This window comes from Mauremys reevesii, linkage group 14 (genome assembly GCF_016161935.1).
Source record: "Mauremys reevesii isolate NIE-2019 linkage group 14, ASM1616193v1, whole genome shotgun sequence".
Classification (NCBI taxonomy): Eukaryota; Metazoa; Chordata; order Testudines; family Geoemydidae; genus Mauremys; species Mauremys reevesii.
In genome coordinates, this window is record NC_052636.1 from 35,568,780 (window position 1) to 35,639,952 (window position 71,173).

At 52.5% G+C, this 71,173-nt stretch overlaps 1 protein-coding gene and 1 non-coding gene across 2 annotated transcripts; both read right to left on the reverse strand.

The window, feature by feature from the left end:
• Nucleotides 1-1,294: 1,294 nt before the first annotated feature.
• LOC120381598 (zinc finger protein 551-like) lies at nucleotides 1,295-45,675 on the reverse strand (the record flags this gene model as incomplete). The annotated part of the gene is made up of 4 exons (XM_039499750.1): nucleotides 45,646-45,675; nucleotides 20,976-21,120; nucleotides 4,462-4,467; nucleotides 1,295-2,007 (listed from the first exon to the last, which is right to left on the reverse strand). Coding segments are annotated over exons 1-4 (894 nt in total), but the record flags the coding sequence as incomplete, so codon positions are not given.
• On the reverse strand, nucleotides 34,600-34,672 carry TRNAF-GAA. Its single transcript has one exon. It is a non-coding gene; the product is annotated as a tRNA-Phe (tRNA).
• Nucleotides 45,676-71,173: the final 25,498 nt, after the last annotated feature.

The following is a 71,173-nucleotide window of genomic DNA, read 5'->3' on the forward strand; positions in this document are numbered from 1 at the left end:
TAATTTAAAAGTGAAATTCAGACTAGGTTACATCTGATGTCTCAGAATCAGGATGAGAGATTCTCCCATGATCCACTGAAACCTGCTTCTCCCAGCGCTTTCTCATGCATCCGACGAAGTGGGTATTCACCCACGAAAGCTCATGCTCCAAAAGTCTGATAGTCTATAAGGTGCCACAGGATTCTTTGCTGCTTTTACAGATCCAGACTAACACGGCTCCCCCTCTGATACCTTTCTCATTAGTGTTATTTACAGGAGTTATAGCACCTTCATAACGGGAGAAAAAACAGCCGACCTTCCCAGAAGCAGCTTTGCCATTGAGGGAAAAGGGGATTTGAACGGTGCTTGGGATCCATTTGAAATCCCCTTCCAAGTCTGACACTTTCATCTCCTGCCAGACTGACTCTGATTTAGGATCAAAGACGTGTACAAGCACCATTCCCAAGCATGGACAGCCAAGAACATGACCCCACCAGACACGCTGGGAAGCGAAGGAATACGAAGGGGTGAACTGAGCATGGCTCAGGCACAAGGTAACAGTTCTGGGGTGATGGGGAAGGATGGAATGTCTGAGTCGCCCCATCTCCTTCCAGTGTCACAGAGCCTAAAATGACCCTTATTTCCTTGACACTGCTCCAGCTCTTCTTCATATTTAAATATATTTTAAATGAGAAAAAAAAGTCAATAAAATAACTGCTGTTCGGCACAATCCAGGGTAATGTGAGAACAACTGGGAATGAGACAGTGTCTCCTCAAAGAGGAACTTGACGTCTCTAACACTAACTTTGCACTGGGAGGAGGAGTACAAATGTGAATCTCCAGGTTTGTTTAGAAAAGGAAATGTGGTGATGGTTAGCTCAGACAGGAGGAAATGTGCATGGTAACTCCACCGACTATCCATGGCCCATGTCTTTAGTGCAAGAATAGTTCTCTTTTTACATCAGGAAAGTGAACTCAAGCTAGCTAACTCCATGACAACCACAGTGTTGAGACCCAGGTAGATTTTATCTCAATGTAGCTGGTTGAAGACACCACCCATCTCCCCCACCTGGGGTGATGACATTCCTGGTAGAAAGGACACCCGCTCCCATGACTCGCAGGACAATGGAGTTGATACAAAGGACCACAGGATCCACCCCAAAGACGGGCGAGCTTCAAAAGTGGGCAACTCATGTGTGGGAGCTGAGGGACTACAATGTGCAAAAGATGCAAACAGCCTTAACACTCACTACCTGGGAACTGTCAAAAGAATTAAAGAAAAAATCTCCTGACAGCTCTAGAGAAGGTTTTTATGAAGTTTATCTCCTTTACGGATTCTCTGATGTTTAGAAAGGCCTGAGCTATGAGTGAAGCTTTTTCCGCACTCACTGCATTCATAGGGTTTCTCTCCGGTGTGGACTGTGTAATGTGTGACAAGGGTTGAGCTCCGAGAGAAGCTTTTCCCGCACTCACTGCATTCATAGGGTTTCTCTCCTGTGTGGCTCCTCTGATGCATAGTAAGGTTTGAGCTCCGAGAGAAGCTTTTTCCACACTCGCAACATTCATGGGGTGTCTCTCCTGTGTGGACTCTCTGGTGAGAGATAAGGGAGGAGAAGTGACTGAAACTTTTCCCGCACTCACGGCATTCATAAGGTCTCTCTCCTGTGTGGACCCTCTGATGCCTAGTAAGGTTTGAGCTTCGGGTGAAGTTTTTCCCACACTCACAGCATTCATAGGGTCGCTCTCCCGTGTGCGTTGTCTGATGAGAGATAAGGGCTGATCTCTGAGTGAAGCTTTTCCCGCACTTGCAGCATTCGTAGGGTCGCTCTTCTGTGTGGATTCTCTGATGAGAGTTAAGGGTATATCTCTGAGTGAAGCTTTTCCCGCACTCACGGCATTCATAGGGTTTGTCTCCTCTGTGTATTCGCTGATGCCTACTAAGGGCTGAGGTACGATTGAAGCTTTTCCCACACTCACAGCATTTGTAAGGTGTCTCTTTCGTGTGGATTATCTCATGTCGAATAAGGGCTGAGCGGTAGTGGAAGTTTTCCCACACTCACTACACGTAGTCTCTCGCTTTTCCGTGAGGATTTTCTCCTGGGACGTAGTTTCCTTGAGGTCCCTGTGAGTTCCCTGACAATTAATGGGTTCATCCACTCTCTCCTCTGAGTGGTTTCCCTGCTCTCTCTCTGGTCTGTGGTAATTTTCACCAGCTTTTCCCTGCTCATGGGGCTGGACACACTCTCTTTGGCTCTTCGCAGTAATTCCCCATGCGCTTCGGTGAGCTCAGCATCTTCCTGGTGAGGATTCTGCTCCTCGCTCTCCCTCACCACCCCATCACCTGCTAGAAGAGAGGAGAAATCTCAGAATTGGGGATGGAAAGGCAGAGAACAAACCCAAGTAAGTGCTGGAGAGACAGAAAATAAAAATCAGGGACTCAACTCCCCCTAACTCTTCCCCACAGGGGACAGTGGAGGGGATCAATTCTGCTCCCCACCCAGGACCGGCCTTTAGGGGGGGCCGTACGGGTGCCCCACCCAAGGGGGGGCCAGGCGCAGGGTTTGGATTCCCACCTGACCTGCTGCCGAGAGGCTCGCTGGGCTGATGAAAGCGGCACAGGGGGCAGATAAGCAGCAGTGTGTGGGAGTGGGAGAGATCTGAGCTGCAGGGGGAAATTGGACGACCAGCCGTCAGAGCCAGGTGACTGCTCCGGAGCAGAGGGCCCCTCTCCGCCCTGCTCCACGTGTGCAGCTGCTGCTGTTCCTGTCCCCACAACCCCCCGTTCACCCCCGGAGTCACCCCTGTCCACCCCCGACTGGGAGCATCCTCCTGACTGCTCTGCAGGGGGGAGGTGCTGATTGATGGCGGGGTGATCCCCTCCCCCCAACCCAGGTACCCGATTTCCACTGAGCTGGGGTGACGGGACGGGGGAATCTGCGTGTGCTGCTGCCTCTCTGGGGCCGGAGCTGCCGGCAGCTGCTTGTGTCTGAACAAGCCTAGTTCAGGCTCCTGACCCTGAGAGCTTTCTTAAAGAGACAGCGTGCTCACTCACTCAGGCACACACACAGAGTCCTTTACACACTCCCTTCAACATTCACACACTCTTTAATATCCTCCCCTCAACACACACCAGGGCTCCCCGCATCCAGGTCACTTCCGCACCTGGGCTGTGCTGACACATCAGTGAGGACTGCATTCCTGTACCAAACAGTCACTGGAAGGGGGCAGACAAAGGCCTTTAGGACCAGGCGGCCGTCACTGTCAAAAGATCATCTCCCTCCTGCAGGTCACTGGCAGCCTGAATTTGTTCCTTATCCTCCCAGAGTCTGGGGGCTGGAATCAGCACTACCCAGCCCCTCCGTATGTAGCAGGAACAAACACAAACCTGGTCTTTAAAACAAGCTGTCCCCTTCCTTCTCAGGGAAGATTTTTCTGTGATTGAAGTTGAGCTTCAGTTCCCCTCTCCTAGGGGTGGGGCAGGTGTGGGGCCAGCTCCCAGTGAGATCTGTTTTCACCTTTGCCCCCTTTCAGTCACTCTGGGATGGTAACTCTGCTCCCAGCTGTCAGGCAGCTTCCAGCCCATCCACCCTGCTCATTAACTCTGTGGTCATATGTCACTCCCTCTGCCAGCACTCACAGCTTGCAGGAAAGCTACTCCTGCCAGATGCATTGGTGGTATAGTGGTGTGCGTAGGTGCCTTCTAAGCAATTCATCTGGGTTTGATTCCCAGCCAATGCAATAATGGCTTTTCTCTTCTGTTGTTTCCTCATCTGGAAGTGGTTTAATTTCAGTCACATTGTGTTACAATCACATTATCTATAGAACGAGACAATAAATGTGTCGAAGTCCAGCAGGTCATACAGGCTGGAGGCACACAAGGGGCTGGAATGTGTCATCGGAGAAAGACAGAACACTTGGAAACCTGCATCTCCCATCCCCTGGCCTTGCGTGTTATGATTCCAGCTGCGTGAGCTGTTTGTAGGATGTTCCGGCATGGTGGGGAAATGAAGTTTTGAGTCAGTTTTGCTCCTGCAGGTTCCTTTGCTGTTATAATTATAATGACATGAACAAAGGGAGGCAAAATAAACATGAACCCCAAGTTGCAATACAGGTGGGAAAGAGAAGATCACAGTTAAGCCAAACACTTCAAAATAAAAATTAATACTAAAAAAGGGGCGGGGGGAAGAGATCAGGTATGTGGAGATCCCCTTGATATTTCAATGCACATTGTTAGAATCAAAGTTCAGACTTGACACTGGAAAACCCGCAACTACCTGTCTCTCTGAACACCTGTGATGAGCAAGATGGAGTTAGGACACCTGTTCTGCTTCAATCATTTATTGTCTCTCTGTTCTCTCCTTCACCCCCAATTCCTCATCTCCAATGTCTCTGCCTTTCTCCTCTTGCTCCTCTCTCCCTGCCCTGTCCAGGAACTCACGCTCTACAGCATTTAGGACAAGCCAGAGCTCCCATGTTCTGCACATGAGCCTGTGTCAGAGGACGTGGGACCCCGGTCAGAACCAGTCACCGGATCAATATGTCCCTTTATGGGCGACTTCTCTGCCTGCTCTGCAATTTACATCTTCCCCCCCCCCTGCAAACAGGGTGGGGTACAGCTCTGACTGAGAGGCCTCACAGGAGAAACTTCAGCCCCAAAGACAAATTTGTGTGAAATGCTGAGAAGTGAAGAGCCCCCTTCCCCTCCCCCCAAATCCCCAGAACTCTAGTGTCACCCCCATGGCACCAGCACAGGGAACCCAGTGAAATGGGGTTACAGAATACAAGGGGGGAGGCAGCAGGGAGAGAGGTGACAGGGAATCTCTCTCTTTCCTTCTCTCTTCACTTTCTGTTCTTCTCTTTCCTTCCAGGAACTGCAGTCACAGCAGGGAGGGGTTTGTCTCTTTATCAGGGATCCCTCTGTGTCACGGAGGCTGCACAAGTCATAGATTCTGTGACTTCTGCAGTGGCCCCTGTGGCTGACTCCGTGGCTGCCCAGCAGCTGGCCTGGGGGCAGCTTGAGCAGTGGTTCCAAGGGTGGCAGGAGCAGCCACAGCTCAGTGGCTCCTGGCACCTGTCCCAAGGTGGCCGGAGCAGGGTTGGCCTCTGGGGATCCCCTCACCTGGCAGCATCTGGAGTGGCCAGGGGCGGCTCTAGGAATTTGGCTGCCCCAAGCATGTGCCTGCGGAGGGTCCGCTGATCCCGCGGCTCCGGTGGACCTCCCACAGGCATGACTGTGGAAGGTCCGCCGGAGTTGCCTGCCGCTCTCCCGGTAAAATGCCGCCCCACGCGCGCGCCAGTGCGCTGGGGTATGGAGCCGGCCCTGGGAGTGGCAGTGGGTCCCCAGGGCTTCTCCCCAGCACATGGTGCCACGGGTCCCCAGGACTCCCTGCGCTCACAGCTGGTGCTACGGACCCCTGGGCCTCCTCTCCAAGATTCAATGAGGGTATTTATGGTATAAGTCATGGCGGGTCATGGGCAATGAGCGTTTGGTTTTGCCCGTGATCTGTCCATGACATTTACTAAAAATACCCGTGATTAAATCTTCACCTTCCTCATTATCGATCAAATAAATCGAAACGCCTCCACCTGCAAGTGGATTTAGCCCAGGACCCTCAGAGTCAGCAGCTGTTACGCCCCCACTGAGCTCTCTGGTCAGGTGTCCTAGCACTGGAAGCCTCCTGTTTAGATCCTAAAATAGCGTTTTTGCACCAGGGGGGCTGAAATTTTGGACTGGACATTATAGCTCCACCGTTATTTTACTGAATTGCTTCAAAACAGCAAGTCAAGAAAGTCTCCTAAGTGCCAGGCTCTCTGCCCTGGAAACAGCTGCCCCTGCTCTGCAGGAGTCTGTGTGTTCCACACAGCAACGCACTCACCTGCTCCGCACTGATGGGGGGTCAGACAGCGACAGGGTTGGTAACACAAATACTTCAGCCTAGTAACTCCAGGTCCCTTCCTTTCTTTAAATCAGGATGTGCCTGTCAACTGGTAACCATGGTGTTATCTTCACCTTAAAATACCGCTCAGGACATTTTCAGTGAGCCCTGCACCCCATGCCCTGCCTGCAGCCAGCCCTGTCTCCTGCCAGCCCCGCACGCCCGACTCCAGCCAACCCCTGCTGCACCCCCGCCTTGCCTCCAGCCAGCCCCGCACCCCTGCCCTGCCAGCCAGCCCCGCACCCCTGCCCTGCCTGCAGCCAGCTCTGCAACCCTGCCCTGCCCGCAGCCAGCCCTGCACCCCATGCCCTGCCCGCAGCCAGCCCCTGTCTGCAGCCAGCCCTGCACCCTCTGCCCTGCCCCACCAGCTGCATCCTCCTGCCCTGCCCGCAGCCAGCCCCGCACCCCTGCCCTGCCTGCAGCCAGCCCCACACCCCTGCCCACAGCCAGCCCCTGCCACACCCCTGCCCTGTCTCCAGCTAACTCCTGCCGCACCCCTGTGGCCCCACCAAAAGCCAGCCAGCCCCACACACCCCAGCCGTGGACACCCTGCCCTGTCTCCAGCCAACTCCTGCCACACACCTGCCTGAAGCCAGCCAGCCCACCCCACACACCCCTGTCTCCAGCCAGCCCCGCACTCCTTGCCCTGCCTGCAGCCAGACCCTACCTCCAGTCAGCCCCTGCCCTGCCTCCAGCCAGCCCCATGGCCACTGGTGCCCTGCAGTTCCCAGGGCAGTAACTCTGCACACCTGCTTCAATGAGGGGCAGGAGCAGCTGGGACCCACACATGTGCACACCCGAGGGTGACCAGACAGCAAGTGTGAAAAATCGGGACAGGGAGGGGGGGGGGATAATAGGATCCTAGATAAGAAAAAGACTCCAAAATTGGGACTGTCCCTATAAAATTGGGACATCTGGTCACCCTAGCACACCCCCAGGACTCCTGGGTTCCATTGCTGGGTTTCCTATTGGTTCCACTGCTGGTTGTTTTCCTTTTCCTGGGGGACTCTGGGCAAGTTGCTCCCCCCTCTAGGGCTCCGTCCCCAACAGGCAAATGGGGAGTTCATACCTTCCCGCTATTGGAAAGTGCTGGGAGAATCCCCCAGCCAAAGCAGCATCTGACCATTCAAGGTCGGAGCGCGCTGCCGAGGAGGAGGAGTGTTTGGCTCTGGGGTTTCACTTCAGCCCAGTCTAGAGAGGGGCCCAGCCATGGGGTTTGGCTCAAGAAGACCAAGTCTCCAATTTTTTAAGGGTGTTTTGAATTCCAATCCTGAGCTCCAAAGTGCTTGGTGTCAGTTGCACATTTTAGAACGATACTCTCCACTCCATTTTCCAAATCATAATTCATACTGTTTACCCACCTCCAGTAGGCCTGTGACCCTGCCAAAGAAGGAAAGAGGATTGGTTTGGAATGATTTGTTTTTGATAAATCCATGCTCCCTCGTGCTAAGAACCAAATTATCCTGTAGGTGCTGCTGACAAACTGAGTGTTTAATAATGTATTCCAGTATCTCTCCAGCTGTGGAAGTGAGGCTGGCTAGTCTGTAAATCCCAGGGGTCTCTTTGTTCCCCTTTGAAAGCTAGGTCCTGTCTTGTTCATGGATGGGAAGATGTTCTTTTTCAGGGATCTCAGACGAGAACTGGGGCACAACACCTGGTTTGTTAAGGCCACAAAAATGGAGGCAGGAACCTCTTCTCTCCTGCTGGCAAAGAACCCCAGGTACTGAAAAGACAGGGACTCACACCCCTGAATGGGCTTTAGAAAAGGCAATGGTTAAAAAGCTTGGCCCCGACCATTTCTTGTTTCCACAGACTAGACATTTTAGCAAACTTTAGAATTCCTTGGTGCTAAACACCGTGAAACTCCCCTTTCTCCTTCACAGAGGGCTTTATCGCCCCTTATCTCACTCAGGCTCATGACTGCCCAGAGTTCGAGAACTGTCCCTGTTCCCATTGGGCAGATGGGGAGGAGCCTGAGGTATAGAGAAGGGAAGTGACCTGTCAGCAGATGGATCAGAGTGAACAGGTTTCAGACCTCGAGGAGGCTCTTACCTTCTAAACAGGGACGGCTGTTTTCTAGTAAAATCACTAAAAGGGAAGGAGAAAACTCGAAAGAGGTTCCTCCTGGCGCTCACGTCTGTGAACCCAAATACTCTCTCAGTCCTCAGAGAGAGACCTGGAGAAGGAGACTTGCTGCAGCAAAGCCACAGGGGTCTCTGAGGTTTCCCTGGCCCCTCGCCCCTTGTCCTGCCTGGCTGATGTCAGCATCTCTCTGTGAGGTCACCACCTCCCCACCACCTTGGACCAATAGGCTGAGGTCCTGCAAAAGGCCTTTGTGATGTCACTGCCACACCCCTCCCTTGCTGGGCCAATGTCCTGCCCCTGGCCAGGCACTTTGGAGGTTTGAGCTACTCCCTGTGGATCACCCCACTCAAGGAGCGTTCATTCTAGTCAGCAACCCGGCTAGACAGGAAAACATCAGACGCTGCTCCCAATGCTACACTCAGTTTTTCAGAAATTAGTTGACTTTATGGCCAGAAGAGACCATTAGAGCATCTAATCTGACCCCCTGCATATCACAGGCCTCCTGTATGACACAATAGTGAGTTTATTACGCAGGGTCCACCCCTCCCTCACTGTGAATAGTACATGAACCAGCCTTGTAATGGAGCTGAGATTTCCCAAGAACTTCAAGCAAAATACACCAGTTTCATAAAACAGATTTATTAACTACAGAAAGATGGAGTTTTAAGGATTATAAGTGGTAGGCATAAAAGAGCAAAGTAAGTTACCATGGAAATTAAAGATAAATTCACAATCTAAACTTTACACCTGATTACACTAGGCCGTAGTTCGGTTGTGCCACAGGAAGGCTTAATGCTCGAGCTGCAGTGCATGCTGGGCAGGCTTAAGGCCGGGCTCCCCATGGCAGGAGAGAAGAAGACGACTTTGCTCACAGCCAGCGCCCTGCCCCCACTCTCAAGTCATTAATGGCTCCCCCAGGTCAGCCCGAATGGAGCAGCGGTTTTCACTCCACGAAGACCACTTATGGCTTACAGGCAACTCCCAGACCCACCATGTCGGCCAGAAAGGAGCCCACTCAGCCTCGCCATTGCTGCTTTTCCTTCCCCCCAGAACCTCGCTTCTCCTGGGCTGCAAGGAGCCATCCCTGGGAAGCCAAGAGGCAGGCACAGGATACTGCCTCCCAGTAGCCAACCGCACCTCCCCCGGCTTTGCAGAACGAATGGTGATGCTCTACTAACCCCATTTAGCCGCAATGATGTGCTTACTTTCTGCCCTGCCTTCCTCAGCTTGACTTTCCTCTTTTCCCCCATTCCTGCCTCACTTCCTCCTTTGGCAAGTCACGCAGAGGAGGCCAGCAGGAAGAGCCGGCCTCCACCGGCCAACCTCCAACAGCAGAGGAGGCCAAGCCACAAGCCTCCAAAGGTGACACGCCGCACTCCTCTAGGTTCTCCAGCCTGACGCCAAGGTGCTTTCTCCACTGCTGTCAGCACCCTCTGTCATGCAGGGGTTGGAGTTATCCCAGGGACAGGCCAATAGGAGAAGGAGGAGCATCTTCCTGAACAGCAAGGGGATCTGGCAAAAGGAAGCCAGCATGTTTCTGCCTGGTTTTGAACCAGGGACTTTTTGCGTGTTAGGCAAATACAATAACCACTACACTACAGAAACTCCATCTGCTTGGTTCTTGCTCACCCTGGCACAGACCGATGGACAAACCTGGAGAAAGTGGTGACAGCCCTTCGATGGGTCAGCTGGCAGAGCAGAGGACTGGAGCCGGCGCTCAGGAAGTCGTCCTTACGTCGCCCTTGTGACTCCAGCTTGAGGGAGAGCTTCTTTTTCTTCCCCTTGCTGACAAAGAGCAAGAGAAGAATGAAAGGTCAGGGGCCAACTCGGTGCAGAAGCCCATGCTGCCTTTTCCTGCTGCATAGCCTGAAATGAGGACTTGTGGCAGTTAAAGGCACTGCTGCACTTTCAGAAAACATCCCACCCGTGCACAAAGGGGGATAGAAGAGCCTGTTAGTCTAGCACGCTCCCAACTGAACTACTTCAGCAGCTGCTCGGTTTCTTTTTGGCCTATTACTTTTCTGTCTGGGATGTTGTTGTCAGCTGTGGCACAGAAAAAGGACGTCATTGCGAGCGGCCCATTGCGAGCAGCCCATGAAGACAAGATTCACTTTTGCCTTCCTTGCTCGGCTTTACTTGCTTTCTCGCCCTATTCCTGCCTTAGTTCCTGGGTTTCCTGAAGGCGACGGGGGGCCAGCAGTAACAGGAGGAAGTTGGGCAGCTAGACCCTGGTGACAAAAGTCCTGCCACCACTTGCCACCCCACTCTCTTCTCCCAGCGTCACATATTGGCCACCACGGACTTGGGGCCCAGCAGCGCAACGGAAGGCAGTGGACAGAGCCACCCTTGCCTTGGAGCTCCGGCTCATTAAACCACATCTTCAGTTGCTGATGGCCAATGAGAGACCGACATCGCTTGCTATTTTAGCACTTGGAAATGCCATTGGTCAGTCACTGGATCTCTGTAATGCTGTTACAGAACAAAGGAAAATAGAATCTCAGTGTGACATTCTATACCTTTGGGGGAGCGGCTGTAACTCCCATAATCCTCATTTTCATATCATCGTGATCTTACATATAGAGCATGACTTGTAAGGTATCAGGGAAAGGATATGATCTGCTGAAAGTCACTTCTCTACCCATAGATGTATACCATTCATGCATATGAAGTTATGAGAATTGTGCAGTGTGATTGTCACTGTGCTGTAAGGTGGGGGAGTCAGCCAAATATTAGCTTCCCAGTGGCAACAGCAAGGAAAGTAACCAACACCCGGACAGGGTGTCAAACAACCCATCAACAGCCATTGCCCAGCAAGAGAGCTACAATGCAATGACTCACCTGCATGAGGACACCCCAGGGGAATTGCTCAGACTTGCTTGGAGAGACGCAGTGATGCTCACCTGACTCTGAAGGGGGGCGGGAGGCAAAGCCATGAGGAAGAAAGGACATGATAAAAGGAGAGACATTTGCCAGGCTTTATCTCTCTCTGCCACCTACATCTACAGACACCCCCACACCAAGCAACTGAAGCGCTGATGAAAGGGGAGAGCCTGGCTGAAAAGCCACCAGCCAGCCTGTGGTGAGGAGTATCTAAGTTTGTAAGGGTACTGAAAGGGTTAAGATCAGCTTAGAATTAAAAGCAATGAGGAGTCCGATGGCACCTTAAGGACTAACAGATTTATTTGGGCATAAGCATTCGTGGGTAAAAAGCCCACTTCTTCAGATGCATGGAGTGAAAATTGCAGATAGAGGCATAAATATAGATTGGAACATGAAGTGACGGGAGTTACTGTACAAGGGGAGAACCAGTGTTGAAGGCTAATTCAGTCAGGGTGGATGTGGTTCTCTCCCCATAATTGATGAGGAGGTGTCAATACCAAGAGAGGGAAAATTGCTTTTGTGTGAGCCAGCTACTCCCAGTCCTTATTGAAGCTCAAATTAATGGAGTTAAGTTTGCAAATCAATTGTAACTCTGCAATTTCTCTTTGAAGTCTGTTTTTGAAGTTTTTTTGAATGGCTACTTTGAATTATTGGGTGTGAATGTGTAAAGGTGCTATTGACTATACAAGGTCCATATGGTCTTGTGATTTGGATCCCTGGTTTTCACCCAGGCAGCCTGGGTTCCATTCCCATTGTGGGAACAATGCAGAGCTTTTGCTCAGAGGGGAGGCAGGAAATGAAAGGAATGGGAAGGGATCCTGCCAGCAGGGGAGTTGGACAGTGTTGGGAGGGGACCCCAGAAGTGGGGGTGGGGCAGTGGTCTGGGGGGAGATGAGGGAAGGATCCCAGCTCTGTGGGAAGTTGACATTCTGGAGAGCACTGGCCTGGCATGAGTGGTGGGAAGAGTGAGTGTGTCCCTCTAAACTCACCACCAGCAGACTAGGCAGGCTTGGAAGAATTACGTATTTGTTGGTAAATGTCAATTTCTGTGTAAACACAGAACCCAAATGGCAAAATCTTTCCATCGATGATAATCAAAAACAACAGATGGGCAAAGTAAGAAACATGTTGCTTGAGAACTTATCCTGTTCTAATCCTCTAGGGTTCCCTTTTGCCTTAGGCACCACCACGTGGGCATTTAATATTCCTCCTCATTTTCACACAGACACACAATTTCCTTTGCACAGATCCATGAACAGCAAAACCTCCCTGTGTCTATTGTCTGAGCCAGGGCATTCGATTCCACTGAAACCTTCTCTCCTGCAATGGCAATGGTCAGACAGAGGGGATGCGTCCACCTTCCCCCTGGCAGTGAGATATTCACTCTCCTCTTCATGCTGCTTTTGTTATTCCATGAGCCATCAAGGATGGAATAAAAAGCTGAGTTTCTCCAGGTTGAGGAAAGAATGGAGCCACCAACGCCCTCAAAAATCTCAGTGCCCAGAGAAAACCTGCCTCTGTTATTGGACTCCCAGAGGTGCTGGCAATACAACGGGAAAAGGGACTGTGTCTGAATTGCCAAGGCAGGGAATGAACAATCTACAGCAACATCATTAACCACAGACACACTCTAGCCATGCTCCAGCCACTGGGGAAATGGGCAGGAACTCTGGCTGTTCAGCCATGGCCACACGTACAGAGCTGCACAGCAGTGAGTGTGCTGGGGAAGCTGGTCTGAGCAAACAATTTGTAATGACCCTTCAGTGAGAACAGAACCAGAGTGTAGAACAGCCCCTGTGTTAAGTGGTTGTGGCTGAGGCCTTAGGTAGCTGGGCTAACAAACCATGGGGGCCTTTCTGTGAAGGTTTGATCCTTGCCAGCTAGACAAGGCTGGTGTGTGGTGTCTCCATGGCTGTACTTTCAGGGTCTGATCACAACAGTGCCATAGGGAGCCAAGCCTAGACATATTCAGAGGCTAAGGACAGGTCAATATTTCAAACAGTGAGTCTATGCTGCTGCAGCTCAGTAATGGAGATGCTCTGTGCCAGGGTTTCTCAAACGTCCTTTCACTGCAACCTCCTTCTGCCAAAATAACTTAATACGTAGCCCTGGAAAGAGGGACCAAGCCCCTCCACTTGGGGGGGGGGAGTGCCAAAGACTGAGCCCCAGTGGGGGGAGGGCAAAACCAAAGCCTGAGGGATTCAGCCCTGAGTGGGGGGGCTCAGACTTTTGGCTTCAGCCCCAGGACCCAACAAGTCTAATGCCAGCCCTGGTGACCCCATTAAAACAGAGTCACAACCCACTTTGCTTTCCTGATCCACAGCTTAAGAACCACTGCTCCATGCTGGGGGGGGGGGGGGGTGTTCCTGTTGGTGTAGTCAATCCACTTCCCCAGGAGGTGGCAGCTCTGTCATGGGGAGAAGCTATATCAGTGGGTGTGCAAGCTGTGGTGTTTACCACATTTAAGAAGTTTAATCAAACCCCATTTTTAAAACCACCTGTGGTCTGGGAATGGCAAAGGAGCTCGATGAAGCAGGGTCTGTCCTTCAAAGTCCTGGAGATCACGATTCCATATTCCTGTTGTAATGGGGGTATAGCTCAGTGGTAGAGTGTTTGATTGCAGATCAAGTGGTCTTTTGTTCAAACCCAGGTGCCCTCTTGAAAAAAAATTTCATTTCTATTCTCCATTATGTTCAGGAGCTCCACCGTACAAGGATGCTTGAAATGAATGTGAACACTCAACATTTCACTGTCCAAATGCATAAAAACCTAGCAAACCTGTCCATCAGCTGAAATCAGTTCCAATCCTCTAAGTGTCTAGTTTATGTTTTCATCAATTAAACAAAGGTATCATTCCCTGAAGCAGAGCACAAGTTTGAAATACAGGCAGCATAGAGCCAATATTCATAACGTCAACTACAAAAAACGATACACGTCTAGAGATAGCATCATTATAATCTGCCAGTCAGAACCTCTCCATAGACCCCTTACACGACCACTTCTCTGTAATATTGGCTGCAAATATTGGTGGTCGCAATGGTGATCTATACAGTTACAGATTATATCAATAACTTCACAGGAGGTGACACAGCATCAGCGAGACTGATACTGGAATACTGCCTCCAGTTTTGGTGTCCTCGTTTGAAAAAGATGTTGTGAAATTGGAGCTGGGGCAGCAAAGAGCCACCTAATGTTCTGAGGACTGGAAAAAATACCTTCTAGTGAGCTATTGAAAGAGCTCAACCTGATTAGCTTATCAAAAGAAGATTGAACGGTGACTTCATTGAAGGGCCTTAATGGAGAGAAAAGATTGGGTATTTAAGGGCTCTTTAATCTAGCAGAGAAAGGCATAAGACCCAATGGCTAGAAGGTGAAGACAGATAAATTCATATTACAACTAAGGCACAAAAATTCAACAGCGAGGATGATTCACCACAAGAACAAGCTACCAAGGAAAGTGGTGGATTCTCCATCTCCTGATGTCATTTTATGAAGACAAGATGCCTTTCTGGAATGTGTTTGCCCCCAAAGTAGCTATTGTGTCATACAGGAGACCTGTGATACGCAGGGGGTCAGATTAGATGCTCTAATGGTCTCTTCTGGCCATAAAGTCGACTAATTTCCGAAAAAATGAGTGTAGCACTGGGAGCAGCGTCTGATGTTTTCCTGTCTAGCCAGCTTGCTGCCTAGAACGAACGCTCCTGGAGTGGGGTGATCCACAGGGAGTAGCTCAAACCTCCAAAGTGCCTGGCCAGAGGCAGGACATTAGCCCAGCAAGGGAGGGGTGCGGCAGTGACATCACAAAGGCCTTTTGCAGGATCTTAGCCTATTGGTCCAAGGTGGTGGGGAGGTGGTGACCTCACAGAGAGATGCTGACATCAGCCAGGCAGGACAGGGGCGAGGGGCCAGGGAAATCTCAGAGACCCCTGTGGCTTTGCTCCAGCAAGTCTCCTTCTCCAGGTCTCTCTTTGAGGACTGAGAGAGTATTCGGGTTCACGGACGTGAGCGCCAGGAGGAACCTCTTTCGAGTTTTCTCCTTCCCTTTCAGTGATTTTACTAGAAAACAGCCGTCCCTGTTTAGAAGGTAAGAGCCTCCTGGAGGTTTGAAACCTGTTCAGTCTGATCCATCTGGTGACAGTTGAATTCTAGGCATGGAAGACACGAGCTTAAGGAGGCAGAATTTTATTCTGCACCTGGGATTTTGTCCCTTAGAATCACTGGGGACATTAGGGTTTGTTCTTTTTGCTTCCCCTCTTCCTCCCTCCTCTTTTTCTCTTGCTTCCTTTGTCCTTTTACCTGTTCCCCTCCCAACACCAGGAGGTGTGTGTGTGTGTGTGTGTGTGTGTTGCGGGGGAGGGCTCTGCAGCTCCCACTGTGGGAGGTCCACCCAAAAATGTGGGGCTGAAATAGTGCTCGGGCAGTGATCCCCACCAGTGACCTGGGCCATCCTTTTGGCTCGCTGGTGAGAACCCTCAGCCTCCCGCCCTCAGTCTCTCCCCTGATTGGCTGAGCAGGTGGTTATTGACAGGGAGGAGACTCTGGTCCTTCTTGTTCTCTTTCAGGACCAAGGAAATAAGTCAGAACCAGTTACCAGGGAGGGGCTGGGGCAGCTGGGAGCGGGGTGGGGGGGTGGTTGCGGGGCACTGGGAGGGGCTGGGGCAGCTGGGAGCAGGGGTGTTGCGGGGCACAGGGAGGGGCTGGGGCAGCTGGGAGCGGGGAGGTTGCGGGGCACAGGGAGGGGCTGGGGCAGCTGGGAGCCGGGAGATTGCGGGGCTGGGGCAGCTGGGAGCGGGGTTGCGGGGCACGGGGAGGGCTGGGGCAGCTGGGAGCGGGGGTTGCGGGGCACAGGGAGGGGCTGGGGCAGCTTGGAGGCGGATGGGGTTGCGGGGCACAGGGAGGGGCTGGGGCAGCTGGGAGCGGGGTTGCGGGGCACAGGGAGGGGCTGGGGCAGCTGGGAGCAGGGGGCTGCGGGGCACGGGGGGGCTGGGGCAGCTGGGAGCGGGGGTGTTGCGGGGCACGGGGAGGGGCTGGGGCAGCTGGGAGGCGGGGCACGGGAGGGGCTGGGGCAGCTGGGAGCAGGGGTGGGGCACAGCTGGGGTTGCAGGGCACAGGAGGGGCTGGGGCAGCTGGGAGCGGGGGTGTTGCAGGGGCACAGGGAGGGGCTGGGGCAGCTGGGAGCGGGGGTTGCGGGGCACAGGGAGGGGCTGGGGCAGCTGGGAGCGGGGGCTGCGGGGCACAGGGAGGGGCTGGGGCAGCTTGGAGCGGGGGCTGTGGGGCACGGGGAGGGGCTGGAGCAGCTGGGAGCGGGGGCTGCGGGGCATGGGGAGGGGCTGGGGCAGCTGGGAGCGGGGTTGCGGGGGCACAGGGAGGGGCTGGGGCAGCTGGGAGCGGGGGTTGCGGGGCACAGGAGGGGCTGGGGCAGCTGGGAGCAGGGGTTGCGGGGCACAGGGAGGGGCTGGGGCAGCTGGGAGCAGGGGTTGCGGGGCACAGGGAGGGCTGGGGCAGCTGGGAGCGGGGGTTGCAGGGCAAAGGGAGGGGCTGGGGTAGGTGGGAGCAGGGGTTGCAGGGCACAGGGAGGGGCTGGGGCAGCTGGGAGCGGGGGTTGCGGGGCACGGGAAGGGCTGGGGCAGCTGGGAGCAGGGGATTGCGGGGCATGGGGCTGGGGCAGCTGGGAGCAGGGGTTGCAGGGCACAGGGAGGGCTGGGGCAGCTGGGAGCAGGGGTTGCAGGGCACAGGGAGGGCTGGGGCAGCTGGGAGGGGTTGCAGGGCACGGGACGGGCTGGGGCAGCTGGGAGCGTGGGCGGGTTGCGGGGCACGGGGAGGGGCTGGGGCAGCTGGGAGCGGGGGTTGCGTGGTACGGGGATGGGCTGGGAGCGGGGTTGCAGGGCACAGGGAGGGGCTGGGGCAGCTGGGAGGTTGCGGGGGCTCAGGGAGGGCTGGGGCAGCTGGGAGCGGGGCGGGTTGCGGGGCACAGGGAGGGGCTGGGGCAGCTGGGAGCGGGGTTGCGGGGCATGGGGGCTGGGAAGCTGGGAGCGGGGTGCGGGGGCACAGGGAGGGGCTGGGGCAGCTGGGGGGGGGGGTGCAGGGCACAGGGAGGGGCTGGGGCAGCTGGGAGCGGGGGAGGCGCCGGGAGAAAGGAGGCAGGAGCCGGGAGGGAGAACAAAGAACTGGGACCATCAGCCCCCGGCAGCTCCTGAGAGACCAGACGCTGCTGCCTCCATCGGGAGCTGGGAGCTGAGCAGCTGCTGCTTCCCCAGCGGGGTCTGTGCCGGGGGGAGCCCGGCATTAACCCCTCCCAGGCCCGGCCGGGGGGGCTTCTCCGGCTAGTAACCGCCCCGGGCTCTGCTGAGGCTCCCGGTGACGGAGCCCGGGGGCCGGGGCAGGTCCCGGGCTCTGCGCGGTGCCCCCCCCCATCGCTGCCCCCAGGGGCCCGGAGCTGCTGCAGCGCTGAGGCCGGGAGGATCCTTCCCGCAGCGAGTCTGAGCCGCCCCCCCCGGCTCTGCTGTGCCCGGTACCGGGGGGGGTGAAGCGGGTCCCCCCGCCCGGTGCCCCCTTCCCCGCACGGGCGGAGCGGGGCAGCCGCGGGGAGAGACCCCGGGAACGGGGCGGTGACCCCGGCTCCCAGCCCGGGGCAGGGCGCTAGGGAAGGGGGGGAGGGGACGGGAGAGGGTGTGAGGAGAAATTAGAGGGGGGGGCAGGTTCCCAGATCTCTGCCCCCCCCCGCACACTCACTGCAGCGTCCCTGCCCAGGGTCACTGCCCTGTGACCGAGGTGAGGGGCAGAGAGAGGAAGAACCAGCCCCAGACTCTCCCTGTTCCCCTGCGGCAGGAGTGCGCTGCCCTGGGGGCAGGGGGACCCCCCCCCAAAGGGGCTCCTTTGGGTCTGGTCTGGTCCAGGGTTTGATTCACACCCTGTTGCTGGGAGGGCTTCAAAATGTCTTGGTTTGTTACTGCTGCTGGGGGGAGCACAAGGGGGAAAGGAGGGGTCAGGGGCCAGGTCTGTGCTGCACTGTGGGGACTGAGCATGTTCCCAGCCTGGCAGAATCTACAATCTCTGTCTGCAGGGAAAGGGCCTGGGGGAATCGTGATGTGAAATGAACTGAAGCCTGTTCTGAAACCTCCACAACTGCCCTTCTTGCCCTGCCAGGCTGCACAGTGACGCTCATCCCAGCCTCCCATGGGACAGGAGAAATGGCTGTAGTGGAGCCAGCTCAGGTAGGGGTTATTGGGGGGTTGCTGGTGGGTTCCTGCAGGAGGGGGAGGGCAGGAAATACTGAAGAGGTGGCAACTTCTGGGAGTTAGGTCTGGGTGAGGATATGGAGTGGGGACAGAGTGTGACAAACCTGCTGGGACTTGTCCTAGGACCAATCCTATTCAATTTATTCATAAATGATCTGGAGAAAGGGGTAAACAGTGAGGTGGCAAAGTTTGCAGATGATACTAAACTGCTCAAGATAGTTAAGACCAAAGCATATTGTGAAGAACTTCCAAAAGAGCTCACAAAACTAAGTGATTGGGCAACAAAATGGCAAATGAAATTTAATGTGGATAAATGTCAAGTAATGCACATGGGAAAAAATAACCCCAACTATACATACAACATGATGGGGGCAAATTTAGCTACAACGAGTCAGGAAAAATATCTTGGAGTCATCGTGGATAGTTCTCTGAAGATGTCCACGCAGTGTGCAGAGGCGGTCAAAAAAGCAAACAGGATGTTAGGAATCATTAAAAAGGGGATAGAGAATGAGACTGAGAATATATTATTGTCCTTATATAAATCCATGGTACGCCCACATCTCGAATACTGTGTACAGATGTGGTCTCCTCACCTCAAAAAAGATATTCTAGCACTAGAAAAGGTTCAGAAAAGGGCAACTAAAATGATTAGGGGTTTGGAGAGGGTCCCATACGAGGAAAGATTAAAGAGGCTAGGACTCTTCAGCTTGGAAAAGAGGAGACTAAGGGGGGATATGACAGAGGTCTATAAAATCATGAGTGATGTGGAGAAAATGGATAAGGAAAAGTTATTTACTTATTCCGATAATACGAGAACTAGGGGTCACCAAATGAAATTAATAGGCAGCAGGTTTAAAACAAATAAAAGGAAGTTCTTCTTCACGCAGTGCACAGTCAACTTGTGGAACTCCTTTCCTGAGGAGGTTGTGAAGGCTAGGACTATAACAATGTTTAAAAGGGGACTGGATAAATTCATGGTGGCTAAGTGCATAAATGGCTATTAGCCAGGATGGGTAAGAACGGTGTCCCTAACCTCCGTTCGCAGGGCCGGCTCTAGACCCCAGCGCGCCAAGCACGCGCGTGTGGGGCGGCATTTTACCAGCAGGGCGGCAGGCGGCTCCAGCGGACCTTCCGCAGTCATGCCTGCGAGAGGTCCACCGGAGCCGCGGGACAGTGGACCTGCCGCAGGCATGACTGCGGAGGGTCCGTTGGTCCCACGGCTCGGTTGGACCTGCTGGAGGCATGTCTGCGGAAGATCCACCGGTGAGGCGGGTCCAACGGACCCTCCGCAGGCACGGCTGCAAGAGAACACCAGGAGCCGCGGGATCGGTGCCCTGTAGCGCCCCCTGCGGCGCGCCCCCTGCGACGTGCTGCCCTGCTTGAGGCGGCCAAATTCTTAGAGCCGCCCCTGTCTGTTCATCAGAGGATGGAGATGGATGGCAGGAGAGAGATCACTTGATCATTGCCTGTTAGGTTCACGCTCTCTGGGGCACCTGGCATTGGCCACTGTCAGTAGACAGATACTGGGCTAGATGGACCTTTGGTCTGACCCAGTACAGCTGTTCTTATGTTAACATGGGCCTAGATCCTCAAAAGAAACACTTGGGTGTTGGGGGAGAAAATTCCCTAATTTGTGAAACAGGAAACAGACAAAGCAACTCCCTGGGCAGGGCTGGGAAAACTGACCAGACTTCCAGTGCTGAACCCTCAGCCTGCTAGCCAGGGGCTGGTGTGACATGGAAAGGGGGCACTCGGCAGGGAGGTGTAGGGAAGATGTCCCAGCCCCTCACGCTCAGGCACAAGTTAACAGTTCTGGGGTGATGGGGAAGGATGGAATGTCTGAGTCGCCCCATCTCCTTCCAGTGTCACAGAGCCTAAAATGACCCTTATTTCCCTGACATTGCTCCAGCTCTTCTTCATATTTAAATATATTTTAAATGAGAAAAAAAGTCAACAAAATAACTGCTGTTCTGCACAATCCAGGGTAATGTGAGAACAACTGGGAAGGAGACAATCTCTCCTCAAAGAGGAACTTGACGTGTCTAACAGTAACTTTGCACTGGCATGAGGAGTATAAATGTGAATCTCCAGGTTTGTTTAGAAAAGGAAATGTGATGACGGTTAGCTCAGACAGGAGGAAACGTGCAGGATAACTCCACCGACTATCCATGGCCCATGTCTTTAGTGCAAGAATAGTTCTCTTTTTACATCAGGAAAGTGAACTCAAGCTAGCTAACTCCATGACAACCACAGTGATGAGACCCAGGTAGATTTTATCTCAACGTAGCTGGTTGAAGACACCCCCCATCTCCCCCACCTGGGGAGATGACATTTCTGGTAGAAAGGACACACACTCCAATGACTCGAAGGACAATGGAGTTGATACAAGGACCACAGGATCCACCCCAAAGATGGCCCACTTTTGAAGCTTGCCAACTCATGTGTGGGAGCTGAGGAACTACAGTGTGCAAAAGATGCAAACAGCCTTAACACTCACTACCTGGGAACTGTCAAAAGAATTAAAGAAAAAATCTCCTGACAGCTCTAGAGAAGGTTTTTATGAAGTTCATCTCCTTTACGGATTCTCTGATGTTTAGAAAGGCCTGAACTATGAGTGAAGCTTTTCCCACACTCACAGCATTCATAGGGTCTCTCTCCGGTGTGGACTCTGTAATGTGTAACAAGGGTTGAGCTCCGAGAGAAGCTTTTCCCACTCACTGCATTCATAGGGTTTCTCTCCTGTTTGGACTCTCTGGTGAGAGATAAGAGAGAAGAGGTGAGTGAAACTTTTCCCGCACTCACTGCATTCATAGGGTCTCTCTCCTGTGTGGATCCTCTGATGCATAGTAAGGTGAGCTCTGAGAGAAGCTTTTTCCACACTCGCAACATTCATAGGGTTTCTCTCCTGTGTGGACTCTCTGGTGAGAGATAAGGGAGGAGAATTGACTGAAACTTTTCCCGCACTCACGGCATTCATAGGGTCTCTCTCCTGTGTGGATCCTCTGATGCATAGTAAGGTTTGAGCTCCGAGAGAAGCTTTTCCACACTCGCAACATTCGTAGGGTTTCTCTCCCGTGTGCGTTGTCTGATGAGAGATAAGGGCTGATCTCTGAGTGAAGCTTTTCCCGCACTTGCAGCATTCGTAGGGTCGCTCTTCTGTGTGGATTCTCTGATGAGAGATAAGGGCTGATCTCTGAGTGAAGCTTTTCCCGCACTCACAGCATTCATAGGGTCTTTCTCCTCTGTGTATTTGCTGATGCCTACTAAGGGCTGAGGTATGATTGAAGCGTTTCCCACACTCACAGCATTCGTAGGGTCTCTCTTTCGTGTGGATTATCTCATGTCGAATAAGGGCTGAGCGGTAATGGAAGTTTTCCCACACTCACTACATGTAGTCTCTCGCTTTTCCGTGAGGATTTTCTCCTGGGACGTAGTTTCCTTGAGGTCCCTGTGAGTTCCCTGACAATTAATGGGTTCATCCACTCTCTTCTCTGAGTGGTTTCCCTGCTCTCTCTCTGGTCTGGGGTAATTTTCACCAGCTTTTCCCTGCTCACAGGGGCTGGACACATTCCCTTTGGATCTTCGCAGCAATTCCCCATTTGCTTCGGCGAGCTCAGCATCTTCCTGGTGAGGATTCTGCTCCTCGCTCTCCCTCACCACCCCATCACCTGCTAGAAGAGAGGAGAAATCTCAGAATTGGGGATGGAAAGGCAGAGAGCAAACCCAAGTAAGTGCTGGAGAGACAGAAAATAAAAATCGGGACTGAACTCCCGTAACTCTTCCCCACAGGGGACAGTGGAGGATCAATTCTGCTCCCCACCCAGGACTGGCCTTTAGGGGGCCGTGCAGGTGCCCCACCCAGGGGTGCCGGGCGCAGGGTTTGGATTCCCACCTGACCTGCTGCCGAGAGGCTCGCTGGGCTGATGAAAGCGGCACAGGAGGCAGATAAGCAGCTGTGTGGGGGAGTGGGAGAGACCTGAGCTGCAGGGGAAATTGGACGACCAGCCGTCAGAGCCAGGTGACTGCTCCGGAGCAGAGGGGCCCCTCTCCGCCCTGCTCCACGTGTGCAGCTGCTGCTGTTCCTGTCCTCCCAACCCCCCACCCTCCGTTCACCCCCGGGAGTCGCCCCGTCCACCCCCGACTGGGAGCATCCTCCTGACTGCTCTGCAGGGGGGAGGTGCTGATTGATGGTGGGGTGTCCCCCTCCCCCCCACCCAGGTACCCGATTTCCACTGAGCTGGGGTGACGGGACAGGGGGAATCTGCATGTGCTGCTGCCTCTCTGGGGCCGGAGCTGCCGGCAGCTGCTTGTGTCTGAACAAGCCTAGTTCAGGCTCCTGACCCTGAGAACTTTCTTAAAGAGACAGCGCGCTCACTCACTCAGGCACACACAGTCCTTCACCATACACACACTCCTTCAAATCCTCCCCTTAACACACACACCCACCCCAGGGCTCCCTGCATCCAGGTCACTTCCCCACCTGGGGGGTGCTGAGACATCAGGAGCAGCTGCTCTCCTGCCCTCCCCTTACACAGCCTGCAGGGAAAGTGACCTGGGTGCAGGAAGCCCTGACGTGGCTCCTTGCTCCCCTCTCCCAGCCCCCCAGGGCTGTGTGGGGCGGGGGAGCAGCAGTCCAGTGGGGGAGCGAGCAGCAATGCCAGCTGCTTTGTGCATCCAGGTCAGGTTCCCCACTTGGGTGCAGGAGGGGGCACCGGGGTTAGAGGCAAAGGGGGCACAGTGCAGGGGTTGAGGGCACAGGAGAGTGGTGCAGGGGGTAGCAGTGAAGGGCTGCATAGAATCATAAAATATCAGGATTGGAAGGGACCTCAGGATGCATCTAGTCCACCCTCCTGCTCAAAGTAGGACCAATTCCCAACTAAATCATCCCAGCCAGGGCTTTGTCAAGCCGGGCCTTAAAAACCTCTAAGGAAGGAGACTCCACCTCCCTAGGGAACCCATTCCAGTGTTTCATCACCCTCCTAGTGAAATAGTTCTTCCTAGTATCCAACCTAGTCCTCCCCCACTGCAACTTGAGGTCATTACTCCTTGTTCTGTCATCTGCTACCACTGAGAACAGTCTAGATCCAACCCTCCTTCAGCAGTTGAAAGCAGCGATCAAATCCCTCCTCAGTCTTCTCTTCTGCAGACTAAACAAGCCCAGTTCCCTCAGCCTCTCCTCATAAGTCATGTGCTCCAGCCCACTAATCATTTTTCGTTGCCCTCTGCTGGACTCTTTCCAATTTTTCCACATCCTTCTTGTAGTGTGGGGCCCAAAACTGGACACAGTACTCCAGATGAGGCCTCACCAGTGCTGAGTAGAGGGGAACGATCACGTCTCTCGATCTGCTGGCAATGCCCCTATTTATACAGCCCAAAATGCCGTTAGCCTTCTTGGCAACAAGGGCAACTGCTGACTCATATCCAGCTTCTCATCCACTGTAACCCCTAGGTCCTTTTCTGCAGAACTGCTGCCCAGCCATTCGGTCCCTAGTCTGTAGCAGTGAATGGGATTCTTCTGCCCTAAGTGCTGGACTCTGCACTTGTCCTTGTTGAACCTCATCAGGTTTCTTTTGGCCCAATCCTCTAATTTGTCTAGGTCCCTCTGTATCCTATCCCTACCCTCCAGCGTATCTACCACTCTTCCCAGTTTAGTGTCATCTGCAAACTTGCTGACAGTGCAGTCCACGCCATCCTCCAGATCATTCATGATTGCGGCACAGGAGTGGAGTGCAAGGGCTGGGGTGATGGGGGCACAGCGCAGGGGTTAGGGGCTCAGGAGGGCAGGTGTTGGGGTGCACGAGGGGCAGAGGTTAGGGATTAGGGGTGCAGGAGGGGAGCAGGCATTTGGGGGTGCAGGAGGAGCAGGCATTTGGGGGTGCAGGAGGAGCAGGCATTTGGGGCAAAGGGACACAGTGCAGAGGTTTGGGGAAGGGAACGTGGGTTGCCTAGGAGCCCATGGGAGCCAGGGGCACCAAAATGCAAGTTTGCCCCAGGTGCCATTTCCCCAAGGCCGGCCCTGCCCACATCCCATCCAAACACTCAGTAGGAAGGGAGGGAGCTCCAGCCAAGGTGTCAATCATCATCTGTAGGAAGCCAGGAGTGAGAGCTGCTGGGGACTGTCCTGAGCTCACAGAGTCTGTGTGGGAATCCCAGCGGGTTCTCTCAGGCACTTACAGTTTCTGGGTTGGTTTAATGTTTCCTCACCTGTGCAGGGACTTCCCAGGATCTCGCTTTCCATTGAACCAGGAGATCCAGGACCCACGGCTCTTCCCCTCGTTCCAGCTGGAAGATCACAGAGGTTGGGAAACTGGAAACCCTGCTCAAGGAAAGAAAACAAAGGAGATCAGGGAATTCATAGGCCATCTATCATCATAAAAAACATTCTATTAGTTTAACCCCAGTCCATTTTAAACAATAAAATCGCAGGGCCAGCTCCCCAGGTGCTCAAAGGTGCAGAACACTCTGCTTAGGAGGGATTTAACTATCCCCTTCTTCGCGGGAAACACACATAGCCAGACACTCATTATCAAAGTGGCTCCTAAAAAACAGAGACTGGAACTGCATTTCCCAGAAAGTGAAGACTCCAGACAGAGGGCAAGTGTCCCTGGCACTGCTTCTTGCTGACAGACAGGTCCAGAGCCAAAGAGAGAGTCCAGGGGAAGCTGGGAACAGGAAGCGTGGGCTGGGGGGTTCAGTGGAGTAAAGACCAGGAAGGGCAGGGATATCACTGAAGGCAGGATCTCAGCAGCATTAGATGTCAGGAAAGCACATCCTGCGGCATTAGGGAACCTAGTGAGTCAGGTATAAAGGGAAGGAGCATAAAAAACACTGTGTGTGGAGAAAGCTGGCAAATTAGATGGTGTAGTTCAAGAGCCACAGACCAATTCTTCTGCCAAAGGAGAATGTGAAAAATAAGAATCAGGCCACGTGACTTCAGGAGGGACAAATTCGAAGATCCAGAGAACATGCAGAGAAGAGAGACGGCAGCTCTTGCAGGTGGGGATGGAAAAGGAAGAGTCTCCGTGGTTCATGGAGCCAATTAGTTTGTTTTATCATTCATTGATCATTGTTATGTTGATCTCATATGTTATTTCAGATGTAGTCACTGTGTACGAAATAGATTTAAGTTGAAGGTAGAGGCAGAAGTAAGACAGGTAGAGCCCTGCATGGCTACAAAATTTATATCCGCATCCTCTCTGCGATTCGCAAAAATGGTCCATGGATCTCTGCAGATTTTCAGGGCTCTAGGAACAAAATTTGTACCCGCAGCCGATCCACACAAATGGTCCGAATTCTCCACCAGGAGACGTGATCAAAGCAAAGGGCTAAGGCAATGAATCCTAAAATCTTCTAATATAGGCTGGAAGGGACCTCAAGAAGTCATCTAATCCATTCCCATCGCCCTGCGGCAGGATCAGGTGTAAATATGCCAGAAGTTTGTCTGACCTGTTCTTAAAACCCTCCTGGGACAAGAATTCCACAACCCCTCTCTTTGTAATCCATTCCAGCACTTCCCTATCCTTATCGCTGAAAAGGTTTTTGTATTACCCACCCTCAACCTCCCTTGCAGCAGATCAAGCCAATTACTTCTCCTCCTACCTTCAGTGGACGTGATGAACAGTTAATCACTGCTCTCTTATAACGACCCTTGACATATTTGAAGACTGTTCTCAGTTCCCCACTCACTCTTTTCTCAAAACTAAACATGCCCAGTTCTTTCAACCTTCCCTCATAAGTCATGTTCGAGGACCAGGAGGGCGCTTTTTCCTTCTGAATGGAGACGCGCAAGGTGAGGTCAGAGAAAAGGATGTTGGAGTAACTGAGACAGGAGAGGATGACTAAGAGCTCTAGCTGCGCGGATAGATAGGAAAGGCCAATTGTTAAGGATGTTACGCAAAGAGAAAATGCAAGATGTAGGCACAGCCTGGATAGGAGGCCCCAGAGGGAGCTCCGTGACAAAGGTATTGCACAGTTATGGGCCTGAGTGACAGGCAGCACAATGGTGCTGTCTGCGGCGGTAGAGAAAGAAGGTGGGGGGAGGGCTTGGGGGAAATATTAAGAGCTTTGATTCAGCTGTTGATCTTTAGCTGATGGCTGGACATCAGTGAGGAGATGAGAGAGAGGGGCTGAGATTTCAGTTGCAACAGAAGGAGACAGGCCAGGAGCAGAGAGGCAGAACTGGGAGTTAGGAGCACAGAGATGGTAGCTGAATGTGTGTGTGCGGATGAGATTCCTCAGAAATAAGGTGCAGAGGAAGAAAAGAAGAGGCCCGAGGACAGAGCCCCGTGGAACCCAAACAGAAGGCTGGAACGGGGGTCAGCCGACTCATTCTAAAGACACTCTAATGCAGCGACTGGAGGAGGAGGAGGATGTGACTCATCATGGACCTCTTGATGCCACCTGGCAGAGGGCACAGGGTGCCTAATGTTTTACTGGGATCCCACAGACCAGGTACATGCATATTCGTTCACCCAAAGGTGGCGTGTCAGGTATCTGTCGAAGAACTAGTTAGGTAGGTCTTAGGTATCTCTTAAAAGCTTTGCCAGTCCAGCTCTATTGTTTAAGGCTGTGAAAAAGTGCCCACACACACATGCGCACACACGCACCCCATCCAACATGGCTCTGCTGGCCAAAGCTCAATTACAGACACAGCTATAGCGGCAAAAGCATCCATTTTTTAAAACAGGAAACTAAATGCTCATAAGCTACATTAATGCAGAGTTAAGGTTGCCCAGTGCTGTCTCCTGCCTTGCACCATATGGACGGTGAGTAAACTTAAACCTCTGCAGACCAGGAAGTGAAAAGTTAATGTAAACTTTCCCCCAACCCTTAACCCTGTAGCTGGCCAGAACCAGTGAGAATGGTTCTGCGTGGGCCGTGCAAAGGTTAACCAACTGCCACAGGGACTCAGGTATTCAGCTCAATGCAGCAGTAACGGGATGAATTCTATGGTCTGTGGTATAAAGGACGTCAGAGTAGATGACCTAATAGTCACATCTGGCCTTCAAAGCTATGAACCTATAATCGATCCGAGGAAAGACTAAGACATTGTCTGTGCTGTGCTCACAGGTGGGAATCCCAGCATCTATCCGTATGCCTCCAGCTGTGTGCACTGGGCCAGCTGTAGCTGTGACTGGCTGATGGAGGGATGGGTTGCAGCAGCTGGGCAGAGCTGTGCCTGTGCTATGCAGAGAGGTGCATGTGAAACTTGGAGGCAATTCTGCCTCATTTCCGTGCTGAGTGTTGTAGGCTTTGTCAGCAAAGGTGTCCAAGGGTGTGTTCTTGCCATGGGGGTTGTCAGCACCCTGGTGGTGTATGTTCGAGTGACCTGTGGGGCTTAGTGAGGGGTAAGTGAAGGCAGTGACTCACAAGGAAAACTCAGGTTGAGGGCAAGGGGGTAGTAACACTGTGCAAGTCTCAGCTGGCCTGGGTGCAGGAGGTTCAGTACTGGACAGCAGGCCAGGGGGAGGAAGCTTCTGTTTGCTATGATGGAGTTGAACCCGAATATTATCTTAGCAAAGAGAAGAACATGTTAGACATTCTGCTGTACTGCTCTGTTCCTAGAGCGCTCTGTAACAGGGGAGGGGAGAGGGCTAGTGTGGGTGTCTCTGGCATGTCGGGGTGATGCTGAAACAGGGCAGAGCAGAGGTGGCATTGGGGGACTGGCATGAACCTTAACGCTGCATTTCTCCTTCTAAAAACCGAGGGGACAGGAACCCTTACCCAGCGAGGTCACATTCTCACAGTTCTCCTGCATGACATCCCAGTAGAGGGCTCTCTGAGTGGGGTCCAGCAGAGCCCACTCTTCCCTGGTGAAATACACAGCCACCTCCTCGAAGGTCACTGGCCCCTGAAAGAGCAAGAGCCCAACACTCAGGACCTGCTGCCCCACTCACATTCCCACTATTCATGGAGGAAAGGAGCCAATCAAATGGAAGCTCTGAGAGAGTCAGCAGAGTCCTATCCCCACACTGCTGAGAGCAGCCAGGAGACATCTGGGTGAGGGGACGAAGTGAGAACCCCTCGTCTCTCCCAGCAGATCCACCACAGACCTATTCGCCAGAGGCTGATACAGGAGATGGAGCCCCCAGTAGGGTCCAGGCACAGCCCCATGGTAGAGAACCCAACACCCTCCCCACTGCCAGCAGCTGGATGTGAGGGGCCGGGACATCTTCCCTACACCTCCCTGCTGGGTGCCCCCTTTCCATGTCACACCAGCCCCTGGCTAGCAGGCTGAGAGTTCAGCACTGGAAACCTGGTCAGTTTTCCCAGCCCGGCCCAGGGAGTTGCTTTGTCTGTTTCCTGTTTCACAAATTAGGGAATTTTCTCCCCCAACACCCAAGTGTTTGTTCTGAGGATCTAGGCCCATGTTAACAAATCCCAGCAGGTTTGTCACACTCAGTCCCCACTCCCTATCCTCACCCAGGGTATTCCCTGTCCCCCACCAGCCCTAACTCCCCAGAAGTTGCCACCTCTTCAGTATTTCCTGCCCCTCCCCCTCCAGCAGGAACCCACCAGCAACCCCCCAATAACCCCTACCTGAGCTGGCTCCACTGCAGCCATTTCTCCTGTCCCATGGGAGGCTGGGATGAGCTGGAGCGAGAGGTGGGCGTCATTCTGCAGCCCAACCCCTGCACCCCCTCCTGTGCCACCAGCCACTGCCCCTCTCCTGCACCCCCTTCACCCCTCCTTTCCCCCTTGTGCTCCCCCAGCAGCAGTAACCAACCAAGACATTTTGAAGCCCTCCCAGCAACAGGGTGTGAACCAAACCCTGGACCAGACCAGACCCAAAGGAGCCCCTTGGGGGGGGGGTCCCCCTGACCCTGCCCCCAGGGCAGCGCACTCCTGCCGCAGGGGGAACAGGGAGAGTCCGGGGCTGGTTCTTCCTCTCTCTGCTCCTCACCTCGGTCACAGGGAAGTGACCCTGGGCAGGGACGCTGCAGTGAGTGTGCCGGGGGGGAGGGGTCAGAGATCTGGGAACCTGCCCCCCCCTCTAATTTCTCCTCACACCCTCTCCCGTCCCCCCCTCCCCTAGCGCCCTGCCCCGGGCTGGGAGCCGGGGTCACCGCCCCATTCCCGGGGGCTCCCCCCGCGGCTGCCCCGCTCCCAGCTGCCCCAGCCCCTTCCCGTGCCCCGCAACCCCCCCCCGCTCCCAACTGCTCCAGCTTCCTCGGGCTGGAGCTGCTGGCCCCGCCCCCCCACTGACCCCGGGGGAGCAGCGGAGCGGAGCCTGCCCCGCAAACAGCTGATCGCAGCTGCGCCCAGGCCGCCCCCGGGGAAAAGCTCCGCGGAGGAGGCGCCACAAGCTGCCGGCAGCGGGTCATTCCCGGGGGGCCGAGCACCCGCCGGCAGCCGCTGCAGCCTCCCAGGCCCCACGGGAGGGGGAGCAGCCTCCCAGCCGGGCTCAGGGCATTGGGGTGCCGGGGCTCCCCTGCGCACGCCTGGGCCAGGACACTCACACACACACTCTGCCCCGGGGCTCGCCTGGTGCCCAGAGACCGATCAACCCCCCGCCTGCCCCACCGCCCTTCCCCGCCTGCAGCTCCGGCCTCTCCCGTCCCGCCCCGCCAGCCGCACCCAGGGGAGCCCCGAGCCCCAGGCTCTGTCCCCACCTGGAGCCCAGCGGGGCCGGGGGCAGCTCCTGCTGCAGCTGAGAACAGCGGCTCCGCTCCGGCCCGGGCGGCTCCAGCGCTGCTGGCAGCACGTGGCCACCAGGGAGCAGCTGCTGGGCCCGGGCTCCTGCGTCACAATGTGCCAGAGCCCCGCCCCAGGAGCTGCCCTGCCCCGGGCTGTGCCAGAGCCCCGCCCCAGGAGCTGCCCCGCCCCGGGCTGTGCCAGAGCCCCGCCCCGGGCTGTGCCAGAGCCCCGCCCCAGGAGCTGCCCCGCCCCTAGCCTATGCCAGAGCCCCGCCCCCAGGAGCTGCCCCGCTCCCGGGCTGTGTCAGAGCCCCGCCCCCAGGAGCTGCCCCGCCCCAGGAGCTGCCCCGCCCCGGGCTGTGCCAGAGCCCCGCCACCAGGAGCTGCCCCGCCCCGGGCTGTGCCAGAGCCCCGCCCCAGGAGCTGCCCCCTCTGGGATTTGTTCTCCTGCCTCCTACTTCCCAGCACCCCCACCCCAGCTGCTCCCTTCCTGTGTCTGCAAACACCCCGGGCGGCTGCAGCGCTCGCGGGGGCTGGCTCCAGTGGCTGAAGGTGCCTCCATCTTTGCTCACCTGGGGCGTGAGGGATGAAGAGAGGAGATGGGCCCAGGGTGTGAAAGCAGAATCAGGGGGCAGGGAAAGAAGGACGCTTTGGAAAGGTGGTTTTTTTGTGGGGGGGGGGGGCAGGTGTGATCCAAATGGAGTCAGAAGAAGTTGGGCAGCAGAGGCTCAGGGAGATTGAGGAACCCCTGGGTGTCCCAGTGTTGTCCAGGGATTGTACAGCACCTAGCACAATATGGGGTCCAAGAGCTGTAATTTGCTATTTTTACACCCAAGGCAAGAATATAAAATTGCGCCCGCTGTGCCACCCAGCCCCTTGAAACACCCCCAGCACCACCCATCCCTTTGAAACAAACCCTCCTTCCCCAGCACTGCCCCCTGAAACAGCTGTGGGCCAAAAGGAAGGTTTGGGGAGGGAGAAGAAATGGCCCCATAGGGTGACCAGATCTCACCGTCACACCCCTCTTCACCCCTAGCCCCTGCTGGCCTGCTGCCTCCTGCTAGTCAGTCCCCACCCACCACTCCCTCCTTTCACCTCCTCCTCCCCTGCCAGAAACCCCATGCCCGCCCCTAGAGCCCCTGCTGGCTCACTGCTCACCTCTGTGCCCACCTGCCATTTGCCCACCCGCTCGCCCACCCCCTCCCCACTTGCCCCCCCAACCCCCCCAGGATAAAGCCAAATTCAGAGACCCAGCCGTCAATAAGTGCAATACCAAAAATTAAACAACTGAAAATGGTGGCCCCCACCAGCCACTGACGTTTTGGACTAGAAAGCTTTGCCCCAGACATCCCCTTCAGAAGACATCCCCAGACAGGCTGAGGGATACTGGTGTGACCTCACCTGGCAGCCCCAAAGAAGGAATTGGGGGACTAAATGGACAGGGCCCCTCTCTAGCTGAAGCCTGGCAAGGGAGGTACGTGGATCCCACCAGAAGTTAAAATGAAAAGGGAGGGAGGGTAGGCTCTGCTGGACCTGTGCAGCTCTAGATACAGCACCAGGCACGTAGGAGGATTTCCACTCCTGAACCATGGAAGCAGGAATTGACTTTTCCTTTCCAGGTTTAGCTAATGTTCAGAAAGGGAATCTAGCACCTGCCTTCCAGATTTGAATACCTCAACATTCAGGAGTGCTCCAGCTCAGTTTGGGCAGCTGTTTTCTTCCAAATCAAATATACTGATCCACTGTCATTTGCTGTAGAAAAAGTAGGATAAAATTGAGCAAGAAATGCTTCCCAGGGGTTATTAGGACTGGAATTGCTATTTTCAACAGCCATTGCCTTTTTGTTTGTTTTTGTTTTATTTGTTTAAAAGGAAGACAGTGATATTGCATTGGCAAATTCCCCATAGAAACAAAGAGTGGAACAAAAGAATAATAAAGGCACCTCAACTTTTCCTCATGTATGGAGGACAGTCTTACAATATGCATCCAGATCTCCTCCAGTCACACAAGCTGAAAATTGTTCCACTTTACTGCAGCTCTGTAACCATATGGGAACCAGTCCTGTCTGTGTTCTGTGCACATCCAAAATCCCTGCTGAATGACCCACATGGGAGCAAGTTACCAGTGACCCTGGGGTGGAAGAAGAGTGCAGGGTATGTGTGTGTGGGGAGAGCCCAGGGCTGGGGTGGCAGGGAGGTGCAGGGGAGCCCAGGGTGGGGTGGGGGAAGCCAAACAATTTTTTTGCTTGGGACGGCAAAAAATCTAGAGCCGGCCCTGCCTCCACGCACGTTGAGGTAGGTAGGAGCGGATCATTATTATCCCTACTCGAAAGAGGGAGAAGCTAAGGCTGAGAAAGGAGAATTGACTTGTCTGAGGTCACACAGCCAGCCAGTGGCAGAGTTGGGAATAGAACCCAAGAGCCCTGATTTTCAAACTAACCATCGGATCTTGAATTTCAGACATTGAATGACCTGAATAAAGTGCTCTCAGATGAGCTCCAGACCAACAACAGTGCACAGGAATTATTCAGCAAGTATTTGAGGAGAACTGCAATGTTAGAGAGAATCATGAACTGCTCAGAGACCATTAATGCAGAGAAGCAGCAAAATTCATCAAACATAGAACTGGTTCTGACTTATTTCCTTGGTCTTAAAAGAGAACAAGGACCTGAGTCTCCTCCCTGTCAATAACCCCCTGCTCAGCCAATCAGGGTAGAGACTGAGGACGGGATGCTGAGGGTTCTCACCAGAGAGCCCAAAGGATGGCCCAGGTCACTGGTGGGGATCACTGCCCGAGCACTATTTCAGCCTCACATTTTTGGGTGGAGCTCCGACAGTGGGAGCTGCAGAGCCCTCTCCCACAACACACACACACACGGTAGTGGGAGGGGAATAGGAGAAAGGACAAAAGAAGGAAGAGATGAAGAGAAAGGAGGGAGACAGGGAGGAAAAGGTGAAACACAAAGGACAAACCCTAATGTCACCAGTGATTCTAAGGGACAAAATCCCAGGTGCGGAATAAAATTCTGCCTCCTTAAGCTTGTGTTTTCCATGCCTAGAATTCAGCTGTCACCAGCTGGATCAGACTGAACAGGTTTCAAACTTCCAGGAGGCTCTTACCTTGTAAACAGGGACAGCTGTTTTCCAGTAAAATCACTAAAGGGGAAGGAGAAAACTCGAAAGAGGTTCCTCCTGGTGCTCACGTCCGTGAACCCGAATACTCTCTCAGTCCTCAGAGAGAGACCTGGAGAAGGAGACTTGCTGAAGCAAAGCCACAGGGGTCTCTGAGGTTTCCCTGGCCCCTCGCCCCTGTCCTGCCTGGCTGATGTCAGCATCTCTCTGTGAGGTCACCACCTCCCCACCACCTTGGACCAATAGTCTGAGGTCCTGCAAAAGGTCTTTGTGATATCACTGCCACACCCCTCCCTTGCTGTGCCAATGTCCTGCCCCTGCCCAGGCACTTTGCAGGTTTGAGCTACTCCCTGTGGATCACCCCACTCAAGGAGCGTTCGTTCTAGGCAGCAAGCCGGCTAGACAGGGAAACATCAGACGCTGCTCCCAATGTTACACTCAGATTTTCAGAAATGAGTCATCTGTATGGCCAGAAGAGACCATTAGAGCATCTAATCTGACCCCCTGCATATCACAGGCCTCCTGTAGGACACCATAGCTACTTTTGGGGCAAACACATTGCGGAAAGGCATCTAGTCTTCATGAAATGACATCAAGAGATGGAGAATCCACCACTTCCCTTGGTAGCTTGTTCCTGTGGTGAATCATCCTCACTGTTGAATATTTGTGCCTTAGTTGTAATATGAATTTGTCTCTTTTCACCTTCCAGCCACTGGGTCTTGTTATGCCTTTCTCTGCTCGATTCAAGAGCCCTTTAATACCAAGTCTTTTCTCTCCATTAAGACACTTCAACACTTCAATGAAGTCACCTTTCAATCTTCTCCAGCCCTCAGAACATTTGGTGGATCTTTGCTGTCCCAAACTCTAATTTCACAACATCTTTTTCAAACGAGGACACCAAAACTGGAGGCAGTATTCCAGTATCAGTCTCACTGATGCCGTGTCACCTCCTGTGACGTTATTGACATAAACTGTAACTGTAGCTCATGCTACAATAAATTTGTTAGTCTTTAAGGTGCCACAAGTACTCCTGTTTTTTTTGTAACTGTATAGATCACCATTGCAACCACTGTTCTATATTTGCAGCCAATATTGTATAAAGGTTGTTGTGTAGGGGGGTCTATGGAGAGGTTCTGATTGGTTAATAATGATGCTCTCTCTAGATGTGTATCATTTTTGTAGTTGACGTTATGAATATTGGTTCTATGCTGCCTGTATTTCAAACTTGTGCTTTGCTTCTGGGAAACACCCCAGACAAGTTGGTGTCAGTTCTGCCTAGCCGGCTTGATGCAGGTTAGGCAAATGTGAGAACCACTACACTACAGAAACTCCATTACAGTGCACTGCCCTGCCCCGCCCTCAAATTCCCTGCACTTTGGTGGTGCTCACCCTGGCACACACTGATGGGCGAACCTGGAGAAACTGGCAGCAGCTCTTTGATGGGTCAGCTGGAAGAGCAGAGGACTGGAGCCAGGGATCAGGAAGCCGTCCTTACATCACCCTTGTGACTCTAGCTTGAAGGGGAGCTTCTTTTTCTTCCCCTTGCTGAGAAGCAGCAAGAGAAGAAAGAAACGTCCGGTGGGCCAACTGAGTGCAAAAGCCAATGCTGCCTTTTCCTGCAGTGAAGCCCAAAATGAGGGACTTGCTTTGAGTAAAGGCAGTGCTATGCTTCCAGGAAAGAGCCCATTGCTGCAGGAAGAGGGATGAAGCAGCCTGCTGAAACCTGGGATTGAACCAGGGACCTTTAGATCTTCAGTCTAATGCTCTCCCAACTGAGCTACTTCAGCACCTGCAGGTGCCTTTTTGGGCTACTGCTTCTCACCTTGAAGTTTATTCTCCATAAACCATTGCTCCAGTCAATAATGGCCAATGCAAGACGGACATCGCTTGCTATTTTAGCACTTGGAAACGTCATCAACTAGTCTCTGGATCTCTTGAATGCTGCGCTTCAGTTCATGGGGGAAAGGCGAGAGAAGCGACCTTTGAACAAAGGGCTGGGGTTAACATCCTAACGCTGTCTGTCTCCGACTGTAACACTATTTAATACCAGCCCACCCTGTGCTGGTGACAGTTCCATTTCTAGATGTTAGTACATTTCAGTTACTGTCAAAATTAAAAGTTTCTATATGCTTAAAAGAAATTATTTTTTCATTTGCTTATATACGTCATGAATAAATACAGATTTACACATCCTAGCATGAACATTTATTGTCTTATATGATAGAGAAAATCCTGCATCCAGATTGTGCATCGAAATCATGAAATGAGCTACAAATGCAATAAAAATAAGGTATTCAATGGTTTAACATATGGAGGGGGGGGGCACTGAAGACACTTCTTGCCTGGGATGCCACTTGGTCTAGGGGAGGCCCTGTCAGGGAGAACAGGAGTTAGTCTCACACGCCTATTTCCAGGCTGTAATCTGTGGGCGCCCTGCTCTGGGGGAGGGATCGCAGTAGCCCAGACTCAGGGCTGGAACAGGCCTCGGATTGAGGGGGTGGCTGCCTGGTTTGCAGAGCTCTGATGTCTCAGACAATGTGTCTTTCCCAAAGCCTCAGATCTGCGTCCCCAGAAAGCTCCTCTGCTGCCTCCGCTCCTTTCACAGTCTATAGCAAGGAGCAGCAGCAACGGTCAGGGATGAGCCATAGGCACTAGGTGGGGGGCAGAGGCTTCAGGAGGAAACCCAGCCCCCAGAGCAGAGGGAGATAGGAGGCTTTTTCTCTCTCCTTAGCCATGGGCTATAGCTCCGAGAGCTCTGTGAAATGCCTCCCCACCCACAGCCTGGGGAAGGGGAATGAGTCTCAGGTTCTAGCTCAATTTGGAGGAGGATCACTGGACCCTAGAATCACTTGCTGCCCTTTCCCAGAGAAACCTGTGATGCCCAGAACGGGGCTGAGATAAATGCTGACAGGAGTCAGGAATTGCTCCCCTGGAATAGCAGCAGGATTGAGTAGCTAGAAATCTCCCCAAAGGAGCTGAAGCCTTGGTGGCTCAGACATAGATGCCCCAGGTACTGCATGGGGGGCTTAGGTTTGTTTCTGGACAAGAGCAGTGAGAGTTTTATTGACTGAACATTTCAGTAGAAAAATTCAGACCCAAAGTGTGTGTGGTGGGGAGGTCGATAGCGGTTTCTTTGGGTTTGATTTAGTTTGTTTTCTCATTCTCATTGTAAAAGCCTTTGGTGATTTTGATGGGAACAATGTTTGTGGAAGGCCAAGGACAAGTAAGAAAAGTTAAAAATCTGCATTGGAGTGAGGGGATCTGTGTGGGCCAGGGAAGGGGTGGAGATTTTCATGGGGAGGGGGTTAGGGGATAAACGAGAGGCTTTTGCAGGAACACAGGGGGATGTTTTGCAGTTTAACCTCCCCACTTTCCTGTGCTGCTGCCCATCTCAGACCCCACTGACACCCCTGTGACGAAGTGGGAATTTTCTGGATGTTTTGTTTGCATCTTGTGTGTACCTCAGTTTCCCCTATTTGTTGCACGATTATCTAGGTTAAAGGTCCAAAATGTGGGGTGCCCCCTGCCAGGGGGAATGGAGTAACATTCAGGGGGATGCAGCTGGGCCCGGCCAGTCCCCATTGGGGTGGGGAGGAGGAGCCACCCAGATCCACTCTTGGCTCCAACTCTGGCCCCTGCCTCCGCCCCCTTACCCCTGCCTGTGTCCCTTCCCGCTTAGCTGCGGCCCCACTCCCAGCCACGACCCGGGGGGAGCATGGGTGGGGGGCATGACCCTGAAGTGTTTTGGGATCACGGATCTCGGTGGTGGGACAAGGGGGTTAAATCTTGGCAGAGACCCCCAAAGGGCAGGTGTGGCTGCTGTCGAGCTGCCTGGGCCCAGACATGGCCACAAATTCTGTCTCCTAGCAACCGATGGCCGGGGCGCACCTGCTGCAAGAGGCCAGCTGGCCGGGAGGAGTCGGAGAACAAAGAACGAGCTGGAGGCCAGGTGAGCAGGTTGCCAGGGAAACAGGACAGAGGACAGACGAGGGGCAAAGGGCCTGGCTGAGTCGGGCTGTTGGGAGCAAGGAGTCTGCTGGGTTGGGGACTCAAGGGGAGAGCCCAGGCTCTGAGTTCGGGGTCTCCCCAAGATGGACGTTGCTGAATCTTCCTGCTTCGTGTGCGAACACAGAACTTTCCCAGGCTGGATCCCAGACGCCTAACGAACCTTCTGTTGTACAGCGCTGGCTGAGAGTCACTGGCGACTGTGGAAGTTGGGGGTGCAGGACTCCCCTTCGGGGGGGGGGGTGAGGCTTTCCGAGGTGTCCGATTCAGGTGGACTCACTGCAGGAAGCTCCTGGTGTGGAACGGGGGGCTGAAAGGTCCAAGGTCAGTCCCAGGAGGGGCTGAAGCCAAGGAGGCTTCCCCCAGTGAGGGCGTCCCCTGGGGGGGTCACACTGAGGAGGCTCCTGCCTGGGTTTGACTCCGAGCTGTTCCAGAGCACGGAGCCTGTGTGCCCGTCACAGCCCCCCAGCATGTGACCTACAGGCTCCACTCTGGCAAAGCTCCCTGTAAATCAGAGACAAACTCCCCCCTTCTCCCAGTTACTCTCCCCTGCAGAGAACCCAGAGCAGCTCCTGCCTCGCTGGGTCTCCTGCCAGCCACAGCTGGCCAAGGAGCTGCCCGAGCCATTCCCCTGGGTCCCTGTGCAGGGGCAGTGTCAGTTCCGACCTCACGAGTACAGTGGTGACGCTCCCTGCCTGTCACGGGGGGGACGAGGGCTTGATTCCCTGAGGAGAAAGCTGGGATTGTGACACCCGTGTATGTCTGCAGTGCAATTAAACCCCACAGCTGGCCCAGGCCGGCTGACTCGCGCTTGCCAGGCTCGGGATCCAGGGGCTGGAGCCCGACCACGGGGACCCTCCCCACTCGCTAGGTTGAGTGGCCGATAGACTGAAGATGAGTTGGTAAGTGGGGAATGTGCACTGGGTGCTGCCACTGGACAGACACTTCCCAGCAGGAGCACCACCCAGTCAATGTGATCTACTCTAAAAACATGTGATGACAGAAAGTCAGCCTGGGGCTCTGGATTTATCATCTCGCAACGACTCGATTCAAGTTGCTCATAAAAAAAGTTGGTTTTTTATTGCGACCCTGAAAATTGCCTCCGGTGTGAAAGTCAGAGCTGGATTGTTTCGAGCTCATGCACCCTTATCACTAATGAAGGAGTAAAGGAACGTGCAAACCAACGAAGCCTTAACATGTCATTTGCATCCTCAAGCCTGTCCTTGTGGCAGGATCTCAAGGACAGACAGAAATGTTACCCGGTGTCAGGAGGAGAGAGGAAAGCACTTCCCCTTGTGTATTTCCCCAGGCTGTTGTTCAAGGCAGCAGAGGCGCTTTAGGGCATTTTCTGTCACTGATTTTTTTCACGTTGGTGTGGGAGGAAAGACTTAGACCCGCCCACTTTTTGAACATGTGAATGTGAAATGACCAGATGATGAGTTAACAATGATGCTGTTGCACAGGATTTGACTGGAACTAGAAAACAAAAAGCCCTTAAAGTGGAACTCTTGGGTGAATAGAACGAGCTGATTTATAGTCAGCCTTGAAAGGCAATAGACTGTTACATCGGGCAGAACAGCCTGGTTTGGTTGGTTGGTTGTTGTCCCTGATAAATTGCAGAGCGTTCAGAGAAGAGCCACAGGAATGATTAAAGGCTTGAGCAGGGAGAGGAGTTTAAAAATAAACCGAACCTTCCCTGCTCCTGCCGGCTGTGACTGCTGAGGACATTTTCCTTCTCTACTCCAGGGTCTCTCTTCTGCCAGATTCTCAGCAAGTCAGGCCCCCTGCAGACTATGGCAGAGCAGTTTGGTATGAAGCTGCAGGACTCACAATGTAAGAGTGCAGCTGCTGTAGCACCTTGACCGACCATGGGCTAAATCCTGCAGCCCTGGCAGCCCAGGATAACCTCCCACTGGTGGTGATGGGAATTTAGCCTTTGTAACAATCTGCTGGTACCTGAGGTCTCAGATGTGAATTAAACTGGGGGCAGACCCAGCTCTATCCAAACAAGTGAAGGATGTAAGTGAAAGAGCAAAGCTGGCCCTGGGGAGCTGCTGCAGTCCTGTAACCACAGCTGGGAGGGAACAGAGGGAAAACACCTGGAGCAGCCCTGAGAAAAGGAAGTTTGTCAGGGAGATCAGTAGCAATAAATGTGAACTGAAGGAGTGCTTTCTCCTCTGTGCCGACAGGTTTGAATTGTGTTACTGTACTATGAGATAAAGCTTTACAATATCCTGCTCTAATTTCAGGATGGGTCTGTAACCATAATTAGTCTCTGTTGAAGTGGGACTTTCAAAATTCCCAAGGAATTTAAGGGGTGGGGTTCATAGTTGGTCACCCGAGGGAGTGCAGTAGAGTTCAAACCAAAGACCAGAGAGGCGAGAACAGGGATTGTGGGACACCTCCCGGAGGCCAATCACAGCACTGTAATCGACCAGGGTGTCTACACTGGCACCACGGGGATGTAGTCCCTGTGCAGAAAGCTGTACGCCTCTCGTTGGGAATCCCTCTGATTTATCGTTTTTACAGAGGGTGAAATGACAATTTTTCCTATCCCTGCCCTGTTCCTGCTCTTTCTTATAGTTCAATATATTTTAAGTGAGAAAAATGATAGTAAAATATCTGCTCTCCAACACAAGTTGAAGCAACATCAGAGCAACTGGGAATGAAACAATTTATTTCCAAAAAGGGAAATCGATGACTAACAATGGCTTTGAAATGGGGGAACAGTATAACCGTGATGCTCAGGGTTTGTTTAGACTAGGAAAAGTGATGGAATTTAGGTCAGTTGAAGGGGAAAGCTAATGCCAACCACTGCACCTGGGCATCTGTTCTACAACTATAATTGTCTTTTTACATCAAGATCACTAACTTGAGCAGACGACGCCATGTACAGCCCTAGTGGATGTAAGGCACAGATACTTTTTGCCTCACTGTACCTTGTTGGGATCAAACCTCCAGGAGCTGATGAACATTCCTGGCTCAAAAGGAAAGGAGTTGATAGAAAAGATCACACTGACCCCAAAGAAGGGTGAGCTGCAAAAGGCAGAAGCAGGTAACTCATCTGGTGGAGCTGAGAGACCACGGTGAAGATGGTGCAAAAATCACTATGTGGGAATTAGGAAATGTGATTTTTTTTTTTAAATTTTGCCCAGCCCTAGTCAAGGGATTTATTACAGTTCTCTCTCATGTGGATTTTCTGATGTCTGATAAGGTCTGAGTTCTGATTGAAGCTTTTCCTGCACTCAGAGCACGTGTAGGGCGTCTCCCCTGTGTGGATTCTCCTGTGTGTGCTCAGGACAGAGCTCTGATTGAAGCTTTTCCCACACTCAGAGCATGTGTAGGGCGTCTCCCCTGTGTGGATTCTCTCATGTCTGATAAGGTCCGAGTTCTGACTGAAGCTTTTCCTGCACTCAGAGCACGTGTAGGGCTTCTCCGCTGTGTGGATTCTCCTGTGTGTACTCAGGACAGAGCTCTGATTGAAGCTTTTCCCGCACTCAGAGCACGTGTAGGGCGTCTCCCCTGTGTGGATTCTCTGATGTCTGATAAGGTGTGAGCGCTGATTGAAGCTTTTCCCGCACTCATGGCACATGTAGCGTGTCTCTTCCAAGTTGATTCTGTCACTTGTTATAAGGTCTGAGTGGCTACTAAAGTTTTCCTCTGGCCTCTGCTGAGTCTCACAGGCTTTTGTTTTTTCTGCGAGTGGACAACTCCCAGAAACATTCCCTTTGGATCTTCCTGATAAAGTTCCATGTGGTTCTCCTTGCTCAGCATCTTCCTGATGGGGTTTCTCCTCCTCATTCTGACTCACCATCCCATCACCTGATGGGAGACAGAGAGAATCCAGACACAGGTCACTCCCTTTGCCGGAAAGAAAGAAAATCTCAGAGAGAGGAATGGTAAAAGGGATGAACAATCCAAAATAAAGTGTGGGAGAGATCAAACCTATCAGGTGCTGATTTTCCCCAAACCCTTCCACAGAAGAGAGAGGAAGGGATCAGTTTTGGTCTGCATCTCACGAGAACACTCGGGGGAAAGTGAGACTGGGGAGGGACCTGCTGCCAGTTGTCAGTCAGAATAGGAGGGAAGCCATGAGTGACATCTGCCATAATGATTCCACATCTGCAGGGAACAATCCTGAACTTGGAGAGCTCACAGGATCTTTGTAGGGCATCCTGAATGTTTCCTGCATTCCCACACAGTTTTTGAGTTGGTTTAACCAAGTCCTCACCTGTGCAGGCAGCTCTTGGAAGCACTTCTTTCTCAGAGCCCTGGACGTCTGGGACCCACAGCTCTTCCCCTCGTTCCAGCTGCGAGATCACATCAGGTTTGGAATTTGGAAACCCTACTGCAGGTAAAGAAAATGAGGGAGGTCAGTGTAATTTGTGGGATACTTGGCACAAAGAATAGTCCATGGTTTTACCCCGGCTCATTTTAAGCAGTAACATCCCAAGGCCAGCTTCCTTGGCTCAAAGTGGCAGGAGAGTTATTATGATTATAAATCATATGCATTACCTTAGTGCCTAAGGACCAACTAACAGTGGGTCCCCATTGTGCTAGGCACAGTACAAACAGAGAACAGTAGCTGGGCCATGCCCTGAAGAATTTACAATCTGAATAGACAAGACAGACACAGAATGGGGGAAGGGACAGAACCCACTGATAGAATAGAGATATTCAGGCCTGCCTGTAATCTATAGTTTAAGAACTTAGGGGTATTTTTATCACTTAGCTACTTAAAGGAGTATGAAAACAAAGAATCAAAATCACTGTCTGTATTTGTAAGGGCCTTCTCTTACTGTGACAGTCTGAGGCCTTGTTCTTAGGCTAAGGCCTTTGGCTAAGCAGCAGGGGCAGCCATAAGCTGGGAAGCGCAGGGTCACATCCTCACATCCCAAACCAGTCACACTGAAATAAGGTGCTATTGGGCTGTTAGGAAGATGATCCTGTCCTGATAGTGCCCATCACCACCAGATAAAGAAACAGATCTTAAGATGGTTAAAGAAAACTTAGTTTGACAGCAGCCTGTCTGGCAAGAAATCACTTCTCAATGCTTGTGGTTGTGAAACCCTCATTTCTGTATTGTTCTATCTTTATGGCCACCACTTTTACATTGTTAATCAGTCTGATTCTCTAATTGTTTCTATCTGCTGTATAATTAATTTTGCTAGATGTAAGTTAATGAGGATAGTGGGATACAATTGGTTAGAGAATTATGTTTCAATGTGTTAGGACTGATTAGTTACATTTCAGTACAATGATTGGTTAAGCAAAGGTGTAGCTGTGCATATTACTATATAAACTGAGTCAAACAGGAGGGTGAACAGGAACAGGGAACAGGGACACAGGCAAGGCTCTGCGGTGTCAGAGCGGGTAAGGGGGACACGGGGTAAACGCTCTGCGGTGTCAGAGCGGGTAATGGGGACACAGGCAAGGCTCTGCGGTGTCAGAGCGGGTAAGGGGGACATGGGGAAAATGCTCTGCGGTGTCAGAGCGGGTAAGGGGGACACGGGGTAAACGCTTTGCAGCATCAAAGCTGGGAACAGAGCACTGGGAAACAGACTAAGAGATAAGCCCGACTGGTGTGAAGGGCTTCGGAATATGGTTGCTTGGAAACTAACCCCAATAAACATGGCATTGTCTGCGCTTCGGACTTCTGGTCAGTTGCTGCTTCCTGTCTGTGTGACAAGACCCAGGGAAGTGGAAGGGTGAAGGGAAAACCCTGTAACAAAACTGACATGGCCTGATAACCAAGAGGTGAGCCTTAGAGGACGGTTTTAATACACACTGGAACTGATCAGGGATTCCCATGAGGACTGAGAGGGAGCGATGGTAAACACGCATTTAGATCCTTTTCTTGTCTGATATCTTTTCCTGAACCTCTGGCACTGTCATGGATCCATAGGATCTCTGCAATGCCCTGGCTTTTAAACCGTCCTTGGGAAGTGCCCCTTGAGTGCACTAGACCCCCAAGGGGTCCCACTCTTCCACAAGGACAGGCCATGTAGCTTCAACACCTGAGACTGAGCCTCTGGCTTCAACACTCCTACTTCAACCTGTGAGCTCTGCCAGCAGGTCCAGCTGAACGACACTCCTGTTCAGTGACGGTTCCTCAGTCAATGCACAGAGCAAGTTTTTGCTGTGACACTGTGCATACTTTAAAACATAGCAGGGTTTATTAGTCAACTGAAACACAGCATTGGAAAGTCCTTAGATTAGCACAGGGAAGCGAAGAAGACAATACAGTCCACACTGGCCAATGCCCTTGAGCCAGGCTGCTGTAGAAAATGCTTTGGTTTCCTTTCACTGAGCCAGTCCATTAGTCTTCACTCCAGTAGAGCTCCTGCGTCTGCGAGTCCAGTTCTTCCTGCTCCCAAAAAGGACGGTTACTCACCATTGTAACTGTTGTTCTTCGAGATGTGTTGATCATATCCATTCCAGTTAGGTGTGCGCACTGCGTGCATGCGAGTCGGAAGATTTTTACCCTAGCAACACTCGGTGGGTCGGCTGGGCGCCTCCTGGAGTGGCGCCGCTATAGCGCCGGATATATACCCCTGCCGACCCATCCGCTCCTCAGTTCCTTCTTGCCGACTACTCCGACAGTGAGGAAGGAGGACGGGTTTGGAATGGATATGAGCAACACATTTTGAAGAACAACATTTACAACGGTGAGTAACCGTCTTTTCTTCTTCGAGTGATTGCTCATATCCATTCCAGTTAGGTGATTCCCAAGCCTTACCTAGGCAGTGGGGTCGGAGTGAGACGTCAGAGAATGCAAAACTGCTGAGCCAAAGGCTGCATCGTCTCTGGATTGTTGGACCAATGCGTAGTGTGAGGCAAAGGTGTGAATCGATGACCAGGTAGCCGCCCTACATATTTTCTGGATGGGAACATGAGCCAGGAATGCGGCAGAAGAGGCCTGCGCCCACGTAGAATGGGCAGTGAGATGGCTAGCAGGAACGTAAGCCGGTTCATAGCACGTTCTGATGCAGGATGTTACCCAAGATGAGATCCGTTGGGAAGAGACCAGCATGCCCTTCATGCGGTCTGCCACTGCTACAAAGAGCTGAGGTGAACGCTGGAAGGGTTTTGTTCTCTCTATATAAAAGGCGAGAGCCCTACGGACATCCAAAGTATGTAGTTGTTATTCCCTGCGCGATGAGTGCGGCTTTGGGGAAAAAACTGGGAGGAAAATGTCTTGATTGACATGAAAAGCAGACACCACCTTAGGGAGGAAAGAGGGGTGTGGCCGCAGGTGTACCTTGTCCTTATGGAAGACGTATAAGGGGGATCAGCCGTCAAGGCACGAAGCTCCGAGACTCGCCTCGCTGAGGTGATAGCGCCGAGGTGATAGCGACCTTTCTTCCAGGAAAGGTACAGCAGGGAACAGGTGACCATAGGCTCGAAGGGGGCCCCCATAAGCTTGGTCAACACCAGGTTTAGATCACAGGTGAGGGCTGGGTGATGGACTTGGGGGTACAACCGTTCCAGTCCCTTAAGGAACCTGGAAACCATGGGGTGAGAAAAAATTGAACAGTCACTTTCACCTGGGTGGAAGGCGGAAATAGCTGCCAGATTAACCTTTATAGAAGAGACCGCCAGGCCCTGCTCTTTGAGAGACCAGAGACAATCCAGGATAGTAGGGATGGAAACCTGTCCTGGGACCAAGTTACTCTGATCACACCAGTGCGAGAAACGCTTCGACTTGGCGAGATAAGTCATCCTAGTGGAAGGCTTCCTACTTCCCAAGAGGACCTGTTGTACCGAAGCAGAGCAGCAGACCTCGGATTGGTTCCACCACGCAGGAGCCATGCAGTGAGATGAAGGGACTGCAGGTCTGGGTGGTGAAGCCTGCCGAAGTCCTGTGTTATGAGGTCCGGCCACAGTGGCAGGGGAATCGGATCCGCCACTGAGAGGTCGAACAACAGGGTGTACCAGTGCTGCCTCGGCCATGCTGGAGCAATGAGGATCAGGTTGGCTCTGTCCCTGCGGAGCTTGAGAAGGACTCTGTGAACAAGGGGAAACGGCGGAAAGGCATAAAATAAGTGCCTTGTCCACGGGAGGAGGAATGCGTCTGAGAGGGAGCCCAGGGAGCATCCTTGGTAGGAGCAGAACACCTGGCATTTCCTGTTCTCTCGGGAGGCAAGGAGGTCTATGCGGGTAAAGCCCCACCTCCGGAAAACGGAATGGATGATGTCAGGACGGATCGACCATTCGTGAGACAGGAAGGATCTGCTGAGGCGATCTGCCAGAGTGTTCTGGACTCCTGGGAGAAAAGACGCTACCAAATCGATTGAGTGGGCTATGCAAAAGTTCCACAGGTGAGTGGCTTCTTGGCAAAGTAGGGAGTAGCACGCCCCGCCCTGCTTGTTTATGTAATACATGGTCGTCTTGTTGTCTGTGAACACAGATACACAGTGGCCTTGGAGATGGACCCAAACACCTGGCATGCTAGACGGACTGCCCTCAGCTCCTGACATTGATATGCAGGGTCAGCTCCTGGGGCAACCAGAGGCCTTGAGTGTGAAGGTTCGAGGTGGGCACCCCAACCCAGAGATGATGGGTCTGTGGTTAGTGCCACCGAGGGTTGAGGAGGGTGGAACGGCATCCCTGCGCAAACTACAGTGGGGTCCAGCCACCAAGTGAGGGAGTCGAGAACCGTCCTGGGGATAGGGATCACCGAATCTATATTGTCTCTGTGTGGACCGTATAGAGAAGCAAGCCAGGTTTGGAAGCACCGAAGTCGCAGTCTCACGTACTTGGTCACAAAGGTGCAGGACACCATGTGACCTAATAGACCGAGGCAGGTGCGCACCGACGTTGTCGGGAAGGATTGAAAACTTCGAATGATCGAAGACATTGACTGAAAACGTGGCAGAGGAAGGCAGGCCCTGGCCAGATTGGAGTCCAGAACTGCTCCAGTAAAGTCCATTCTCTGCGTTGGAGTCAGGGTAGACTTTTCTACATTGATCATGAGGCCGAGCCCCCCAAAGAGGTCTTTGACGACACACAGGTGCTGTGATACTTGCACCTGGGAAGTCCCTCGAATGAGCCAATCGTCGAGGTACGGGTAGACGTGTATTCGACGACAGCGGAGGGAGGCAGCTACAACGGCCATACATTTGGTGAAGACTCTTGGGGCCGTAGAAAGACCGAAGGGAAGCACCGTGAACTGGAAGTGCTGTTGGTTGACCACAAAACGGAGAAACCGTCTGTGCGGCGGGTAAATGGCAATATGGAAATACACGTCCTTCATATCGAGGGCGGCATACCAGTCTCCCGGATCCAGGGATGGGATGATGGTCCCCAAGGATACCATGCGGAACTTGAGCTTTATCATGAATTTGTTGAGTTCTCGCAGGTCCAGGATCGGTCGTAGACCACCCTTTGCCTTGGGGATTAAAAAGTAGCGGGAACAGAACCCCTTGCCCCTCATGTCCTCTGGCACCTCCTCTATGGCTCCCAGATTTAGGAGCGCCTGAACCTCTTGTAAGAGGAATTGCTCGTGAGAGGGGTCCCTGAAGACGGACGGGTGGGGAGGGTGGGATGGGGGTGGAGAAACAAATTGGAGGTGGTATCCTGTTTCCACTGCAAAGGACCCAACGGTCGGAGGTGAGCTGGGACCATGCAGGAGGAAATGGGAGAGGCGGTTGAAGAAGGAGGGAGAAGGATCCGGCAGGGAAACTGGTGGGCCGTCCTCAAACATCCCATCAAAAGTTTTGTTTTGGCCCCGTAGGTGGTTTAGGGGGCGCTTGACTTTGGTTTCCCTGAAGGCCAGACTGTCTCCACCGATTGCCCCTGCCGCGCTGCCTGGTCGTATTCTGGCGCGGTCTAGGCTGGTTATAAGGGCGGTATGGTTGGGGCCAGAAGGACCTATGTTGGGTCACCGGCGTGTGCATACCCAACGAGCGCATTATGACTCGATTGTCCTTGAGGCTCTGCGCAGATCCGAGAAAAGGCCCTGGCCCTCAAAAGGTAAATCCTGAATTGTCTGCTGCAATTCTGGGGGAAGGCCTGAAGCTTGTAGCCAGGAGATGCGTCTCATCGTTACCCCGGACGCAAGCGTTCTGGCTGCTGAGTCCGCTGCATCCAGAGAGGCCTGGAGGGAAGTTCTCGCCACTTTTTTACCCTCCTCTAGTAGGGCCGTAAACTCTGCGTGGGACTCCTGGGGAAGGAGTTGTGCAAACTTCCCCACAGACACCCACGTATTAAAATTATAACGACTTAGGAGGGCCTGCTGGTTTGCCACCCTAAGTTGGAGGCCTCCAGCCGAGTAGATCTTACGGCCTAGGAGGTCCATGTGCCTAGCCTCCTTCGCCTTAGGAGCCGGTGCTTGCTGGCCATGATGCTCCTGTTCGTTCACGGATTGGACAACCAGGGGGCAGGGAGGTGGGTGGGTGTAGGACCATATATTTTCCCTTGGCGGGGACCATATATTTTCTCTCTACTCCCTAGCTGTAGGTGTAATAGAAGCTGGGATTGCCAAATTGTGTCTGCATTGGCTTGAATAGTGCGGATGAATGGGAGAGCCACTCGAAGGGGCGCATCCACCGATAATATGTCTATGACAGGGTCCTCTATTTCAGCAACCTCCTCCACTGGCAAATTCATGTTTTGTGCTACTCTCCACAAGAGGTCTTGATGGGCCCGGAGGTCAATAGGCGGAGGACCAGAGGAGGATGTTCCTGCCACTGCCTCATCAGGAGAGGAGGAGGAGGAGAGGCCCGGTACCAACGGGTCCTGAGGTGGGTCATGGACCGGCAGAGCACCATCTGCATCTGGTGGAATCTCAGGGTCTGCAGATTGAAGTGGATCCTCGTCCGTGCCCGCGGGAGGAGGATGGCTTACAGTCGCTTCAGGAACCCTGTGCTCTGAGGGGCCGGAGCGTTGAGCCACAAGTGGGGCACCTTGGGCCTCGTGATATGCCCACGGAGTCCAAAAGGCCCATTGATGAGGACCTTGCTCCTGGCTTTGTGCCTCTGGATGGTGGCACGGAATATCAGATGCCCAGTCCTGGCAGTAAGAAGCACTCCCAGCCCGAGACGATATTGATGTGTGTCTCGAAGGACACGGCGGGGCTGAGAGACCCTGGTAAGGTACTGCTGTTGCTGACGTGCGGTCATGGGGCGGTACCAGTGAGCGGTACCAGTTTTGTCGGTGCCGCGAACGAAACCGGGACCTTCTACTGTGCCAGTGCCGGGAGGTCGACTGGGATCTCGAGTCCCTGTGCCGAGAGTGACTGCGGGACGCACGGTACTGAGATCGGTACCGAGAGCCGGATCGGTACCGGGAGTATCTGTCCGGTGATCGACATCTTGAACATCTCCGCGAGTACGACCAGTACCGCGATGGAGAGCGGTGCCGGGACTGCGAGCGGTGCCGGGATTGGGAACGGCGGGAGCGGGAACGTCTCCGAGACCGAGACCTGGAAAGACGTCTCTCCGGTGGACCAACAGAAGGAGGCCTTATGAGGGCCGGCTTGCCAATGGATTGGATAACCCACACCGGCGGTGCCGGGGGTTGAGGCTGCATCGACTCCATCAGCATGATGAGCTCTCTTGCCATTGAGAATGTCTCCGGCGTAGAAGGGAGAGCGAGCTCGATCACAGCGCCAGCCGGGAGCTATGTGGCACCGGACTCAACAGCCCTTGCGGTACCAGAATCGACGGTGCCGCGCTAGGAGCAGCTGCCAACTGCGGTGCCTGTGTTGACAGTGCCGCAGCCGGTACTGGGGTCTGACGGATGGACTTTGATGCTTGCTCCTTTTGCGAGGATGGGGTCGGAGCAGTACATCGTTTCCCCATCGGGGAAAGGGAGCGGTGCCGGAGAGCCGGTGCCGGCAGATGTCAGTGCCAGGAGTCCTTCTTGGTACCAGAGCGATCCGGTGCTGAAGGTGCGCTCCTCACCGATGCGGTCTGTTGGGCGGTTGGTGCCGGCACCGTGGGACTAAAGGCAGATTCCATAAGGAGCTGCTTTAGTCGGAAGTCCCGCTCCTTCTTGGCTTGAACGACTTGCAAATTCGGCACTTGTCTGTCAAGTGGGATTCTCCTAAACACTTTAGGCAGGAGTCATGAGGATCCCCCACCGGCATCGGCTTCTAGCACGCCGAGCAGGGTTTAAATCCCAGAGCCTTGGGCATGAGCCCGCACCGGGTTGGAGGAAAGGGGGCTACTCCCCCAATCCCCCGCTTAACTATATACACTAACTATGAAAAAATGTACTAAAACTAACTATAACTACAAGAGCTTGAACTATATACACGATAAAGGGTAAATAACTCCGAGAAGCTAGGGATGTGGAGGTCAGCAAAGCCACTCTCCACAGTTGCAACGACCGTCACAGGCGGTAAGAAGGAACTGAGGGGCGGATGGGTCGGCAGGGGTATATATCCGGTGCTATAGCGGCGCCACTCCAGGGGGCGCCCAGCCGACCCACCGAGTGTTGCTAGGCTAAAAATCTTCCGACGAGCGCAGACGCAGCGCGTGTGCACGCAGCGCCGCACACTTACTGGAATGGATATGAGCAAGCACTCGAAGAAGAACTATATTTACCCTGAGGATATAACCCCTGCTAGGGACAATAATGAACTGAGAGACCTCCCAAGGGCTTTGTTGGGCATCCCAGATGTTTCCTTCAGGCACTTACAGATTCTGAGGTGGATTAATGTTTCCTAACCTGATCAGGGAGATCTCAGGATCTCTCTTTCCTCTGAACCCTGGAGGTCTGGGACGCATGGCTCTTCCCTTGTTCCAGCTGGGAGATCACATCATGCTGGAAAACTAGAAACCCTGCTCAGATGAAAGAAAACAAAGGAATTCAGTTGATTTCATAAGACTTGGTCATAAAAAAACATTCTATTAATTTAACTTCAGTGCTTAGTGTGACCTGGTGGGCCAGGGGCAGTTCTCACTGAAAATGCCAAAGTTAGGGCAGGCTCAAAAAGGGAGAGCAGATGCTCCCAAAACTGCTGGTTAACACTGAAGTTAAACTCACCGACCAGTCACCAGCTGTGCTTCTGATCCCCCACATGGGTTATCGAGAAGCTGAAAAAAGAAATCACACGGCCCCCTTTATTCCATCCCAGTTCTCTGGCTCCTAATCAGCAACTAAGTCCAGTACAGTGAGAGGTTATTTAAAAACTCTGCTCACATAAACAAAGTGTTCCTCTGACCCCAAAGGGTCAGCCACATCACCAGGTCAGTATAAGTTTGGATATTACCCGAAATTCCATCCTTCTAGCCAATCCTTTAGCATCTAAACTAAAGGTTTAAACGAAAGAAAGAAAGACGTTAAATGGGAAAGCAGTCAGATACATTCCAAAATTGATATATCAGGTTAGGTAATAATTGGAGATATACCAATCTCCTAGAACTGGAAGGGACCTTGGAAAGTCATTGAGTCCAGCCCCCTGCCTTCACTAGCAGGACCAATTTTTGCCCCAGATCCCTAAGTGGCTTCCTCAAGGATTGAACTCACAACCCTGGGTTTAGCAGGCCAATGCTCAAACCACTGAGCTATCCCTCCCCCCATTCTTAGTAATATTGGTGAGTTGCTGGCTTGAAAGTCCATCTGGAACACATCCACAGATTGGATGGGTCATTCAGTCCTTTGTTCCAGAGTTCAGTTTGTAGAGAAGTTGCTCCAGAGGTAGGAAGGGGGATTGCAGATAAAATGGAGATGATGCAGCTGCCCTTTATATTCCTTTTGCCATGTGGCTTGTACTTCCTGTGTCCCAAACACAAGATTCACAGCATGTGGCATGGAAAAGCCTTGGAGTTCTCAGTAGACAGGCATACCCTGACATGTCTTGCTGACTCAATAGGTGTATCCCCTGGTCCTTTCCATGGGCTCATTGTACAGCTGATGACCCTCAATGGGCCATCAAACAGGCTAGGCAGTGTTGATGTCAATATGTCTGGGGTGTCACCCAGAAACACTGCACAAGTCTGGAAATACAGAATCATAGAATCTCAGGGTTGGAAGGGACCTCAGGAGGTCATCTAGTCCAACCCTGCTCAAAGCAGGACCAAACCCAACTAAATCATCCCAGCCAGGGCTTTGTCAAGCCTGACCTTAAAAACCTCTAAGGAAGGAGATTCTACCACCTCCTTAGGTAACCCATTCCAGTTCCTCACCACTCTACTAGTGAAAAGTTTTTCCTAATGTCCAACCTAAACCTCCCCTCTGCAACTTGAGACCATTACTCCTTGTTCTGTCATCTTCTACCACTGAGAACAGTCTAGATCCATCCTCTTTGGAACCCCTTTCAGGTAGTTGAAAGCAGCTATCAAATCCCCTCATTCTTCTCTTCTGCAGACTAAACAATCCCAGTTCCTCAGCCTCTCCTCATAAGTCATGTGCTCCAGCCCCTAATCATTTTTGTTGCCCCCGCTGGACTCTCTCCAATTTATCCACATCCTTCTTGTAGTGTGGGCCCAAAACTGGACACAGTACTCCAAATGAGGCCTCACCAGTGCTGAGTAGAGGGGAATGATCACGTCCCTCGATCTGCTGGAAATGCCCCTACTTATACAATCCAAAATGCCATTAGCCTTCTTGGCAACAAGGGCACACTGTTGACTCATATTCAGCTTTTCGTCCACCGTAACCCCTAGGTCGTTTTCTGCAGAACTGCTGCCCAGCCATTCGGTATAGATATAGTTATAGATATACCCTACATATCTATAACTCACAATACAAAGGTGATACAAACATAGAAACAATATTATCATACTTGGCAAATCATAACATTTTCACTGACACCTGGCATGGCATATCTAGCACAATTCATTGCAATTTTATCAGATTATATTATTATTTTATTATTAATACCAAAGTGTCTCACAATTCCATACAGTGTCACACTTGGTAAACCAGTGAATTCCCAGGACCAGTACCCCAGGTCCTTGAAGATGCTGAACACTATGCTTATGAGGGATTGAAATACCCACATATCTGCTGGGAACACACACACAGACACTGTGTCAGTCTATACCCCTGTGTTCACTCTTCTAGAAAATTATGATCAATTTTGTACACAGTATAGCTTGTGAGGTATCATTTGAAAACGCATAATCTTCTGAATATTATCCTCCTGTTAAAATGTGTAGTAACACTGTATGTAAAGTTATGAGATTTTACTGTATGATATTACTGAAAAAGTTACAATTCTGGGGAACACCCACAGAGCAGTTCCTCAGAGACAGCAAGGCAAACAGCTGGTCAAACAGCCATTCTCCTCCAGGGGGAAGGTGTGAAGAAGACATTTACATTCCATCACAGGGACCTCTTGAAGCTGTTGTGGAAAACAACCACATGATTGATTTTGAATCAGCTTAGCCTGAGGCTCTTTTCTTGGTTAAAAGTGCACAGGGAGCAACAGCTATTGGAATACTGTCCCCCTGAGCTAAAAATCACACAAGCCTTTTAAAGCTTAAAACCCCAAACAACGACACATACGTTGCACGTTAATTTCCTTACTTGGAATATATTGCAAAATATGATGCAGGTCAAAAGCAAGCTGAACAATCAGTTTTCCATATTCGGCCTTTCCTGTTATTGTTATTACACCTGGTGATATGGGAGCAACACTCTGCATGTCTCAAGAAATGTCACTACCAATCTAGGCCATTTTCACATGCTGGGGCGCAATCAAGATCAGTGAGTTGTGTCATCTGTAACCCTGGGTGAGATTCAGTGTTCTGCTGCTGGAGCTCCCCTGTCTGGATACCCCCAGCCAGCATTCAAGGACGCACCAAGTGTCTGTGTGAAAAGTAACCCTGGACCAGCAGCTCTGACTCCAGCCGCCTGCTTGTTACATCCCAAGCACTTTCTGGTTTGGGTAGAGAAGGCTCAGGGTTTGAGAGAAAGACGGGGGAAGCTTCTGTTCATTACGCTGGACCTAACCCCCAGTTTTACTTGAGTAAAGAGGAGCTATTTGACACTGTGTGATACGGCTCCTGTGCTCTGTTCCCAAAGTGTTCGGCAGCATGGGAGGGTCTCTGGTAGTGTGTGTGTGTCACTGGCATATTGGGGTGATGCTGAAACAGGACAGAGTAGAGGTGGCATTGTGGGGCTGGCGTGAACCTTAACTCTTCATTTCCCCTTCCAAGAACGGAGGGGACAGGAACCCTTACCCAGCGAGGTCACAGTCTCATAGTTCTCCTGCATGACATCCCAGTAGAGGGCTCTCTGAGTGGGGTCCAGCAGAGCCCACTCTTCCTTGGTGAAATGCACAGCCACCTCCTTGAAGGTCACCGGCCCCTGAAAGAGCAAGAGTCCAACACTTAGCACCTGCTGCCCCACTCACAACCCCACTATTTGTGGCAGAGAGGAGCAAATCAAATGGAAGCTCTGGGTGGATCGCAGTCAACAGAGTCCCAGCCTGACCCCACTCAGGGTATCCAGCAAATACCAGGGTGAGGGGACGAAGCGAGAGCCCCTTGTCTCTCCCAGCAGATCCATCACACACCTACCAGCCATCGACTGATACAGGAGATGGAGCCCCTAGCAGGGTCCAGGGAGAGCTCCCTGGTAGGAAGCCCAATAGCCTCCTCCTTGTGAGGAGCGGGATATGAAGGGAGAGGCAGCTCCAATAAGCCTGACTCATGGGTTCCCCCTTCATATCTCACAGCAGCCGCTGGTTAGTGAGCTCAGGCTCCAACACTGGGAGTCTGGTCAGTTTGATAGCTCCATGTAGGTGGGCTATTTTCTTTCTTCACAAATTAGGGCATTTCCACCGCCGAACCTCCTGGGTCTGTGCCTAGAATCTAGGCCACTTATTAAATAACTCCCAGCAGGTTTGCTACACCCTGGCCTCCTCCTTTCCCCACGCTGTGAATTTCCTGCCCCGCTCCAACCTCCAAACCAGACTGTGCAAACCTTCCCATCTCCGGTGTATTTCCTGTCCCTCTCCTCCAGCAGGAACCCACCAGCAACCCCCCGACAATCTCTACCTAAGTTGGCTCCACTGCAGCCATTTCTCTTCCCTGTCCCATGCCAGGCTGGGATGAGCTGGAGCAAAACATGGACGTCATTCTGCAGCCTGTCTGGGGGAGAAGGGCAGTTGTGGGCGTTTCAGAACCAGTTTTAGTTAATTACACATCAGAATCCCCCAGGCCTTTTCCCTGCAGACAGACACCCTAGATTCTGCCATGCTGGGAAATGCTCAATCTGTTTATTACAATGTAGATCTGGCCCCTCCTGCCAGGCTAAGCCCAGACACATTTTTAACCTCCCTTCTCCCTCCCCTCACCCCGTAACAAAGTCTCTGAACACAAGGCTAGAAAAGAGCAGAACCAAAGGAGTCACTGTGGGGGATTCCCTCGGACACTGACCCCACGGCAGCCACACCCCAGCAGGGGGAATATGGAGTAAGGAACTGGCTTTTCCTCTGTCTGATCCTTGTTTTGTTCACTGGAAAATGGTTCTGCCCAGGGATGCAGCAATACATGTGTCTGGGTGGACTAGAGAGCTGGAAATCTCTCCCTCCACTCATTTCTACCACTGCCCTTTTCAGTCTCTCCTTCCTCTGCCCCTCTGTCTGGGACAGTCCCATTCCTGGGGGCTTTGCTCTCCCATGGCTGGATTTTCTCCTGGCAATTGATACGGGGAGGAGAAATGTGGAGGGGCTGTTTGTGCAGAGTCACTTTCTTGCCAGTCCCCAGAACTTTCCCTGAAGTCTGTCAGTTACCTAGAGACTCTGGCTCAGAATTTAGTATTAACAGGGCCCAGGGCTGCCCTAGGGGGCTAGGACCAGCTGGAGAAAGTCATCCCATGGGCCGGGCAGAGAAGCAGCTTTAATTCAGGTCACTTCCCAGCACAGAACCCCGCTGGGGGAGCAGCAGCTGCTAAGCCTGGTCTCCCCGATCACAATGGAGGCTGCAGCGTCTGACCCAGGAAGCTGAACCCCAGTATCCTGAGCAGAGAGGGACAGAGCGTTTGAGCAGCTTCCCTCCTTTAGCTCTCTGGGGAGAGCAGCTAATGAGAGCCCCTCCTCACAGGGAGAATTGCTAATCTCATTTGCCCCACTGTCCATCTGGAGTCACTCCTTGTCTTTCCATACAGTGACTCTGGATTAACAATGGTCTCAATGAAAACAGAGTTCAGAAAGACTGAGTCCAGAATGCTGTGGAAGAGACTATTGTGTGGCAGTGCTGACCCCGCTCCCACCTCCCTCATCCCCCAGATCCAGGACAAGGACTGGACAATCTAGGATTATGGAACTGGAAGTTCCTGCAGTTTTCAAGAAGGGAGAAGAGCAAAAATCTGTGATTTCACCTCACAGTGTTTGATAAGTGGCTAGAAAGTTATCACGGTGACTGGGCCTGGCCGGGGAATGTCGGGCAGTGCTTGGAGCCAGGATTCTGGCATAAGCTAATCAGGGAGAAGCAGGAAGGTCAGGAGCAGCCCCCAGAGCCCCAGCCAACCCCCCCAGATACTCCCTGGGACGCAGCCCCCAGAGTCCCTGGCCAGGGACCTCAGATACCCCTCAGAGCCCCACCGGCCAGACAACCCCCACCAGACCGTCACTGACAGGTTGGGAATCCCAAAGGGTTCCCCCCACCAAGAGACCCCAACAGCCAGAGACCCCCCAAAAGGGACCCCCACTGGGAACTCAGTCCTCACTGACTGCCTAGGATCCCCCGCCCTCCAGCAGGATCTGCCCTGCCCTTTGCCTGGCACCCCCTCCTCCGCCCTGCGGGATCCCCTGATGCTTTACAGGGGCACCCCCTGGCCTAGCGCCGGGGATTCTCCCACACACACTCTGTGCACTGGGCAGGGCAGCGATCCCAGGAGTCTGCGGGGGAAGCCCAGACAGAGCCCCTGGCACAGCACCAGGCTCCCTCTAACCCCCTGTCCCGCCTCCCCAAGAGACGCCCACCCCTGCTGTTCTGCAGCCACCAGGCCCCCAGCCATACCCACCTCCAGGACCCACAGCCTCAGGGCTGGGCACATCACAACCACCCCCTGAAACCCCAAATCTCCAGAACCCACCAACCTCACTAGGGTACCCCCTGCCCAGCCACCCAGAGGCCTCCCACCACCACAATCCCCCTTCAGCTGCTATCTCCCCCCCCAGCAACACTGTTACCTCACAGTGCCTGAGAAGTGGATAGAAAGTGACCACCGCCCCCTGCTGGCCAGTCACACAGGCAGAGGGAGCCCGGGGGGATGTCTCTTTAACAGGAGAATGGAAGGCCTGGAGGGACAAAATAGGTAAGAAATGTTCATGCCTGTCACTAGCAAATAATGGCCACCATGGATCCACCCCAGAGGTGGCTGCATCTTAGCACTGCGGGAAGCAACCCCTCACAGAGGCCATTTGCCATGGGGTTTGGGATACTTCTGGACCCACACTGCACTCAGAGTGACCTCCTCATCCCGTGCCAGCTGGAGAAAAGAAAAGGGTCCAGCCAACTCTCCCATTAATAGCTGGGAACCACTGATCCCCAAACAGGGGGAGGCCTCTGGCTTTGATGGGTATTAAAGATCTGGCTGGTCTCTTTCTTTGGCAAACATTTTAACAGAGGTAAAGGAGGGAACAAATGATTCGTAAAGGAGACGGGAAAGATGATCTCTGGGCAATTTAACCCTCTGCAACATCCAGGATGGAGAAGGACTCAGGGCAACAGGTTCCCTCGAAGGAAGAAGTTGCTGGGATTTAGAAACACGGGGAACATCCCCAAACCTGAGAGGATTTTTAACTGACATTTTATAATGACACAGAAAGAGGCAAAACCTGAGCTTTGAGAGCAACGTTCAGAAATGAAAGAGTTCCCAATCTGAGAGATTTTGGATCCATTTTGCAAATTATAGAGAGGAAAGTGGAAAATCAGAGGGATTTTATATCAGTTGTCGATAGGAGGCAAAATCTGAGTGTTTCACATCAATATTTGATAAATGAATAAAGAGGAAATGGGCAACATTTGCAAACATTTTACATCCAGGTTCAAGAATCTGAGAAAAGGTGTAAATCTGAGATTTTCTTGGTATTTTATAATTAGAGAGACAGGGGAAATCTCAGGGCATATTCAATTAGAAACAGACAACTAGAGAGCAGTGGGGCAAATGTTTAGGTTATTTTATATGAACCTTTGAGATTTGCACAGAAAATGTGTCACAAACTGCGTATTTGGTAACATGAGAGAAAAACACCAAGATCTGAGGGGATTTTATATTGCTGTTAACGAACTAGTGGAAAAGGGGGACTGTTGAACTGGATTTTATACGACTGTCCAATACATAAACACAAAGTGATGGTTCCCCCCACCCCCACCATTGCCATGGGCAGCAGGGAGCCCTGTGTGGAGCTGATTAAAAGGGCAAGGGAGGGGGAGCTGAAAGGTCCCTGGATAAAGGAAGGGGGCAGCAGTGGGGGACGGGCGGGTGACTGGCAACTGATGGTTGGGGGCAACTGTGTTGGTAGTTAGGGGGCAACAACTGGGATTGGGAAACGGGGTCTGGGCAGTCCCCACGGGGGACACGTGCGCCTCCCTTCCAGCGATGAGCTGCTAAAATCTTAACAACCGGTTCCCTATAAAAAGTTCTGATTGAAGAGATGTGCCACAGTATGGATTTTTTGTACCAATAGGGTTACCATACGTCCGTATTTTCCCGGGAGGAATTTTTAAAATTTACCACCCAGACAGCGATTTAAGAACCTAAAAGCCTGACATCTCTGAGAAAATAGAGCTGTATGTTAACCCGACCTACAGTTCTTTTTTACAAAGATGGGCCTGAACTAGAACTGAGCTCCATTTCCCATGTGTGGGTCCCCGCCACTCCCTGGGGTGTGCTAGGGTGACCAGATGTCCCCATTTTATTGGGACAGTCTCAATTTTGGGGTCTTTTTCTTATATAGGATCCTATTACCCCTCACCCTCTGTCCTGATTTTTCACACTTGCTGTCTGGTCACCTCGGCGTGCACATGTGGGTCCCAGCTGCTCCCTGCCCCCCTCATTGAAGCAGGTGTGCAGGGTTACTGCCCTGGGAACTGCAGGGCACCAGTGGACACGGGGCTGGCTGCAGACAGGGGCGTGGGGCAGGGCTCACTGGAGGCAGGGAGTGTGACACGGGCTGGCTGCAACAGGGGCTGGCTGTGGGCAGGTGGTGCAGACAGGCTGTGGGGGGGAACGGGGGTGTGTCCGGGGTCGGGGGGTGGCTGGGGCTGCGGGCAGGGACCATGGCAGGAGGCAAGGGGGGTGGCAGGGGCTGTGGCAGGACGGATGGCAGGGGCTGGCTCTGGCCAGGGGGTGCAGACCGGGGCTGGCTGGAGGTGGGGCGGCAGAGGCTGTGGGTGGGGAGAGTGGCAGGGGCAGCTGTGGGCAGGAGGAGCGGGGGTGCAGACACTGACACAGGGGAGCAGCTGGGAGCAGGAGGTGGCTGTAGGCAGAGGCTGGCTGCGGCACGGGGTGCAGATAGGGGCTGGCTGGGGAAGGGCAGGGGTGCAATGGGGGTGGCAGGGCAGGGGTGCAGACAGGGGCTGGGGCAGGGCAGGAGGTACAATGGGGGCAGGGCAGGGGTGCAGACGGGCTGGGGCAGGAGGTGCAATGGGGGTGGCAGGGCAGGGGTGCAGACAGGGGCTGGGGCAGGGGTGCAATGGGGTGTCAGGGCAGGTGGTGCAGACAGGGGCTGGGGGCAGGCAGGGGTGCAATGGGGGTGTCAGGGCAGGGGTGCAGACAGGGGCTGGGGGCAGGGCGGGGGTGCAATGGGGTGGCAGGGCAGGGGTGCAGACAGGGGCTGGGGCAGGGCAGGGGTGCAATGGGGGTGTCAGGGCAGGGGTGCAGACAGGGGCTGGGGCAGGGCGGGGTGCAATGGGGTGGCAGGGCAGGGGTGCAGACAGGGGCTGGGGCAGGGCAGGGGTGCAATGGGGGCAGGGCAGGGGTGCAATGGGGTGTCAGGGCAGGGGTGCAGACAGGGGCTGGGGCAGGGCAGGGGTGCAATGGGGTGGCAGGGCAGGGGTGCAGACAGGGGCTGGCTGCAGGCAGGGGTGCAATGGGGGCAGGGGTGCAATGGGGGTGGCAGGGGTGCAATGGGGTAGCAGGGCAGGGGTGCAGACAGGGGCTGGGGCAGGGCAGGGGTGCAATGGGGGTGGCAGGGGTGCAATGGGGTGGCAGGGCAGGGGTGCAGACATGGGCAGGGGTGCAATGGGGGCAGGGCAGGGGTGCAGACAGGGGCTGGGGTGCAATGGGGGCAGGGCAGGGGTGCAGACAGGGGCTGGGGCAGGGCAGGGGTGCAGACAGGGGCTGGGGCAGGGCAGGGGTGCAATGGGGGCAGGGCAGGGGTGCAGACAGGGGCTGGGGAGGTGACAGGGGCTGGCTGCGGCGGGGGTGCAGACAGGGGCTCTGGGCGGGGAGGGGCGCAGACACTCACACGGGGAGCAGCAGGAGGCAGCCGGGCACCCACCAGGCAGCAGCAGGAGCCCCAGGGCCAGAGCTCCAAAGAGCAGGAGCAGCAGCAGGGCCAGGAGGCAGCTCATGTGGCTCCCGCAGCGCAGCGCCCCCCGGCGGCCGGGAGGAGGAATTGCACCTTCCCAGCCAGAGCCCATCCAAGCGACCCGGCTCCAGCTCCCCCTGCCCCTGCCCTGCCCTGGCAGAGACCCGGCACCTCCTAGAATATCAGGGCTGGAAGGGACCTCAGGAGGTGTCTAGTCCAACCCCCTGCTCAAAGCAGGACCAATCCCCAACTAAATCCCCAAATGGCCCCCGCAAGGAGTCAGCTCCCAGCCCTGGGTTTAGCAGGCCAGTGCTCCAACCACTGAGCCATCCCACCCCCACTCCAGGGGCAGCCATGTGCTGGGGAATGACTCAGGGCAACAATTTCCCACCTACACAAGGACAAATCGCTGCAGATAAAATGGGTGGGAAAATGCCCCTCACTAGAGAAGATTTTAAACTGACGTTTGAGACTCATGGGGAGAACGGGGGAAATCGGGGGAGACGGGAGAGCTGATCATTGGAGGGGTTGGGGGGGGGGAAATCGCCCCAGATTTTACAGCCCGTGTGAGACACTGAGAGAGAAAAGGGGCAGAACTAGAGAGAATTTGTATCGGGGGCGAGAGGCAAGTGGCACAAACAGGGACAGGATCCAATTAACCCCCTCCCCTTCGCCCGCCCGCCACTCCCGGGAATTTCCTGGCTGCCCAGAGACAGTTCAAACCCCCCCCCCCACGTCCCACTGACCTTCCCCCCCCTACAACTCCAGCTTCTCCCCTCCCTGCCTGACCCCCCCATCTCCCCCCCACCACAGGAGATCCCCCCCGCCAGACCCCAGTCTCTGCCCCCAAATCCCACTGGGGCTGAGGCAGCTCTGAGGCTTCTCCCAGGTTCCCGGGGCAGAGTCACTTTCCTGCCCAGCCCCAGTGCCCCCGGGTCTCTCACTCCCGGGGCTCCGTGGGAGGCTGGACACCAGGGATGCAGGACGGCAGGAATGGGGGTGACAGGCCTCCTGTTCCTCAGTCTCACGGCGAGACCCAGGGGGCTCGTCACTCTCCGGCTCGGGAGCACTGGGAAGACCCGACCGTGGACGGGCCGTCGCTGGGGGGGGACGGCCCCGCGCAGGCGCTGAGCACGTCCTTATATCACTTCTGTGGCGGGAAAAGTGCTGAGGAGATGGAACGCTGAGGGCTGGTTTTGGCGGGAAAAACCGGTTTGGACTGGTTTGAGCCTGTCCCCTGATGGTAAACAAGTCCCCTCTCAGAGACGGAGTCCAGGGGTCAATAGTTCATATGCTCCAGATTGGATCTTATTTTAAAGCCAGTGATTTACCTCATAAACATCTTATTAACCAACTAATTGAACCTATTGAACAGTTCATACTTCTCACACCTAACAATGAGATTAAAAAAAAAGAACACAGACAAACCTTGTCAGTAACGGCTAATGTCCCAACTGGGAAGCACGTGAGCTTGCTGCAGAGCTGCTGCCCAGGGACAGGAACCTCCTCGCACCCCAGCCTCCAAAATCACTCAGGCTGCACTTTCTGCACGACTAGGTGCTGGCTGAGGGGGGCGGGAATTGGTGGCCTCTGCTGCAGGTGATGGGAATCGCAGGTATTTAAAGCCATGGCCTAGAGGAGGGAAGTGCCTAACCGCAGAGTCTGCAGCTGCCTAGGGCCAGGGCTGAGGATTTGGAGTTCCTAGTGCCGCCGTTGCAAGGTTCAAGCAGGCTCAGCCCTGGCATTGCCACCCCTCCTGCGGCTAGTAGCTGCAGCTGGCTAAGGCTGGCCTCTGGGAACTGGCACCATGTCCGTAGCCAGAGAAGCTGCAGGTGGCTCTGTGACTACTGGGGCCATTAAGCTAGAGCAGCTAAAGACACTGGAGTTCACCTCAAGGAACAGAGGTCACCAGTAGGACAGGAATGTCAGGGGGAGCAGGGAAAGAGGGAGCAGGTCAGGCTGGCAGAGGGAGCTTCCAGCTGGGTGGGAGCATGTCCAAAGTGGAAAGGAAACAAATATGGGGAGAGGTGGTGGTGACCAGGTGGTGACCAGACTAGCATGTAGATGGGAGCCGAGGGAGAGAGGCTGGTGGCTTCAGATTCCCAAGGGCTAAGTCCTGACTTTGGGGAGATGGTGTTTGCAGGTGGCTGGCTCACATGGCAGGATGGGGGCTGAGGGGGGGATCTGTCAGAACTGAGCAGGTGTCTGCTGGCTTTAGAACTGAGCTGAGACTAGGACCACATGCCGTGACTGGTGACGTGGGGGGTACTGGAGACATGGCTAGAGAAGGTCTGAATGAGGAAGGAGATAAATCTGTGGGGAGTTTCCTTGATCACTATGAAAGTTCTGCTCACTGTGGACACTGGTAAACCCACATGGGTGTACAGCTCAATGAGAAAACCCGGGGGCTGAGGGAGCTGTGTAGGGCAATGCATATAGTCATGTAGGGGTGTGTGATCAAAATGAAAAATGTCTCTGAGGTTCAGTACTGGGTATGCTATGGCACCAATGGCACTGCCCCACCAGGCCCACACTCGGAGCCCACAGTGACTACATAGGGGCCTACAAATATGTTTGGTACCAGGACCCACAGAAGGTTAATCCGGCCCTGACGGCCTGAGCACTATTTCAGCCCCACATTTTTGGGTGGATCTCCCAGTGGGAGCTGCCGAGCCTTCCCCTGCAACATACACACACATACACACACACACCCCTCCCTCCTGGTGTTGAGAGGGGAACAGGAGAAAGAACAAAATAAGCAAGAGAAGAAGAGAAAGGAGGGAGGGAGGGAGGGATGGAGGAAAAGGTGAAATAAAAAGGACAAACCCCAATGTCCCCGGTGATTCTAAGGGACAAAATCCCAGGTGCGGAATAAAATTCTGCCTCCTTAAGCTCGTGTTTTCCATGCCTAGAATTCAACTCTCACCACATGGATCAGACTGAACAGGTTTCAAACCTCCAAGAGGCTCTTACCTTCTAAACAGGGACGGCTGTTTTCTAGTAAAATCACGAAAAGGGAAGGAGAAAACTCAAAAGAGGTTCCTCCTGGTGCTCACGTCCATGAACCCAAATACTCTCTCAGTCCTCAAAGAGAGACCCAGAGAAGGAGACTTGCTGAAGCAAAGCCACAGGGGTCTCTGAGGTTCCCCTGGCCCCTCGCCCCTGTCCTGCCTGGCTGATGTCAGCATCTCTCTGTGAGGTCACCACCTCCCACCACCTTGGACCAATAGTCTGAGGTCCTGCCAAAGGCCTTTGTGATGTCACTGCCACACTCCTCCCTTGCTGAGCTAATGTCCTGCCCCTGGCCAGGCACTTTGCAGGTTTGAGCTACTCCCTGTGGATCACCCCACTCAAGGAGTGTTCGTTCTAGGCAGCAAGCCGGCTAGACAGGGAAACATCAGATGCTGCTCCCAATGCTGCACTCAGTTTTTCAGATATTAGTCGACTTTATGGCTAGAAGAGACCATTAGAGCATCTAATCTGACCCCCTGTGTATCACAGGCCTCCTGTAGGACACAAGAGCTACTTTTGGGGCAAACACATTCCAGAAAGGCATCTAGTCTTCATGAAATGGCATCAAGAGATGGAGAATCCATCACTTTCCTTGGTAACTTGTTCCTGTGGTGAATCATCCTCGCTGTTGAATATTTGTGCCTTAGTTGTAATATGAATTTGTCTCTTTTCACCTTCCAGCCATTGGGTCTTGTTATGTCTTTCTCTGCTCGATTCAAGAGCCCTTTAATACCCAATCCTTTCTCTCCATTAAGGCACTTCAGCACTTCAATGAAGTCACCTTTCAATCTTCTTTTGATAAGCTAAACAGGTTGAGCTCTTTGAATAGCTCACTAGAAGGCATTTTTCTCCAGCCCTCAGAACATCTGGTGGCTCTTTGCTGCCCCAGCTCCAATTTCATTGATGCCGTGTCACCTCCTGTGACATTATTGACATAATCTGTAACTGTATAGATCACCGTTGTGACCACTGTTCTATATTCGCAGCCAATATTGTAGAAAGGTTGTTGTGTAAGGGGTCTATGGAGAGGTTCTGATTGGCTGATTATATTATGCTATCTTTCACTGTGTATCATTTTTGTAGTTGATGTTATGAATATTGGCTCTGTGCTGCCCATATTTCAAACTTGTGCTCTGCTTTCAGGGAACACCCCAGCCAGACAAGTTGGTGTCAGTTCTGCCTAGCCTGCTTGATGGCCCATTACGGACCATCAGCTACACAATCGACCCACTGAGAAAAGGCAGATATGCCTTGTAACTCAGCAAGCTATGCAAGGACCTGCCTATGGACAGAACTCTAAGGTTTTTCTGTGCCATGTGCTTAGGGAGATGTATTTTCCATGCCCTGGTTCCTCACTGACCCAGAGAGAACAAAGGAACACGAGAACAAAAACCTTCCCCCACAGATGTGAAAGTATTTTCTTCCCTTATTGGTCCTTTTGGTCATGTTCCAACCAGATTATCTGAGCTTTTTAACCCTTTACAGGGTATTTTATGCTACCTGTAGCTATACGTTTATGACACCCTGTATATAGCAATCTGCAGAATCTGATTCTGAGAAAGGGCAGGGTGAAGGGAATCCAGCTACGGGAGAGTGAGCGCCCCTGAGAGCAGGGAAGTGACCAAGTCTCCCTGCCAGAGGGTGGAAGAGGAGGAAGAAAGGGAAAGAGGAGAGACTGAAAGGGGATAAGGAGAAATAAGTGAGGAAAGCAGCACCCAGCTCTTTCTACTGCATCACCCTGAGTAGATTGCTCCTGAGCTCTGGGTAGATAGCCCCCAGTGTCTCCCAGATCCCCCTGCTCCCAAGGCAATGCACATAGGGATCTCCTTCCCGCCAGGCATGATTACAAGTAGGTGCGGGTGTCACCCTTATGCCATGATTGGAGAAAGACAGCAAAGCTTGGGAACACGTGTCTGTATTTACAGTCCAGTGTGACAATCCCGGCTCAGGAGGGTTTGTTCTCTGCTCCTGCTGGATGGGCACCGAATGGGGCAGCAACAGGTCTATGTCAGTTTTTGTTGCTCCTCATTCCTTAACTTAGAACAGTGTGAAATGAAGAAAATGGAGAGTGAATTAAAGGGAAATAGACAAAGAAAAGTTCCAGCCTCCATTGCTTATTGAAAGAAATGACTCAATTTCCCAGTTACTTATTTTATTAACATGAACAAATAAATCCAAGAGCGCACGTCACTAAGGCTAAATGACTATAGACACCGCTCCGCTAAGGGTTAAGCAACACAGTGATAAAGTTCAGGTCAAATCAGGAAATCAATGAGTTAACAAGGATATTGCGCTGGAATCAAGTCGTCAATTTAGTCCAACCATCAGATTAATACAGCAGAAAAACCAACCCCTATAAATCCTAAAAGAGCAACCCAAGAAGGCAGGTGCACATTTAGTGATGCCGAAACCCCAATCAGAGATTTTGACCCAGGCCTTGCAACCCAGATTTACCCAGCTGAATATTTCAATACCGAAACCAAATCATTGCTGACATTTAGCCCACAACCTCAAAGCTAATTAGTGAAAACTAAGGAGAAAACTATTCTGTAGCTAATACTTCTCCTCGCCCTAAAATACATACAGACCTTAAGAGACACATTAGTAAAAGAATTCAAATAGCTCTCGCTGAACAATATGTATCTGACCACTCAATTCCTTGCAATGCTTGCACAGGTGAGGAGCATGCGTTCTGTCATTCCATAGGGCAGGGTTTTAAGGCTATCAAATAGAAAGACTGGGAGGTCTCCAACTTCATAAAAAGAAACAGACGAAAAAATAGAAAAGGGAACAAAACGTTTCTAAGATAATAAGGGGTTGGATCTCTGCACCTCTCGGGCTTTGGATTCGCCCGGAGTAGGAACTGTAACTGCAGTTTAGGAACCAGGTACTGGCACAGATTTCCTCTCTCTCAAGTGCAGGGTGTGACCTATGTCTCATTCTCTCTGTCTCCCATTGGGTGATGGGACCATGAGTGAGAATGAGGAGGGGAAACCCCAGCAGGAAGATGCTGAGGAATTAGAACCACCTGTGCTCTATTTTCACATTAATTTTTCAAAGAAGCAGGAGGCAGAAAGGTGATACAAATGCATTAGACTCAAGAGAAAAACTAACGACAGGTCTACACTAGGAGGGGGGATTGATCTAAGATACACAACTTCAGCTATGGGAATAGCAGAGCTGAAGTCGACGTATGTAGGTCGACTTACCTCGGCATTTTCACAGCGCTGAGTCGACTGCTGCTGCTCCCGTCTACTCCGCTTGCGCCTCTCGCGGTGCTGGAGTACCAGAGTCGACGGGAGAGCGCTCAGGGATTGATTTATCATGTCTAGACTAGATGTGATAAATCAACACCCCAATAGATCGATCGCTACCCGCTGATCCGGTGGGTAGCATAGACCTGCCCTAAGAGACCAAACCACAGACTCTGGACTCAGCATTCAAGTATCCTGCAGTCTGAACTTCGCATCTGATACATTCCCTCATTGGCTACCATTGTTTGGCCAGCAAGGAAGTGCTCCTTGTCCAACAAGGCAGCCAGATTGGGACCCATAGGCATGGAATGGCTCTGAAGGAATCAGCTGTTTCTCTCTGTGCTTCATCTAACTTTGGAGTCAGATGGTAAAAGACAGTTGAGCCCAGTTTAATCATGGCGTCCTTTAGGATAGTGATCAATGCCACTTAACTAGGGAGCAGGATTCTAAAAACACCATAGCTTCCACATCTGGGGTGAAAATCAATCACCACTACCTGCAATTTCTACCTGAGCTCTTGTCAAATCTTTGACCTTACTTGGAGTAATTTTACACTTCTCTGGCGTAGAATTCTTCACCAACCACACAACAGATCAGTAGCGACAGTGAGGTACAACTCCCCCTACTGTGCCCTTTTATTTCTTTAATCTGGTGGTACAGATTTAAATTACGAACTAAATTCAGGTGCGGCTTAGAATCCCTGTAAGATACCAAATGTCAGGTCTCTATTAAAAATAGGTATCTTTCTGCAGCTCTATCACATTCAACATGGGTTTCAATTTCTACACATTTGCAGCATCTCCCAGCGGTGAGCTGAACAGAAATGTCACCTCCATTTTTCCCCATCTCTACCTAGAAAGGGATTGCATTTCCCAAATAATAGGCAACATGCACCTGATTAGGAAGGAGATCTCTTCAGGAGCGATAGGGCCTGGGCCACAACGGCTTTGGGAGCCCAATGCATGGGTATTTTGCTTAGTTCCAAGTCATTTACTAGGGTATCATCTTCCCAGCCCTGTAGAAAAAAGATTGACCTAACCAACTGCACAACAGGGGGATTGGGATGGTGATTGGGAATAGGGTAAGTCAGAGGGATTCCCTTATCTCCTATTGTTACAGAGGGTGAAATGACATTTTCCCCTATCCCTGCCCTGTTCCTGCTCTTTGTTATAGTTCAATATAGTTTAAGTGAGGAAAATGGTAGTAAAAATATCTGCTCCCCAGCACAACCTGAACCAACATCAGAGCAACAGGGAAATGAAACAATTTGTTCCCAAAGGGGGAACTCGATGACTAACAATTGCTGTGAAAAGGGGGAACAGTATAACCGTGATGCTCAGGGTTTGTTTAGACTAGGAAAAGTGATGCAGTTTAGGTCAGGACAAGGGGAAACCTAATGGCAGCCACTGCACCTGGGCTGCATCTGCTCTACAGCTATAATTGTCTTTTTACACCAAGATCACTAACTTGAGCAGCCAACGCCATGTACAGTCCTAGTGGATGGAAGGCACAGGTAGTTTTTGCCTCAGTGTAGCTTGTTGGGAATCAAACCTCTCCCCCACCTGGAGCTGATGGAGCTTGGCTGTTATCAGTGGTAGCAGATGACAGAACAAGGAGCAATGGTCTCAAGTTGCAGTGGGAGCCATCTAGGTTGGATATTAGGAAACTAATTTTGCTAAGGTGGTGGTGAAGCACTGGCATGGGTTACCTAGGGACATGGTGGAATCTCCATCCTGAGAGATTTTTAAGGCCTGGCTTGACAAAGCCTGGCTGGGTTGATTTAGTTGGGGTTGGTCCTGCTTTCAGCAGGGGAATAGACTAGATACCTCCTGAGGTCCCTTCCAACCCTGATATTCTATGGTTCTATGACATACACTCCTACGACTCAATAGAAAAGATCATAGGACTGACCCCAAAGAAGGGTGAGCTGGAAAAGGCAGAAGCAGGCAACTCATCTGGGGGAGCTGAGCTACTACAGTGAAGATGGTGCAAAGATCACTATGTGGGAATTAGCAAATGTGATTTAAAAAAAGAAAATCTTTGCTCAGCCCTAGTCAAGGCATTTATTACAGTTCTCTCTTACGTGGATTTTCTGATGCCTGGTAAGGTGTGAGCTCCAACTGAAGCTTTTCCCGCACTCAGAGCACGTATAGGGCATCTCCCCTGTGTGGATTCTCTGATGTGATATGAGGGCTGAACTATCAATGAAGTGTTTCCCACACTCAGAACATCCATAAGGTTTCTCACCTGTGTGGATTCTCTGATGCGTGATAAGGGCAGAGCTTTGATTGAAACATTTCCCGCACTCAGAGCGCATGTAGGTTTCTCTCCAGTGTGGGTTCTCCAGTGTGTGATAAGGGTAGAGCTCTGACTGAAGCTTTTCCTGCACTCGGAGCACATGTAGGGTCTCTCTCCTCTGTGCATTCTCTGATGAGTGACAAGGTTTGAGCTCCCATTGAAGCTTTTCCCACACTCATGGCACGTGTCTCTTCCAAGTTGATTCTCTCGTGTGGAATAAGGTCTGAGAGGCTACTTAAGTTTTCTTCTGACCTCTGAGTCTCACAAGCTGTTTCTTTTTCTGGGAGTGCACAACTCCCGGAAACATTCCCTTTGGATCTTCCTGACAACGTTCCATGTGGTTCTACTTGCTCAGCATCTTCCTGCTGGGGTTTCTGCTCCTCATTCTCACTCACCATCCCAACACCCGATGGGACATTGAGCGAATCCAGACATAGGTCACTCCCTGCACTGGAGAGAAAGAAAATCTCAGAGAGAGGAATGGAAAAAGGGATGAACAAACCAAAATATGCGCGGGAGAGATCAAACCTATCAGGAGCTGGTTTTCCCCAAACCCTTCCCCAGAGGAGAGAGGAAGGGATCAGCTTTAGTTCGCATCTCACCAGAACACTCTGGGGAAAAGCTACATTGGGCAGGGACCTGCTGCCACTTGTCAGAGTATAGGTGGGAAGCCATGAGTCACATCTGCCTAATGATTCCACATCTGAAGGGAACAATCCTGAACTTGGACAGCTCACAGGGTCTTTGTAGGGCATCCCAAATGTTTCCTGCATTCCCGCACAGTTGTTGAGTTGGTTTAACCAATTCCCTACCTGTGAAGGCAGCTCTCGGGAGCACTTCTTTCTCAGAGCCCTGGAGATCTGGGACCCATGGCTCTTCCTCTCGTTCCAGCTGTGAGATCACATCAGGTTTGGAATCTGGAAGCTCTACTCCAGGCAAAGAAAACAAGGGAGGTCAGTGGAATTTGTGGGATACTTGTCACAAGGAATAGTCCATGGTTTTACCCCCAGCTCATTTTTAAGCAGTAACATCCCAAGGCCAGCTTCCTTGGCTCAAAGTGGCAGGAGAGCTGTTAATCATATTCATTACCTTAGTGTCTAAGAACCAACTAACAGTGGGTCCCCATTGTGCTAGGCAAAGTACAAACAGAGAATAGTAGATGGCCCATGCCCTGAAGAATTTACAATCTAAATAGACAAGACAGACACAGAACGGGGGAAGGGTTAGAACCCACTGTTAGAATAGAGATATTCAGGCCTGCCTATAAAGCCTACAGTTTAAGAACTTAGGGGTATTTTTATCACTTAGCTAGTTACAGGGGTATAAAAACAAAGAAACAAAATCACTGTCTGTATTTGTAAGGGTCTTCTCTTACTGTGACCATCTGAGGCCTTGTTCTTAGGCTAAGGCCTTTGGCTAAGCAGCAGAGGCAGCCATAAGCTGGGAAGCGAAGGGTCACATCCTCACATCCCAAACCAATCACACTGAAATAAGGTGCAATTGGGCTGTAAGGAAGATGATCCTGTCCTGACAGCGCCCATCACCACCAGATAAAGAAACAGATCGTAAGATGGTTAAAGAAAACTTAGTTTGACAGCAGCTGGTCTGGCAAGAAATCACTTCTCAATGGCTGTGAAACTCTCATTTCTGTATTGCTTTATATTTATGTCTCACAATTTTCCATTGTTAATCTGTCTGATTCTCTAATTGTTTCTCTCTGCTGTATAATTAATTTTGCTAGGTGTAAGTTAATTAGGGTAGTGGGATACAATTGGTTAGAGAATTATGTTACAATCTGTTAGAATTGGTTCATTAAATTTCAGTTCAATGATTGGTTAACGTATAGCTGAGAATATTACTATATAAACAGGATGGGGAAGAGAAATTGGAATCATGTTTGTTAACAGGGGGGAACGTGGAACAGGAACACAGGCAAGGCTCTGCGGCATCAGAGCTGGGAAGGAAACACTGGGGAACAGACTCTATGGGCGTATAGAGACAAGCCCGACTGGTGTGAAGGGCTTCGGAATATGCTTGCTTGGAAACTAACCCCAATAAACGTGGCATTGTCTGCGCTTCGGACTTCTGGTCTTTTTCTGCTTGCTGTCTGCGTGACAAGAACCAGGGAAGCGGGAGGCCTCTAACATAACTGACATGACCTGATAACTAAGAGGTGAGCTTTTAAGGAAGGTTTTAATACACGTTGGAAATGATCAGGGATTCCCATGAGCACTGATGAGTGGACCATGCAAAATATGCATTTAGATCCTTGTCTTGTTTTATATCCTTTCCCCATTAGGCACACTGTCATGGATCCATGGGATCTGTGCAATGCCTGGGCTTTTAAACAGTCCTTGCAAAGCCTCTGGCTTCAACACTCCTACTTCAACCTGTGAGCTCTGCCAGCAGGTCCAGCTGAACGACACTCCTGTTCAGTGACTGTTCCTCAGTCAATGCACAGAGCAAGTTTTTGCTGTGGCACTGGGCAGACTGTTAAAACATAGCAGGGTTCATTAGTGAACCAAAACACAGCACTGGAAAGTCCTTAGATTAGCACAGGGAAGCGAAGAAGACAATATAGTCCATACTGGCCAATGCCCTTGAGCCAGGCTGCTGTAGAAAATGCTTTGGTTTCCTTTCACTGTGCCTGTCCATTTGTCTTTGCTCCAGTAGAGCTCCCTGCGTCTGCGAGCCCAGTTCTTCCTGCTCCCAAAAACATAACGAGTCCATGTAGCTAAGCGGAGATCCTCCCATGGACAGGTGACAATCATTCCCTTGTCTCTGTCGGGTATTCCATTGATGTAGGTTGGTCCCAGCCTGTCCTTAATGGCCCATTCATATCACCCCATGACAGCTACGTGACAAAACACCTCATGTCTCCTGCTCGTTCTAATCACAGCAATACCAATCACAGAGGGAAACTGAGGTGTGTATTGGCATCATACAAGTATCACCAAAAGTCCCATCTCTATCACACACACACACTGCTCTCAGCCCCTGGAGAGAAAGCAAAGCACAGGAACTGGACGTTAGTCCAGTGAACACAGTGGAGGACAAGCTGCAATCCTCACACCCTGATCAAAAAAGGAGAGGCATGTGAGTCCCTATCCAAGCGCGTGCCCGGGATGACAAGCCGCGGGGGCCGCCCTGGATGTCCCTGTGAGGGCGGCGTCAGGCAGCATTCGGTGGCTTGTCTGCGGGAGGTCTGCCGGTCCCGTGGATTCGGCGCCAATTCGGCGACGGGTACATTATGTAGATTGATCCTTGCCTATGATTTCAAT